The sequence below is a fragment of the Manis javanica genome, chromosome 11 (assembly GCF_040802235.1).
Source record: "Manis javanica isolate MJ-LG chromosome 11, MJ_LKY, whole genome shotgun sequence".
Taxonomy (NCBI): Eukaryota; Metazoa; Chordata; class Mammalia; order Pholidota; family Manidae; genus Manis; species Manis javanica.
Genome location: NC_133166.1, coordinates 102,252,157 through 102,321,549, shown reverse-complemented (window position 1 = coordinate 102,321,549; position 69,393 = coordinate 102,252,157). Strand labels below are relative to the sequence as shown.

The 69,393-nt window shown below is 53.6% G+C and overlaps 1 protein-coding gene and 3 long non-coding RNA genes across 11 annotated transcripts; 1 reads left to right on the top strand and 3 right to left on the bottom strand.

Moving 5' to 3' along the window:
• Positions 1–22,384: 22,384 nt before the first annotated feature.
• Positions 22,385–46,676, top strand: CDK18 (cyclin dependent kinase 18). 5 transcript variants are annotated; one of them, XM_037015324.2, is made up of 16 exons: positions 22,386–22,576; positions 37,763–37,904; positions 38,058–38,197; positions 38,794–38,919; positions 39,728–39,784; positions 40,564–40,678; positions 40,858–40,952; positions 41,206–41,268; positions 41,896–42,019; positions 42,115–42,235; positions 43,026–43,123; positions 43,331–43,436; positions 43,568–43,610; positions 44,161–44,251; positions 44,437–44,514; positions 45,148–46,676. In XM_037015324.2, exons 2-16 carry the CDS (start codon positions 37,781–37,783, stop codon positions 45,180–45,182), a joined length of 1,416 nt encoding a protein of 471 aa, XP_036871219.2. In that variant the 5' UTR covers positions 22,386–22,576; positions 37,763–37,780; the 3' UTR covers positions 45,183–46,676. The 5 variants fall into 5 exon arrangements, with proteins under 5 accessions (XP_036871221.2, XP_036871219.2, XP_036871220.2 ...); XM_037015325.2 differs by having other exon boundaries at positions 22,386–22,687; XM_017676776.3 differs by lacking the exon at positions 22,386–22,576 and adding an exon at positions 35,684–35,801.
• Positions 24,186–37,862, bottom strand: LOC108407425 (uncharacterized). Of its 4 annotated transcripts, XR_012122923.1 has the most exons (5): positions 37,740–37,862; positions 36,493–36,549; positions 35,691–35,795; positions 33,225–34,447; positions 24,186–32,940 (listed from the first exon to the last, which is right to left on the bottom strand). It is a non-coding gene; the product is annotated as an uncharacterized lncRNA (long non-coding RNA). The 4 variants fall into 4 exon arrangements; XR_005060545.2 differs by lacking the exon at positions 33,225–34,447; XR_012122921.1 differs by lacking the exon at positions 24,186–32,940 and having other exon boundaries at positions 33,136–34,447.
• Positions 38,089–44,241, bottom strand: LOC140844498 (uncharacterized). Its single transcript, XR_012122925.1, has 3 exons — positions 44,148–44,241; positions 43,714–43,766; positions 38,089–38,218 (listed from the first exon to the last, which is right to left on the bottom strand). It is a non-coding gene; the product is annotated as an uncharacterized lncRNA (long non-coding RNA).
• Positions 46,677–50,123: 3,447 nt separating the features above from the next.
• On the bottom strand, positions 50,124–59,834 carry LOC118971824 (uncharacterized). The gene is made up of 3 exons (XR_005060505.2): positions 53,673–59,834; positions 52,872–53,203; positions 50,124–51,923 (listed from the first exon to the last, which is right to left on the bottom strand). It is a non-coding gene; the product is annotated as an uncharacterized lncRNA (long non-coding RNA).
• Between the last annotated feature and the right edge of the window lie 9,559 nt (positions 59,835–69,393).

Genomic DNA, 69,393 nt, shown 5'->3' with positions numbered 1-69,393 from the left:
AAAAAAAAAGTATGCTCTTTGATTTTTGTTGCCTTTGTGGTATTAAGATTTGTTTTCTTGTGATTTAATTTTAATTTTAATATCTAAGTTTGAGTTGTTTTTCTTCAGGAGAGCGCCCCCAGGGGTTTCAGGTCCAGTTTTCGCAGAACCTGGATCAGCCCCTGGTACAGCAATTATATCCTCAGAGACTGATTGGACTGGGGCCCCAGGAACATGCCCCAGGCCCTCTGCCCGGATGCTGGATGACCTTTGGCCTGAGACGGTGGAACAGAGCACCCACCAGAGGGGCGTGTTTGGGTGGCTAAGTGCTGCTCAGCTGCTGCCGAGGTGTCCGTGGTATATTCCAGAAGAGAGGCCCGGGAGAGAGGTCGGGGTGGAGAGAGACTAAATGGAAAGGCCCAGAAGGAGCACAACAGGGCCGAGGATGGTGGGTGGAGCTCAGGACAGCAGCAGCGAGGAGGCAGGTGGAGCTGCAGAGACGGAGACAGAGGGACAGACGGAGGGACTGTACAGGGAGGATGCACCAGTCACTAAATGTCCCAGCCTGTATTCCAGAACCTTCTAGACAGTCACTCCCCAGCATCCCACGCGAGTACCTTCTTTTGTTTCTCTATCTCCCTTTTTCCTCCTCTTTTCTCCTTTGGCCTTTTTCTTCTTTATTACAAGTAACAGAGAACTCCAGAATATTTGGGCTTAAGTAAGATACATATTTTCCATGTTAACATGGTTTGAGGGGGTGTGAGAGTGGGTGATATAGGTGAAGGGGTTAAAGGGTACAAACTTCAAATTAGAAAATAAGTTAGTCATGGGGACGGAAGTACAACATAGGGAACATAGCCAATAGTATTGTAATTTCTTTAGTAACAGATGATAACTACCCTTATAGTGGTGAGCATCCAGTAATGTATATAATTGTTGATCAAGATGTTGTACATCTGAAACAATATATCAACATATTTTAATAAAAAAAAGGAAAAAAGGTCTGAGAGGTAGAGAGTGTTGTGGCCGCTTCAGTGTGTCATCAGGGACCCAGACTTTCTTTCTTTTTCTTCTTACCCTTTAAGGGTCACTTCCTGTTCCAAGAGGGCTGCTGGAGTTCCACTCATCGGGTCATATTCCCGACCAACAGCAAGGAGAAAAGGGGAAGAAGAGGAAAAGGTGTCTGCCTCTCCCTTTTACACAGTGTTCCCAGAAGTCCCTTGGCTCCTCTAATTATGTTTTCTTGGCTACCATTTTATCATATGGTCGCATCTAAATGCAAGGAAGGCTGGGAGGTACAGCCTTTAGCTAGGAACATAGCTGAGGAAGGGGAGGACGGACACAGACACGCGGAGGGAAACAGCCAGGACAACAAGAGGCTGCAGAGGATCGGACTCCATGCCTACGAGACTCTAGAAGAGCCAAATCTAATTTATAATGACAGGAAACAATCACTGCCTGAGGGCCAGGAGTGAAGGGGGTGGGATACGGGAAGCTTGCTGGGATGATGACAATGATCTGTGATGTTATGTAGGTGTGCAGATTTGTCAAAATGCATCCAAATGTACACTTATAAGTTATATTGTACATAAATTATACTTCAATAAAGCTGATTTGCGGAACTATGGGGAATCCCAGCCCTGTAACAGAACTAAAGAACTTTTGTTCATTTCCCTCATCTTCTTCTATTTGCTTGTCTTCACGTGGTTGAAATCGGAACACACATGATAACTTTGAATCTTGCCTTTTTCACCCAACATTACATCACAAAATTTCCCATGTGGCTACATTAATCTTCATAATCACCCTTTTAAATGACTCTGTAATTCTTTGGAACTTGAAAAGGTAATATATATATATATTTATATGTATATACATACATATACAGAAAAATCTCAGAAAAACCAAATAGTGAACAGCAAAACCAAGTCTTTCCCCCAGCACCGACCTTCAAGGCCACTTACTTGGAAGCAGTGGGTGAACCAGGGTCTAGTATGTACGTCCAGAAATACTCTGTGCACAGAAACACATGCATGTGATCAGCTTTCCCTCTTCTTTTAGACACAGATAAGACAATGCTGACTACTGCCTTTTCTCTTAATACATCTTGGAAAGCATCTCATGTCCACACCTCGAGACAGACCTCATTCTGTTCAACTCTGCATCATATTTCACGGATGGATGTCCTATAACTTACTGAACCAATACCGATAAACGTTTAGTTTCCTAGTTTTTTCCCCTATTACACATACCACAAGGTGTAAAGCTGACGTTTTGGCCCCGCTACAGTAGAGATGTAGTGTCTACGTCTACACCTACATCCTACATTTCAAAGGAAGTGCTGGACTGTATGCAGCGTTTACCACAAAAGTGGCTTAAAGCTGGACATGTGACTATTGAAACTTGAGGATATAAAAGGCTGGAGAGGGAGGAGATGGTGAAGGCGCTTATGAGGGCTTCCTCCATCCCCTCAAGTCAAGAAAGAGAAATTCAGCAGGCCGCTCAGAAGGCTCAGTATATGCCCCTGCAGTCTGGGGGCCCTGGCAGCGGGCAGCTGCCTTCTGCTCGGGAAATGCTGAGGAGGAGAGAAATACTGGCGCATTGCCTGAGGGGAGTGAAGGGGCACTTAGCCCGTGGGCTCAGGGTTAATCCAGAGGAAATCCCACGTTTTCCTCTGGCAGCAGTTGGCATGGGTTGTCTTAAGGCAGTGCCCAATGCCCCCTCGTTCTCCTCCTGGTCTGTCAGTTGGCAGCTCAGATGCCCAGCTCTTTGACCATGGAACACGGCCTATTTCACTCATATTCTCGGCACAAGTCACGAGCAGACAGGTGGGAGCTCTGAACTGGTCCAGGGCTCAGCTCTCTGCATGACCCCTTGCCTCTGACCTCCCTCAGCCCTCAGCCCGCCCACCCCGTAGGCTGGGCTGAAACAGACACCTCCTGGATGACCTGTGCGGATTCTGAAGGGCGCTTCTCTGTTCCCGTCCTGCCACCTGCATCAGAGAGGTGCTTCCCCTCACAGGGTCTAGACCCTCACCCTCCTGCCCACCCGCTGACCCCTGGAAAGCCTGTTTCCAGACTTCTTCCTCATCGGTCCTTTCCGTTTAGAGGCCAGCTGCCAAGGTCATGGTGCATGCCCTGTTCTGTAACCTGTCCTTGGAGGCCTTGGGTTTTTCCCTCTTTGTTCCCCCCACTCTCAGAAAGACCCACGGTGGCTGCTGCCAGAACACAGTGTACGCTCAGAGAAGGCCAGCGCCTGCCAGCCTCACTGGGACAGAGCAAAACTCGGCAAGGAAAGCCACTGCCTATGAAGATAGCACCCAATACAGTCCTCCTCGAACTTTCATGTCTGTTGCAGAACCTGGGAATCTTGCTAAACCACAGATCCTGACCCAGGAGATCTGAGAGCTGAGCAAAGCGCACTCCTCGGTGTGCCCGCGCTGCTGGTCTGTGGACCACACTCAGAGCGGCAGGGACTTAATACATTCCCAAGCCAAAGTGTTCTTTAAAAAGGCGTTCTCTGGGGTCATCTCAGTAACTCGAATAACTGAGGTAGGAAGGGCAATCTGATTTCCTAAAAAGTAAATTATTCAAATATTGTAAAGTACAGGGCTTTGATTTCTTTCAAGGGTTGCATTATCACTGAACTGAGTGACAGAGGGTTAAGAGAGGATTCCATGAATCTGCTCCCAAGAAGAGGGAAGCATCGAGACTCAGAGGTCTGTTTTCCTGCTAAACTAGAGGCCCTTGAAGTAGCTTGAAAATGCCCAATTCTCTCTCATAGATTATTTTACCCACTTTTTTCTTGACAACAAGTGCCCTTTATAGGTTTATTTGTTTTAGCCTTCATTTAGTGCATTCTCAGATAGGCATTGAATAAATGAAGACGTAACTGAAATTAGTTTCTTCTTATTGTAGAAAAGTAAACTTTGGCCCCATCACTACATTGTCACAAGGTCTGTGTGCTGTCCAGATGAATGACACTTTCCCCAAAACCGAAGCCAGACCCAGCACCCACTTCCTGCTCAAGCCCCTGCATGCCCAGGGATTACTTGGGGTTGGGTGAGTGTGTTTTCCTGGTCAAGGCTGAGCAATCATTTTCTGCAGTGACAGTCGGTAACAGCCTGTTTATTATCCCTGCTCCCTGCCTGTGCCCAGTGGGGGTGGCAGGAAGATTGGCAGTGAAGCCAAGAAGCTGTTTTTAGAGGCTTCCAAGCAAATTACTGCGTGGTTTCTCCCTGAGTCATCAGGGCATGGATGAGAAACGAGGAGTGGGGTTTTCCTGGCAGTAGTTGGGTTCTCGCAGGTGTGAGAGCGCGGAGGTCAATGGCTCTGGCAGCCAGCTCACAGATGCTGCCTCATTTGCATGATTATTTACATAATCTGGCTCCACTTCGGGTCCCAGTCCTGGACGCGCAGTGTCTGGAGTGCATGGCCATCACTTCCTAGCCTTATTGTTCAGAGTTCTGTCTCTGCCCTGGCCTGTGGCCCGCTCCCCATGGGTGGAGGAGGGGGCCACAACACTGCTGAGCCCTGATGGAGGAAGTGAACTGGAGGAATTGGGGGCCCCCAATCTTGCAGGGCATTTAACGCCTAACAGGGCTGGTGGCAGGAGAGATACCCTCGACTGCCAGGAGCCAGGGCTCAAGTTTCTCTCCAAAAAGACCCTTCCTCAGAACGAGCATGACTGTGACCTTCTCCATGGCCCTGGAGGTGCTGGAAGCTGAGGGAAAGACGTGGTTCTGTTTGGCTCTTGCTGATGTTTTATAAGCAACAGCTGGATGCAGGGAGGATGGGCAGAGAAACACTTTTAGGGAATCTCATGAAATGATGAAATGGTGGCCTGTTCCAGAGTGTGGGGTGCAGTTAATCCTTTCTGGATTCCAGGAGCCGAACCCAAATCAATAAACAGGATTGTCTAGCTAATTTGCTGGACCCAGTGCAAAATGAAAAGCAGGGCCCTGTTCAACAAGTATTAAGAACTTCAAAAAGGCAATAATAAAGCATGAAACCAAGTGTGGGGCCTTCGGAGCGGAGCCCTGTGAGCATGGGGCCTAGGCAACTGCATTATCACATGCACATGCCCCCCGAAGCCAGTCCTGCCCAGAGCTATCATTTCCTAAGCACCTACTGTGTGCTGGACATAGTATGTGCATTATCTCATTTAATCCTCAAACAGCTCTATGAAGTAGGTATGATTAGGTTCTCTCTATGGATGAGAAAACTGAGACGTTGACTCTTGCCTAAAGAGTGTATGCTAGTGGGCAGCATCTGAATCCAGTTCTTCCGAGGCCAGAGACTGTGTTCTTCTCTTCAGTGGGGCTGCCATCAGAGCACGGGCACTCTGGGGCTGCAGCAGAGGCTCCCTCCCCCAGGGTGACCTGTCCTATGCAGGCTGCCAGGGCTGGAGGGGGCTGGAGCGGAGCGCCGAGGTATCACAGAAAGCACACAGGCTCTGGACTTGGACCTGGATATGAATTCAGCTCTGTCTCTCCCTAACTGACTAGCAAAGTCACTTAGCGCTTTTCAGCCTCGGTTTCCTCATCTGTGAAATGGAATAACACTACCTACTTAATGTTCTCATGGGGATTAACTATGATCCATGTAAAGTGCTTGACACATAATATGCACCCAGTAAAGTCAATTCTCTACAGGAAAACACATTGGCTGCCACACCTGCCCCCCGCCCCACCTATTCCCTCTCTTTGGCAAGCCCCCCACCCTTCTTTGAAGCAGACCAAATTCACTGTACCCTTAGAGCTTCTTCTCCCAGCTGGCGAGGGAGATGCCCTCAACTGCCTCCCCTTTAAATGACCTGGCAGGGACACTGGGTTTCCAGTTTTATTGCTCTCATGCCAGAGAGAAGTCAAATGCCAAAGGTAGGAAGTTACGGAGTTTCTGGATTCTTAGGGGGTTGCGGTGAGCCTGGCCCCTTTGGAGGCGGCAGCTGCTGACTGGTACTCACGCACAGCTTGCTTTCACTCCTCACTGGGGTCTCAGGGTCTCCATCCTTTCCTGTCCCCTTTCAGGGAAAAGCAGGCTGACTGCTTCCTGCAGGAAGGCCTCCTTCCCCTGGAAGCCTCCAACTGGGCACCTGGGCACCTGGGCAGGACCTGAGCACCTCTTTGCCCCAAGGGAGGGGCTGGGTTTTCTGACAACTCCTGGCTGAGGTCTCTCATCTGCTTGACTTTCACGTCTCAGGGACAGTTCCCTTGGGACAAAGTCCCCTTCCTGTCCCATACCAGGAAGAGGCGGCAGATGGGCTGTGTGTGTGTGGATACCTAAGATCTGAGAAACCCTCTGGTACCCGAGAAAAGAGCAAATTCTATCTGCCTCTCCCCTCCCCTCCCCCAGAAGCCAGCCGACTTGCAGCTCCAGGCTGCCTGGAATGGCACCTGCCCCTTGCCCTCTCCCCGGGAGTAAATACTGGATCCGGTTCAGCTGTTTAACTAAGAAGAAAGTTGTGGGTTCATAAATAGCTAGGATCCTGGGGAAGAAATGCTGAGAGGTGTTAATGCCCTGGAGGGACTGTGACAAGATCCCCCTGCAGACGGTAGGCTTGGGGGGTCCAGACTCTGTTCACAAATCCCTTCCTTCCCTTGGCATTGCCAGATAACAACCAGGGAGGCTGGGCTGTTGCCTGGACTAGCTGAGTGGGTCTTTCTTGCCAGGCCATTTGGCACTCTACTCTGATTGGAGGCTGCTGGCTAGTGCATTCAGGTAGTGCACCTGGCCACACTTGTTCACGTAGGTAAACTTCCTGTCTCGGCCTGGCCACTCGGGTGCATTCTCACCTGGGAGTATCTGACATATGCAGAAGTGCTTTGATCAGATATTTGGGTGACGGGTCCCTGGACCTAAATGATATTCAGTGTGTCCAAGCTGAGCAGGCCTGGTATTTGCTACATCACTCAGACAGTGAGCATTCCTGGGGAGCCCTGGAAATCCACACCATTCTGGGTAACCGGCTCACCCAGGAGAAAAAGAGGCTGTGAGCACAACCTCCCAACTTCTTCCTCATTCTTCCAGATGTGCCCCCACGCCTGGGCCTGTCTGGATGGTTTCTGGCCCTGACGCTTCCCACAGCTGGCCCCACTGCCATCCCTCAGGCCACACCTGGCTGCTCTGGGGCCCCAGTCTCTCCCAGTGCATGAAAAGGGGAAGCTGGTCTGGGAGGAGCCCCCAGGGGAATTAGCCGTGGCGCCAGGGGACGATGGCCCCAGGGCTGGGTTCACAGGTATGCTGGCAAGGGGCTCCCTGCCGGTCCCGATAGGCCCCAGGCTGGGCCAGGAAACTGGGACCCTCCTGGCTGAGGTGAGAGAGAGACGACTGCTTTCCCTCTGCCCTGGGCACAGGCCCCGGGTCTGGCCAAGAGCCGCCGAAGAGCTGAGGATCTGAGAGAGGGCCGGGCAGCACAGGCGTTTCTCCAGGCTGTGCTCACCCCAAAGGCCAGCACTGAGTCACCGCTGTCGGGCTGTCCCCGCCCCTCCCTGCCTTCTCAGGGAGGGGTGGCAGTGTTGGCCGGGAGCCATCCCACCGCGGGATGACCAGCCGAGGAGAGGGGCAAAGGCCGAGGGGTCTCTGCGCACCTCTCTGGCCCTGTCGGCACAGTACGTTCCCTGGAGCTCCGCACCGCCCATCAGACCAGCTGCTTGGTGGTAACAAAAAGTGCCTTTGCAAATGTCTGCCCAGCAGCGTATCCCTGACCACTTGCAGAGGCTCCGGCTGCTGAGTGTCCCTGTTTCTGCCCCCAGGGAACTCACCTTCTTGCTCGGCTGCTGGGTTGAGGCTCGGAGCTGCACACCTCATTCAGGTCAAAGACGCTCCAGCAGGGGGGCCTGGAGAACTCTGGAGGCAGGCGTGCGGGCCCTCCCCTCCCCACACCAGGCAGCTGCCTTCTCTCCAATCTCTCTTCTCCTCCTCCTGCCCCAGCCTCACCTGGGCCCTGGGCAGCAGCAGCTGGGCAGGACACAGAAGCCCTGGAGCATTGTCTCTCTCCTTCAGCGAGTGGTCCTGGTTGGTGGCAGATGTGCGGGCATCCGGGGCAGGCCAATCACTTGGCACATCTTCATCAGGATATCTTTCCAATATTTGTTCAAAGTACATTTAGAAGCAAGGCTAAGGGCATGGTGGGCGTGGGCAGAGGTGAACGTCTCCGGCCAGCCTCGGCCTCTCTCGTCTTCCGAATCAGTTCGTGTTCCCCACTTAATGAGAGCTCTGCTGTTTAGCCGGCTGCAGCAGAGCAGGCCTGACCACGAGGGGAACTCGCCTCTACCCCGAGAGGCTCATCAAATGATTTCCCCTACGTACACCTTGGTGCATCTCCAGGCCCATTCTATGCACCTGCCAGTGAGCCCATGCCTTACTCCGCTTCTGGCTACAAATGCCTCTGGCACCTGCCTTGTCCAGTCCCCTGCCTGCTCCCCCAGCAACTGTCCCTATCATCTCCCGTGTGTTTGCAAACCAGTGGAGTGTGTGTGTGGGTATGTGCTTAGATGTCTCAGACAAACCTGGAGCAGAGACTTCACGAAACTAAGAGCCCCTCTTTCTAGTACCTCACTTCCTGACATCCAAACCAGAATCTCCTGTAGAAGCCAGTTTGGCCCATTTGTTCTTGTCAGCCTAGGCATCCAGGTAGGGAGAAGGCGGGGTCCCCTCTCTCACCCCAGGCCCTTTCACTTCCTTTGCCCGGGGACTTCCCGAATCTCCTCCCAAGGCCATGGGAGGGCCCTGGACGCAGGAGTCACTAAGCACACACCTCTAGTTTCCCTTACCCTGAGCAGGGCCCAGAGCAAGTCCTCACCCTTGCCTGGCCCCACCGCTCTCCCCCATCCCTCCCAGGAGGGCCAGTGGGTACCTTGAAGAGAGGGGGATTTGGTGTGTAATTGTGGAGCAGACACTTGGCAATGAGGCGTCCCACAGGGCGTGCAGTGGTCAGCACCTTGGCTAATGAGGTAGTGGCGACCAGCCGACAGAGGCAGGCTCTGTAATTTACAGGGGCCTAGTTGCTGTGGACACGATTGCTTTTTAATGCGATCAAGAGCAAAGGCTCTCTTCTTCTTTTTTCTTTAATCTGTTCAACCAGGAGAAATGGAGCTCTTGTCTCTCCTAACATAGTGTTCCAACCTGGGCACGCTACTCAAGGGCACCGAGGGGAGTGGGGAGGTTCCATTCAAATGCCTTTCTTCCTGAGAGACTGTTCGGAGCAGGTCCTGAGCCACTTGGTGCTTGGGAGACGCAGAGAGAAGTCCAAGGTGACCCAGGTGTCCCTGAGACTAACTCCCCTTCAGCACCTGTCACAGCAGGCCACCGCGGTTGTTTAGGCCCATCACTCCCTGGACCACTGGCTCTGAGACGTTTCTGGATTATAGATTCCCTGGCAAGTCTCACAAAATTACTGTCTCTCAATAATAGCTAACTTTATGTTATGTTCCAAGCCCTGGGCTAAGTTATTTACACAGTATCCCGTTTACCCCTCACCAAGACCCTATGAGAAAGGTGCTGTGTTATCCCCATTGCACAGATAAGGAAATCAAGCCACAGAATGAGGACTGATTTGCCCGTAATACCCAGACAGGACTCGGATCCAGCAGACTGACTCCACTCAAACATGGTCATTTGTTCAGAAGCATGCAGTCTGTCTCTCTCTCAAACGCACACGTCCAATACAGGCATGTAACGTTACGGGTTTTCACAGACTCCCTGAAGCCCTGTGTGAACTCCCTCCTGCTGCCCAGGGGTATAACACTCCCCACATTTAGGAGGCCTGAACCCAGACTGTGAGGTACCTAAGGGCAAGAACTGCGCTGTCATCTTGGCCACTGGATAAACAGCACTTAATTAGTGTTTGCTGAAGGAAGGACAGAGGGACACGGGGTGGGCAGTGGGGAGCATGATCCCCACTTCCAAGTTCAGGATCTAGTTAGTTGGACAAGATACAAGAACTAAAATACAATTTATAAATAACAGCTCAAAAGAAGGGAAGACCCACTGCCAGTCCTCCCACGATCCGCCGTGCTCGCTGCCAAAGCGCCGCACAGACGGGACGGAGGGCCGTCTGTGCTCTGGCACCCGGGCGGCGGGAGGAACGGGGCGGCGGCCGAGGCGGTGGCCCGCAGTCGTTCAGGGAGAAGCTGTCAGGGTGTACACAGTGTTCCTGCCGCCGGCTTTGTTTGTTCTCTCTCCAGGGCAGGAGGCAGGGGGGTGGTCCAGGAGGCCCGCACAGCCTCATGGCTCTGCAGTCAGCCGGAGCCCCGGTCTCTCCCCAACTCCTGCTCCCCCCTCAGCCCACCCTGCTCAGGCTTCTGCCCCAACTCCCTTCCACACCTGCCCTTGCTAAGGTCAGACATCTCGGCTGACCAGCCACCTCCATTTACGCAGAACATTCACTTCTAGAACTGGCACTGTCCTGGGCAAACCGGGACAGTTGGTCACCCTGTCAATGGTTTCCTAGTTGCCAAATTCAAGGATGCCTTTCAGTCCTTAACCACCTAGACCCCAGGTTCCCCCTGATGCCTCTTTCCTCCTTGAAAGCCCCTCTTCCCCAGGCTCCTGTCCTCATTTCTGGCCTGCTCCTTCTCCTCCTCTGCTGGCTCCGTTTTCTTTGCCAATTCACTTCTGCCCGTTTGGTTTCCATCCCTATCATATGCTCGTCCTGGGGACAAAAAGACTAAAGATGGGTTCTCTGGCCTCAAGGAGCTCATCGCCCTGTAAAGTAGATGGTCATGGAACCCCCGTGTAAAGAGGTAAGCAGACAGAACACAAGTGCTTCAGACTACAGAGCCATCAAGCCTGTCTGGACAGCATCGAGGACCCGGGCAGGGAGCTGGTGACTCACGATCGGGGCTCTGAAGAATGAATACGAGTTTACTAGGTGAAAGGTGAAAGGAAGCCTCTCCAGTGGGTGGGAACATGTGCAAAGGCGTGAAGCAGTGAAGTTCAGTAGTAAGTGTAAGGATAAGTATACATGGTGTGATGTGGCCAAACATATGCCAGTGGTTGGGGTGCGGATCAAGATGAGCTGATGGGGGAGGCAGAAGTCAGGTCCTGAGGGGCCTCATGTGCCATGCCTCCACACGTAAGTCCATGAATGGGCCTAAAGAGGCCCACAGCTCCCCGGATGGATGGAAAATGCTAGGAAAGGAGTTCCTCAGCTTTCCTCTGAATCTGGAGGAGGGGACACAGAGGCCCCACTGCTGGGGAGCTGGCGGAAGCAGCCGGGCAGAGGAGCTGATGGTCAGATTTTTGTTTTTCACTAAGATCTCTCTGGTAGCCGACCGAAGGGAGGATGATGGCGTATGGAGGCTAGAAGCCGGTTTACCAGTGAGGCCCGCAGGGTCGGAGCTTCAGCCCTCTTCCCTGTCCCTGAGCAAAGTCTTCCTGAGGCAGTCTGCCCACCCTGTGTGCACCTGCGTCCAAGCCCAACCCACAGACCTCCTGGACATTTCCAGATGCTCCACCATGTTCTACAGGCCCCTCAAAGTCCACCTGCCACAGCAGGCATCAGCATCTGTGCTTGGCCCTTGGTAGACACCAGGTAAATATTTTTGAATTGTATTGAGGTTCAACTCCACAATGAACTCATGAGCTGGATTTAAGGGCTCCAGCTGAGGTCTTTCTGGGGACCAATCAGCTCTCTTCTACCCAGAAGGCTCAAAATTCTTAAGATTTTCTGAAAAGGAAATTTATAGTACCTCTCCTTATTTATTAGTTGAAAAGTAATTGCATACTCTGAGCATATAGGATAAAACAGGTAGGAGTTTTTGGCCCCATCTATAGGCGAGCAAACCGAGGCTCAGGGCTAAAAAAATGACGTAGAAAGCCCAGTGAACCACTCTCCCTTCTCCCAGACCCTGAACGGGGACCCTGTCAGTGACGGAGCCCCAGCCAGTGCTGCCTGCATCCTCACCCCAATGACTGGTCCAGTCTGGTTGCTAAGGGCCGCTTCCCATTTCCTCCCCTCCTCTGCGGCTCTGCCGTGGCAATGCAGCAACCTGCGGGTTGGGTTGTGCGTGTGCGTGTTTGGGAAGCACCTTGGGAGGCAGGGGCGTGGCTCTAATTGGTTTGATGGTTGCTAGGTCAACAGGGCTGTGATTGGCTGACTCTGTTGATGCGCCCACCCTGTCTTTAGAACCCTCTGGGGTTGCCGCTCTTGCCCCACCTGAAGTCTGGGATGTGTGTGTGTGTGTGTGTGTGTGTGTGTGTGTGTGTGTAGTACACATGTGCACAAATACATGCATGCCTGTACATTTGGCACAAACAGTGCAGAGAGGAAGTGGTGTTTGGTTCACTGATAAAGTGAAAGCTCCCAGGCTGTCTGCGGAATCTCCCGGGAACCAGGTAAATGACATCTGTCTCCTAATCATCTCCACTCTCCATGAATCACTGGAAAACAATGGCCTGGGTTTATTCAGAGGATGAGTAAGAACTGGCTGAGTCCAGCCAAGTCCTGCTGCTCCCACCAACTAGTCCCTCTCTGAGGAGTTGGCCATGTGGGTCAGGCCTTGGGTTCGGGTCTCCGCTGCCCTTCTCCTTGCCAAGGACATACATGCTCTTGGGGGGAGGTTCTCTCTCTTCTCACTTAATTTCCCACTTCCCAGGTATGTTTCCACTTGTCTCCTAGAACCCTTTGGCCAAATGCTAGTGATCTCATCCACATGCAGATTTGTTAACAGTTGACAAAGCTCTTTCACATTCACCCTCACATTCAATCCTTCGGAGAGGCAAGCAGCCACAAATTCCCCATTTTTGCAGAGGAGAACTGAGGCCCTGATGACCGAAATGACTTAGGGGCAGTCAGGTCTCTGGGCCTCCCTTGTCCAGCCATGTGTTTGGAGGCTGTGGTGCATGGGCATGGGAAGGGCCAGAGGGAGGGCAGCCAGCAGGCGCTGTGCAGAAGGGAGGTTCTCTGTCGGCTGAACTCCTCCTGGCTGCATGCTGTGCCTCCCCAGGGGAAAGTGGGGCAGGCTGGAACTTTGGTTTTTCAGAAGCTATTCAGATGAGCTGCCCACACAGTCTGTGAGGGAGAGCTGTTTCCAGCATCCCCACTCAGCCCTCAGGCGCCCAGGGACGCCTGTCCTATCTGCAGAGCAGTGGCATGTCACTGGCGGCGGGGAGGGAGAGGGGAGGGAGACAGGATCAGAGCGGCTAACAGGCCGGGCTGCTGCTGGGGGCGGGGCCGGCTTTGTCATGCTGCCAGCATCCCACTGCTAGGGTGACCAGGGCCACCCAGGGATGCCACAGACCCTGTAGACTAGCAAAGGGGAAGGCGGCTGCAGGGCCTGCAGGGGAGGGACCCCTGGGGCCCAGCTGCCAGGGGAAATCCCCCACTGAGAGTCCCTTGTCTGACCCTCTGCAAGGAGGCAGTTTGGGGCTGCAGAGAAGAGAAACAAGCGTTGATTGGGCGCCAAGTTTACAGCTCATCGAAACCCCATGAGAGAGGGACTATCGCCATCTCCATGTTACAGATAGTCCGAGGAGTGCGGGACTACCCAAGGCCACACTGTATACGTGGCCCCAAAGCCCATGGCCCCAAAGCCCAAGGTCTTGCTTGGTAGGGCGGCAGGTCGTGAGTCCCTCCTTAAAGGGCTTGTGGTGAGACATGTGGAAAGAAAATCGGAATGGGAGGAGGGCAGAGGACACCAAAGGATTTTGGAGGGAAATTTTAGAAGGGCACAGACAGGGAGCAGAAAAATTAGCATGGCCCAAAGGGCACACACATAGTCTCCCTATCCAGCTAGTAAGCTCCACCAATGCGCCCGTGGCCACTCTTACCTGGCTCCCCCCTTCTCCATGCCCATCTGCTCATGCCCTTCCTTGGGGCTGCCAAGGCTCCACCTGCCCTTCCCTGGGCTCCATACAGACACCCATCTGCATCCATCCCTTTCCCCCAACCCCAGGGAGGAAGACAATGCCTTCAAAACCAAAGATTTCAGAGATTCTGAAGTGCCATTCCATCTCAGGGGGTGCGGGGTAGTGCGACAGTCTCTAAGCAGGTGGCTGGCCCTCTGTTGTTTAAGCTGTCACCTCTTTGTAAAGTTGTCCCTAACTCTCAGGCACAGCTAAGGGATTCCTCCTCTGCTCCAGCCCACACTGCCCTGCTATGCAGCTGTTCCTTTACCCCTCTCTCTCCCACTGGAGGGTGAGCTACACTAGAATAGGGACTGAGACTTAATTCCCAGGATCCAGTGCAGTAGCTGGTGCTCAGTAAAATGTTTGTTGACTGGACAAGCAATGGTAAGTATATCTACTATTTATTGGATTCCTACTATGATTCAAGTCATATGCTTGGGCATACATTATCTTTAATATGCACAACAAACACACAAGATTGATTTTCATATCTTTGTTTTACAGATTGCAAAACTAGGCTCAGAAAGGTTAAGCCATGTGCCCAAGGTCCCACAGCCAATACAAGGAGGTTCTGGGAATCAAGACATCTCTAAGAAGCTTCCAGCACAGCCTATCACAACAGCAGCTCCAAGCTCGACACTCTTTGCTCCCCTATTTTCTAGACTCAAACAGGCACAGAGTTCCAAGGCCTTGTCTCCTAACCATCTCTCAAATATGTTCCCTCCTCCTCCCAGCTGCCATGGCCCCAGTCTAAGCCTGCATTATTTTTCATGAGGACCAGCCTCTGAATTGGGGTGCCCATCTCCAGATTTGTTCCACCATCAATCCTCCACTTGGCTACAGAGGGATGTCTTAAATCACAGCCCTGGTGATCTCTCTTTCCTCTGAAATGCTCCATGTTGTCCTGTATTTTCAGGATATGGTCCTGGGTCATTAGCCATGGTGGCATCCATAGAAGGGTCTGCAGAACTCAGCACCTGCCTCACTTCACAGCATCCCCTCCAGCCTTGAGGACTCTAAGCTCTGGCCTTAGCTTAGGCACAGCTAAGGGATAAGGGATTCCTCCCCTGCTCCAGCCCACACTGCCCTGCTATGCAGCTGTTCCTCTATCCCTCTCTCTCCCACTGGAGGGTGAGCTACGCTAGAATAGGGACTGAGACTTAATTCCCAGGATCCAGTATAGTCCCTGGCACGCAGCTGGTTCTCAGTAAAATGTTCGTCGACCGGACAAACAATGGTAAGTATATCTACTATTTATTGGACTCCTATTATGATTCAAGTCCTATGCTTGGGCATACATTATCTTTCATATGCACAACAAATGGTACTGGGGGTCTCTACTCTCGGCCCTGCACAGTGCACAGATTTTACCCATCCCGGAAAATGGGAAAGCCCTTCCTCGCCACCACCGTGACCCTCAGCTCAAGCAGCAGGCAGTGACAGCTCTAGCCAGGGTCTACCACCATCCAACATCCTGCTATTTAGTTACCTGTCCCATTAGACCAGGAGCTTCCTAAGGGTAGAGACTGTGCTTCATTCATCTTCTGTGTTCAGAGACCTGGCTATTATTTAGCAATAGGATGTGTTCAGAAACACTGAACAGTTTGTATTGAAAGCTCTTGACCTTGTTCATCTCCCCTGGTTCCTTGAAACTCTACTCTTTGGCCCCATTCTCTAGAATCCTCTAGTAAACATAGTTCCTTAGCCACAGCCCTCTCCCCTGCCCTCCCTGCCGCCTCCCTGCCTCTGCATGGCCTCCCTGCCCCCCACTCTTATCATCCACATGGGTTATGGAGCCAGGCAGTTGCTCTCCCAAAAGGCTGCAGGCTCCCAAACCACCCTTACCTTTGCACCTCTTCAACACTCTGCAGTTTCACCTTCACAACGTGTGTGTGCTCAGGAAATCTGCGTGCTCTGGGGTGGGGGTGGGGGTGAAAACAGAGGTACAGTTAGGGGGCCCCTGCTGTCCACTCGCACAAGTCATTACCTGGAGCAAGACCAGCATCTCCCTTCTTTCTGCCATCTCTAGCCCCGGCCCATCTGGAGAGATCTTCACCGCAGGCTGCACGCTGACGGGGGAGGGTAGAGGCTGGCCCCAGAGTGGGCCCGCAGGCCCATGTCTTCCCAAGAAAACTGTTGTAGTCTGAACACCTCCATTCTCCCCAGGGAAAGGCGCCAGGCTCAAAGCCTAGGAGCTAAGGGGTGGCAGGCACTTCACATCAATCTTCAGGAAGGGTTCACGCAGAAATGCATCTACACTGCGGTCCATCCTTCAACAGAACTCCTGCAAGGGCCTCCAGGCTGCAGAGGCCAAGTGCACAGGCGGGTCACAGGCCTCCTTGGTTTGGTGCCTCTGAGATCTGAGGCACCACCTCTCCTCACAGCCCTCAGGAGGGAGTAGGCTTGGCAGGGGCCCAGATGGGGTCACTGTGCCCTTCACCCCATCCCAGTTTCCTTTGATCCCTGAAATCAGATAGTATGGCCATTGGCCTGGGTCCTAATTGTGGCCTATCTTCAACTCCATGTGGGACTTTGGGTCAGTCCAGTCTCCTTTCTGGGCCTCAGTTTCTCCAGCAAAATGAAAGCTGGACTGACATTAGCTGTTCTACAAGGCTTCCTGGATAATCCTCAGTTGGCCTGCAGAGGTAATTCTAAAAGGGAAAGGGTATCTCGCCATGACCCTCCTTACCCAGAATGACTCAGGAGACACGGACCCACGCAAGAGACTTTATTATCTGAAGGAGAGAGTGGCTGCCCCAGACGGGGGTGGGGAGACAGAGAGACAGAGAGACAGAGAGAGAGAGAGAGAGAGAGAGAGAGAGAGCAGGGGGAGCAGGGGAGCAGAGAGACAGAGACAAATGAGAGAGAGAGGGCAGCAGAGAGATAGAGACAGAGAGAGAGAGCAGCAGAGTGAGAGAGACAGAGAGAGAGAGGGCAGCAGCGTGGTGCCTTTTACTGTGGCGGATCCGCACGGCCTGTTGCTTTGCGGGAGGGTCGGGATGTTTAGAGATAAGGCGGGGTCAGCCCAGCAAGCCCCAGGCCAGCCCTGGCATGATTCTCACCGGCTTCTGTGCTTGGGACCATGGGGCAAATGGAGGATAAATTACTATATTCTTACATTCCTCCCTTTTCTGTTTTATCAGTGGTAGAGGATTCGGGAAGGGGTGCAGGTCAGTCTCCAGTAACTGCTTCCTGCTGACTAGGGGCGATGAAGTTCATTTTTGTACTGATGGGGGGCGGTCTTCGGATGAGCCCTTGGTCTGCAGTGGCGATGGCGTGTTCTAGGTTTAATAAGGATCATCGTCTTTAGAGAAGGGTTGGTAATCCTGTAATATAAGCTGGTTAAAGGTTTGGTTAGAAATTTTTTGCATTTGGGCTGATTGCTATGTTTACATAGGGTGGCTGAATTACAGCATTGATGGGGACCTATGTGTAGGCAGCAAAGCAACCCGCAGGGAGAAGGGAATCCTTGATGGTGCAATCTTTTGGACAGTCTGAAAGAGAAGAAAGGGCTGGCGTTGGGAAGATAGGTCTGGTGAGAGAGTAAGTGTTGAGACCAGGGTTAGTAATCCTGAGGCATGACGCATGGCGGTTGTATGGGAGGTCTTAGGACTCCGTGCTGGCAGAAATTTCTTCAGTGGTGAGTGGAAGTGGAGATGAGCAGCGTGAAATGCAGAGAGTAAGAGGTCTCATCAGGGTAGAGTAGGAACCTGTGGGAGATTTGGTGGGAGGGGAATAAGGGGAGACAAACGAAAGGTGGGAGTTGTGTATCCAATGGGGAAGACCCTGGAGTTCAACTGCAGTTGGCGTGGGAAGGATTACTGTGTATGGTGTTTGCCATTTGGGAGTTAGGGATGGTGTTGCTTGGTGTTTGGAATGGGCATGGTTTGGAGAAGTTTTTTCCTGTCTATAGTAATGGCCTTGTAGCGTGGGGAGAGCTGAACTCCCAGGTCTGTGACCTGAGTGGCAGACCCCTGAACTTTGGAGGGTGAAACCCGATAGCCGCGTTCTGAGAGAAAGTGTAAAAGGAGAATAGTATCCTGTTGTGAGGTTTGTAGGGAGGGACTGCAGGGGAGGAGATTATCTACATACTGAAGGAGGGTGGAGCTCGAGAGAGTAAGGGATTTGGGGTCTTGTGCTAGAGTCTGTCCAAAAAGGTGGGGACTATCTCTAAAGCCTTGGGGAAGGACTTGTTAAGTGTTCTCTGAATATTAAAAATTAACTTAACATAAGGAATTTCCTGCCTTGATTTCTCTCTGGGATACCAGCATCTTGGTCTGGGAGCACATCAAAAGGCTGCCTGCCCAGCCCCCAAGGCGGGCTGAGATATTGTCTATTTGCTAAAGAATCCTGCCTTTCACTATGCCGTCTACAGCTGGGTCTGCAGCTAAGTTAGTTGATCTGTTTGCAAAATTACCTCCTCAGATCTGAAGGAGGAAAGACAGCACATAGGCCTGGGCCTTTAGCATGCTAAAGTGAATCTTATACACGATTCCAAATGGTTAGCATAATAAAACATGTGCTACTCTTCTTATCTGGGGAACATGAACTGACCTCACTGAAGAATGATTCTAGAGCTTAATGTTCAACACAGTTTTAGTAGGGGGGGTTTCCTAGCATGTAGTTACACTGCTCTGACTGCAAATATCCTGCCTTGCTTTCTCCAGAGGCTCTCACCTTATTCTAAAGCCTATGGTCCCTGTCTCATTCCCCCCTCTACAGATACAGACTCTAGCTGCTGCTAGAGAAAGGGGACAATGACCGCTCTGGCTGCTTCGTGCTGAGAGGGGGCGCAGTAAAGGGTGCAGCTAGGTCTCCATCACTGGTCAGTTAAGAGGGCCTTGGAAGGTTGGCACTTCTATTCCGGGTTTCATTTCTATTACTATTTGCAGTTTTGTGGCTTCTAGGCAAGATAGAACAAATTGTTATTAGGTTAAGTAGCAACATCTGGAGTTGGATTTTCCATTCTGGAAGGACAAACTTGACGAGATTAAGAATGCATGGCTGAATATGAGAACTAGAAATATGAAGAGTCTAATTGAGAATCATAGCCAGGTATCATGGGGAAACTAGAATTCTGGATCGAGTTTACATCTCAATGACTAGTATTAGGATTTAATATAGATAAGACTGCATTATTGAAACAATACTTATCTCTAAAATCACCCTTATTTTTATTAGAAGTAGCCAGGTTAAGAAAATAATTAACACTGGCTTGATTATTTGCATAAGTGCAGCAAGAAGAGCAATTGATTACATGGGCTCTTTTAAATATGCTTTGCTGGAACTTTTTGTAAGGAATTTCAGATTGAACTTTTAAAGGCTTCTCGAGACCGGACAGCTAAGCCAGACTTGCCATCAGGTTGTGCCTGCAGTACCTGTAGATTTGGGTGAATTCCTCTCTTCTTGAGGTTCCTGCACCTGCCAGGAAGTGACCTTCCTTACTCACCTGGTCAGGCTGCTGGGAACTCTGTAAGCAAGGTACCAGGCCAATTCTTCTAAGGGGCCTTGTTGGCTTTATAAAGTCAATCTTAGTTCCTTTAAACTGTCTGTTCATATCTGAGTTTACACACGTGTCTCTCAGGTATGACGTTCCAGTCAAAGCCTTGGTAATATAACCAGTGTTTTTAATTGGTCCTCTTACAAGGAAAGCAGATTCTTATTGAACTTGTGCAAATAAACATACTGCCATGAAATATAAAAATAGTCACTGAGAGTTTTTAAATTCTGGAGGGATCAGGTAGAGAGAAAGATAAAGTTTCAATTCTGCTTATAAAGGCAGTCATTTACTAAACTGTTGTCAGCTTAAGAGAAAAAGCTTAAAACACTTTATCAACAACATTTGAAACAAAAAGCCACAAAATCATCTTCCTTAGTTTACTTAATCCTATGTAACTAATACCTGTTCTGCTGAAATCTAGTTTTTTACTAGTTTAGGAGTAATAAAACAGTGACTATAGATGACAAAAGACTTAAAATGACAATGGTTGAAGATATGATGAGAGCTTACTGTAAGACAGTTGTCATAAGGAAATTTGGATATTTCTGTAACACAAAACATTCAGTAACAAAGTTTAACATCATTCTCTGTGATAGTGCCTTCCAGGTAATTAAACAGGTAACTGTATATTGGATAAATAAGCCAAATTAGCCAAATATTTTCTCCAATGAGAAAAAATTCCTCTGACATGTTCCAGGGGCCCTCTGGAAAATATCAAGAGTGAACTAGAGGTAAAAAGCACCTTTTTGAATTTGATTTTGGGAAGCTGTTAAAAGTTTTAAGGCACTTGCTTAAATAGTTACTCACATTAGACAAAGCTACACTTCACTTTAAGCATTTTTCTTTGAAAGATTTAGCAGATACCATCAACTTAAATGACTTTAGGTAAACTTAGGCAGCTGATAACCATAAGGACATGTCTATTCAATTCAACTTAAATTAGCATTAACGCTTAGTATCTTCTATTAGAATTTTCTGGAAATTTTAGAATGCCCAATTTTTACAAGCGCTTGTCTTTAAATCAATTTTTGTTAATACCATCCGGAGGTAGAAAAATATTTTTCATTTACACACTTAGACACAAACATACAGATTGAGACATAATGATACAGTGAGAGGACAGACAGAGCTCCTGGCGTGAGCCAGGAGGGGACAAGAGAGCCCATGGTGGTGCATTGTCTAGGGGTTTTATAGGCAGTTGAGGATATTTGGGAACGTGAAAAAAGCTTATGGGTGTGGACTTTAAGGCAAGTAGCAGGTGTTTAGGATTGCAGGGGAGAGAGAGAGAGAGCTTGGTTCGGAGGTAGGAGAAAGCCTGGATATATGGGATCCCTTTCCATTTGCCTGTCCGCTCACATAAGTTGTATAAGTCGCTGAGAATTTTAGGATCTAAAGAGCCATTGGGGGGCCATTTAGACTGATTGTGTAAGGGATATTGTGGCCAGATCTCATTACAGTAGCGAACAGGTTTGAGGTCTGGAGTGAGGTGGAGGGGCTTTAGATTATTGACTAAGCACCCTAGCAGTGAATCTGTGGGAACGGAGGGACCAGATCCCACGGTGAGAACGAGACCGTTCAGAAGTCACTGAGGCATCCCTGAGCGATTGAGAAGGTCGTGGAGAAGACCAGGAACAGTTAGGGGGTCGTCACCACCTCTAACTGTGGGGTCGGAGGCGAAAACGCTGGGGAGGCTCAGTACCTGATACCAGGAGTTTTCGAGTTGAGTAGAAACGTAGATAAAGGGAGACCGGGCCTCAGTGGATGAGGATTCTCACCATGGGGAGGCAGAGAAGGGTCGACTATGGGGATCAACCGTGACTCTGAAAGTCGTGGTTGGGGGTGCCTCTGTCCCAGAGGAGCCCTTGGGGGTGCCGGACACTCAATGGTCACTTCCCAGGTTCCAAAGGGACATTAAGACCATGAAGGGGAGACTCACCAAATCGAAGACCAGTGTTGGGCGAGAAGATGAGCGACTGGGGAAATGGACGGTGAGCCCGTGGAGGAGGATCGGGCAGTGAGGGTTCCCAGAGCAGCTCAGGTTCCCAGAGGAAGAGCAAAGTCAATGGGAGAGCCTCATCCGAGTCACGGCGCCAATGAGAGGGTATCTCGTCGCGACCCTCTGTACCCAGAACGACTCAGGAGACACGGGCCCACGCCAGAGACTTTATTATCTGAAGAAGAGAGTGGCTGCCCCAGACAGGGATGGGGAGACAGAGAGAGAGAGAGAGGGAGCAGCAGAGAGAGGAGCAGAGTGAGAGAGACAGAGAGAGAGAGGGCAGCAGCGTGGTGCCTTTTATTGTGGATCTGCTCGGCCTTCTTCTTTGAGGGAGGGTCGGGATGTTTAGAGATAAGGCGGGATAAGCCCAGCAAGCCCCAGGCCAGCCCAGGCATAATTCTCACTGGCTTCTGTGCTTGGGACCATGGGGCAAATGGAGGATAAATTATATATTCTTACAAAAAGGACAAACTGAGTTACTCTTCAGGGTATGAAGTGGGGGTGACGATTTCATAGGCAGGCTTCATTCAGGCCCTGGGGATGGGGCCAACCAGGTGGGAGCTTTGTCCTAAAGTAAGTGACAAGTCCCACCGAACAGGGCAGCAGGAGAGCCCCAGGGCTACTGTTGTCAAGAACTCCAAAGGTGAAAATGACCCACAGGAGCCACCTGTGCACATTAGCTCCTGGGCTGCCAGGGGTTGGGATCCAGAGTCCGACTCCAAAGGTGGGGGGTGGGGGCGCTGCATTCAGAGAGGGTACTGCCAGCCAATCGGCCCTGGTGCCCTGGCTCCAGTCCCGGGCGCTGGGCTCTAGAGGGTCTCGCCCCTTGGGCAAGGCTGTCAGGGCCACCTGGCGGGGCGGCGGAGGCCGGGCCGAGAACGAAACCGGAAGAGGCGCTTGGACCCTGGTTCCCAGAGTGGGAGAAAGGGGTGGACACCCAGGCAGAGGGAGCCCTGGTGATTGGCAGCGGCTGCGGGCACGGCGGGCCGGACGGAGGTGGAGTCAACTCGTACACGTGAGAAACCCCGGCTGGGGCCGGGCCTCCCCCTCCCTCCACACCCCTCCCCTCCCTCCTCCTCCTCTGGCTCAGGTTGCAGCTCCTCCGGGCAGCCGCTCACCTTTCCGGAGCAGGGCAAGCAGCCCCGAGGCGGGCAGGGACCCCAGCAGGGCGCAGGGCACGGCCCCCAGCCCCGCGGCAGCCCGGCCTTTGCGGGCGGGAGCCGGCGCGCCGTGGCCCCCAGGACGCGCGCAGTGAGTCCCGCAGGCGGCGCGTTGGGTCCGGCGGCCGGGCGGGCGGCGCGCCGGGGAGGAAGGAAGAGGTCGGAGGAGGGGGCTCCGCCGCGCCGGGTAAACCGAGCAAAGGTAAGCGGGGCGGCTCTTAAAGGCGCCGTTCCGCTTCCACCCTGCGGGGAGCGGTTGGAGGGAAATACCCGAGCGACGCGGGGAGACCGACGATCACGAGGCGTGTAGGCATGTGTGCCGGGGGGGTGGTACCCCGAGTTCTAGGTGTCAGGAGGGAGGGCTGTTTTGCCTTCTCAGACCCCACACCCCCAGGGAGTCTCCACCGGGATTCGCTGTGGCCCCGGGCTCCGGTCTGCTCCCCAGGAAGCAAAGTTTTCCACCCAGTCTCAAACCAGGCGCTTTCTGGTCGCCCTTCTTAATGGGAGGGCAAGGGTCAGGAGTCTCTGGTAATGACAGAACCCGCAAGTGTGGGGCCAGATCGCTGCCTTGAAGGGTTTTCTGGGCTCTGGTGAACTTTCCAGAGGGGCAGACGAGGCGGTGGAGCACAGAATCCCTGTAGGTTTCAGCGCTGCTCTTCGGAGGGTGGGAGGGGTGTTGATTGGTGCCTCTGAGGATTGCTGCTCTTGACTGCCCACCGGGGAGACCAGAAGGGCACTGTCCCCCAGCCCGCAGCAGGGGGCAAAGGGTTAATGCTGGGATGGGAAAGGCGGGTGGTCTGTTGGGCTCAGGACTCTGCTGTTTGTCCGGGAGAGGACCAGGAATCCGAAATCTGAAATCAGGTCTCTGGGCTGGAGGCCTCTGCTCTGTTGCGGGCTGAGATCTGGGGAGCTGTCTGCAGGTGGAGAGGGGTTCCGCCTGTTGATAAGGATTGATTTTCTGTGCTCGGGGTCAACATCCTCCTAGGCACCAGTGGCTTCTTTCTAGTTCTCCCAGAAGCCTTTCCTGGCAGCAGGGGCAGGAGGGCTGGTGCTGTGAGGAGTGGGGGGTCAGTCAGCTCCCCAGCACCTCGTCCCCACCCCCCAGCCCAGCCCTCAACAGTTCCCCAGCTGCTGGGTCCTGTGACTCACGCCAGCCTGCCCCTCCTGTGTCACCACCCTGGGAGGTTCAGCGCGTTTGCGCGATGTTTTCCGCTAGGCATGGGCACACAGCGCATTCCTGGACACCGGCCTGAGGAAGCAGAGTCCTCGAGGACGGCTGGCGGGAGGCATGTCCTCTGAGATCGTCTGCCTTTATTCCGGCCTTGGGAGGGAACTGGCCTTGGGAGGGAACCGGGACGATGTAGCTTAGGTGTGGGGGAAGGCAAGGATGCGCCCAGGTAACACCGGCTCCAGGATGTGGGTCTGCATCCGAAAGGCCTCCTGGAGAGAGGGTCACCTTGCCACAGCCGAGCTCCTATCTCGGGTCGCCCCAGCCACCTCTGTGCAGCTGCAGCCTGTGAGCTGCCCCTTCCTCCCCATAAGCTCACTGCCCATTAGGTTCCTGGGACTCTCCCTGCTGGCTGCCCACCCCAGACTCCCCCCCACCGTCTCCCCCCAACCAGCCCACCAGGAGAAAGGAGACTTCATTTAATTCTTCCCATACTTACTGGGGTTTCCAGAGCAGATGTCAGTAAGTGCCCCCTGATTACTGAACGCCTTGGTGGCTACTATTTATTGAATATGTACTGGGTGCCACGCAGCGTGTCACACGGCTTTATGAAGGGGGTATCATCCCCATTTTACAGGTGAGGACACAGAGGCTCTGAGGCGCCAACTTTGCCAAAGTCCCACCTAGGGGGATGCAGCCCACTTCCATCTGTGTCCAAACCCCTGCCCCACCCAGGGAGAGCCTAGCCCCCTCCGAGTTCTCTGGCTCTACATCGGTCCTCAGGAGACAGGAGGATGGGGCTGGTGCTCCAAGTACTGAGGCTCCCATCTGCCCTGCGCCAAGCAGAGCCAGGCTGCTCCGTGGGTCACAGGAAGAAGGCACCGGCTCTGAAGAACGAGTAGGTTCCTGGTCGGGTCCATCTGTCTTAAAGCTGCATTTGCTTTCTCCATAGATCCAGAGTCTGTCCTTTGCCAACTTGGGTCTTCCTGTGCCCAGGCAAGCAGGTCCCAGAGCCTATCCTGGCTCCCCCCAACTCTTACCCCAGCCAGCCCCTCCTTTCTGGGGTCCCCCTGTTTGGGACTTTTGCCCAGCATCTCCATCTACCCCTTCCTTACTCCTTTGCTTTCCTAACAGAGTGTGATACCCAAAGGGGAGGGCAAACCCAGGGGCCTGCTGGCACCCAGCTCCAGCACCCGCTGGCTGGGTAACTCCCTCTCCCCGGCAGACTCTGAGCGTCTCCCAGCCTGTTTCCTCATCTGTGAAATGGGAGTCATAATAGTGGGGATTGTCATGAGTTAAATACAATAGCGCATAGTGCCTGGCAGGTAGCAGACCGTGAATTACTTGTAGCTGTACTGCTGGCTATTCGGAAAGGAATTTCCTAGTCACTGCACCGTCCAGGGCTCTGGGGTAAGACGGGGAGGCAGGCTTTGCAGATCCGGTCAGTATCTCTCCTGGGGGGTGGAAGGCTCTGTGTAAGAGAGTGGGGCTGGGGTGCCGCTCAGGAGAGGACTGGGAGCCTATGCTGTGGGTGCTCCACCCTCTAGTTTCCAGGATGCATGTCGTAGGCACTAGGCACCAGAAAGCCAACAGCCTCCTGCTAGGAAGCCTCTGGCAAGACCTCTTTTTCCTGGGCTAAGAAGACCCTCCCCCAGGACTTAATGAACTGCTGTGCCTCTTCCTCTCTGTTGTGTAGACCATGAGGGAGTGACCGGCCTGGACCCAGACTCGCCTGAATAGCTTCATCCCTTTGGGAACAAGTCACATTTCCCTCCCTCGCCCTTTGTCCCACCTTGACCCCTGCTCCCTGTCCCCCCCCTCCGACCGTTTGCCCTCACCTTCCTGGCACTGGCTCTTGAGCAGGCACTTTCCCATCCCCGGGGGTTGGTCCTGTCTTGGCCCCACAGCTGTGCACACGCACACAGAGCAGCAGCCCAGGCAGAGGGTCTGGGTCCCAGGATCAGGGTGGAGGCGGTGGCCGGGCCTGGCCAGGGGCACAGCAGCAGATTCGGAAGAGGGAGAGCCGTGGGTGCCTCTCGGCCAGACCTCCTGTCTGAACGCAGCCCATCTGCTTGAGATCTCCACGGTTCCGCCTGCTGAGGAAGAGGGACAAGGAGGCAAATGCGAGGTTTGGCTTTGAACCGAAAGGGCCTTGAAGCTCCCTGAGAGCATGAGTGACCCCGGTGAGTCAGGACACCCTGATCACAGAGATTGTTTGAAGGACAGTTGTGAGGCCATCTTCCTGGGAACTCTGGCTAACGCTCAGTGCTCCCCAATCCCCACCCCACCCCACTGATGTGAAAGTCTTCCAGGGAAACAGAGGGGTGGGAATAGACCAGATGCCTCTGCAATGGCTGCCTGCTGCATTCATTCTGTGTATGTCAAGCGTGCGTCTCTGTCCACCGTGGGTGAAGGCAGTTTACAGACTTTGGGGTCAGTCGATTCTACCTGTCCTTTAGTAAGTGGTTAGGAGAAAGAACTTGCTCACCCAAGTTTCTGTTTCCTCATTTGAAAAACAGAGAAAGTAAAAATATTACTTCCTGTGGTTGTGAGGACTCCAATGAGATCATGTCCACGTCCTTCCCAGCTTTTTGCCTTACGTGGCGTCACCAGTGGGAGGTGGTGGCAGATGGAGTTGGTGGGCCTCACTGGGCAGCGCTCGGTACCCTGGCCTCTTCTGCGTCCCTGCGGGATCCCTGAAGGGCTCAGCTCCCAAACTGGGAAGGAAAACTGTTTCAGAACGGCTGTGCCCTCCTTCACTCCGAGCGCCCTCTGCGTTCTGCCGTCTTGGGAAGTCCTGGCAGTGCTCTGGGATGATCTCTGTCCTCACACCGGGTGTACCTCTTTCCTGCCGTTGGGGTTCCCCTCAGAACCAGGGCTGCTTCTCTTGTCTGGCCCCAGGTACCCAGCCAAAGAGATCCTTGCTGGGTGGCCAGGTGCAGGGAGGGCTGTGGCCGTCCTTCCCCATGTCCTGTCAGTACCCAGTGCCCAGAAGCAGCAGGTGAAGGTCCCAGGCTGGAGGGCTTCGCTCACGATGGCCATGCTGGGCCTCCAGACCACCTCTGCCATCACCGCCTGGGATGAGACCAGGAGAGGGGTCCCAGAGCCCTCCCTGTTCCTGGCATGGAGCCCAACTGTCAGCACCCCCCTACCGCTCCACCATAGCTGGGCTGGGTGCCACATTCCGGGCTGATGCCAGGCCTGACGGTTTCTTCCCTGTGCAAGGCGGCCCTTGACTGGGCTGCTGATTGCCAGGGTAGTGTTGCCCTGTGGAGGGAATGCCATTTCTGGGCACATCCTTGCAGTCCCTTGCCAGGGGAGCAGAAAGGCCACTGAACTCAAAGTCAGCAAGCCCTCAGGTGTAGTCTCAGCTCTGCCCCACCAACCTTACCGGCCGTCGGTGGTCATTCCCTGTCTGCATGTCTTACCCTGAAAAATGAGAAACGGACCAAGAGTTCTCTAAAGCCCTGTCCAAGTCTGCTGGTTTGTGGTTCCAGCTTCTGTCAGTCCTGCTGACGCTGTGAGCTGTGCTCTGAGACCCCAGGAGGGACTCACCTTTTCCTCCAAACTCTGGAGCACAGCTTCTCCCAGTTAGCCTGGCCCTGCCATGGCTCAGAGGGACAAGCAAACCCTGGAGGGCTTCCCCCATCAGGCAGGAGGAGAAAAAGCACCTCCCAGAGGAGCAGGTGCCAGATCCAAACACCATTCAAGCCCTGAATGGTGATGGATAAGGCTCTTGGCCAAATCCAGCCTGTCTTATGGCCTGTGAGCATCTACAGTTTTAAGTGGTTGGGAAAAATTCAAAAGGAGAAACTAACATTTTATGACCCTTGAAAATATAAAATTCAAATTTTAATGCCCATGAATAAAGGTTTAGTGGAACATGGCCACACTCATTTGTTTACATCTTATCTATGGGTACTTTGTACAAGGGTAGAATTGTCTGATTGCAACAGGCTGTGTGATCCGCGATGCCTAACATACTGGCTGGCTGGCCGTTTACAGAAACCATTTGCCGACCCCCGCTCAAGATAATTATAGTTCTTCCAAGGCTTGCACTAAACAGTTCTGGAATCTCAATCTAAAAATACTTTCTTTTCATGTAAAAAGAAGTGTTAACTTCTTTTAACATAAGCAGTGAATGTTTATTATAGAAATATTAGAAGAGGCAAATAAGAAAGAAGATATTAAGATCGCCCATAATTCTGCCACCTGAGATAACTACTGTTAGCATTTTAACTTAAATCTTTCTGGGTTATATACAGTGTTTGTATTTATACGTGTACATATGACATGTGTGTATGTATACCTAGCACACACACAGTTTTTACACATCTACGCTTTTCATTTAAAAACAAATCTCAACCTATTTGCTATCTCCAGGACTGTCCTAGGGCCGGTGGGGGTTATTCTGATATCTCTGCCCTCAGACCCTGGAAGGCATCCAGATAGAGGCGTCTGGCAGGCAGAGCCGTGGGCCTGGGAGCCGTCAGCACGTGGGTGGTGGTCTCCACCAGGGCAGAGCGTGCGGAGGGGAAGAGCAGAGGGCCAGAGGGGACTCTGGGAGTGCTGACGTTCAGGGACAGGTAGGGGAAGTGAGTCCCCCAGACTTGGAGGGAGAAAGAAGCAGGGAAAACTAGGAGGCCAAGGAGGAGGGTAAGATGAGGCTTGAACCCTAGGACAGTGCCCGGCACCGAGTAGGTACTTGTGAAATGAGTGAGTGACTGCAAGAAACCCAGTGCCGTCAAGGAGGCTCAGCTCTGGGGAGCAGGAGCCGCTGATGGGGGCGTTTACGCAACAGTTGAACCACTGCAAGACGTTCAGAGGTTCCCAGAAACAGGGAAGGCGGGGAGGTGGTGCAGGCCAAGGTGGCCTCCTGGGCCCAACCTGGGGCAGGGGAACCTGTGGAGTGTGACAAGGCCGCCTTCCCCTAAAGGTTGGAGAGTACTGACCAGAGGGTCCTGTTGGGATGTGGGCACGGAGTGGTTGGGTCAGGCTGGTGGGAGGGGGGTGCTGGGAGTGGATATAAATAGGAATATGGTCTAGAGATGCCGGGAAACTCTCCCTTCCGGCCCTCCCTGCTCATGAGACTGAGCGGTCCCCAGGGAAGCCAGCTTTGAAGGGCCTGCAGTCTGTTGCTAAAGTTGGGCATGGCAAGAAAACCAGAGAGGCGTGAACAAAGACCCCATGTCAGACCATCAAGAGGCTGGGCTTTTGACATCTGGACAAGGGAAAGCTAGAGGTGGATGACCCTGGTGCCCTTTATTTCTCCTCCTTTTTACTGTGGGGAAGACGGTGGGCATCAGCATCTATGTAAACAGATGGAGTGGAGACAGATGTGAGCTGCTTTGTTTGGATTTGAGGAAGACCAAGAAAGTACCCATACTTTGGAATTGGGAGAACACTGGGCAAGGTTGCCGAGGAACCTGCTTTGCGGGTCTTTAACAGGGGCTGCTAGAGGGAAAGGGAGAGTTTCCTCTGCCCGGGAGGGGAGGAGGCAGGCCTTGTCTGAAGCAGGACGAGGTCGGTGAGGTCTGGCCTGCACCCTTGCTGCAGCCTCCATCTGGGATGTTCTGCACGGCCAAGACCAGAGCTAAAGGAAAGACGCCTTGTCCCATCTTATTATTTGGAGATCCAGAGCCTCCCCGCAAAGACTGCAGGCCAAACTTAGCGGGTCTCCAAAAAAGGTCAAAAAGAAAATACCAGAAGATGCTATACGTGCCTCCATTCCTTGAGCCTTAGAAAGCCAAGGAGAGCAGTGGAGTATCAGCAGGGCTGACGCGGGGCCCCCACAGAGGGGCTGAAGTGGGGCATCGGGCTCAGCAGGGTCATCTGGAGGGGCTGAGGCCGAGGTGCCCATGACCTCTGAGGCTCCGGGAATCTGCCCCTGAGTGATGGGAGCCCGTGAGGAGGTACCCTGGTCCCCACCAACACCCCCTTCCCTCAAGCTCTGGAGTTCCCAACATGGGTGTTCGGTTGGAACCTCTCATTAGGATTTTAATCCCCATCCGCCCCTCACCTGCCAGTGCAGAGACCTCTGCAGACCTCAGAGGGCTGCCGCTGGGGAGGAGGCTGCCCCTCTGCCCCTCTGCCCCTCTGCCCCTGCCACTGCCTTTAGGGCCAAGCGCCGGCTGGAGAAGGAGGGTTAGCTTACAGCTGAGGCGTCAAGTCCGCTGGGCAACGGACAGTCTCCTGGCAGTCCTCCTGCCTCCAAACAGCTCCTGGAACTAGGAATTGAGAGCTTTTCTATAGTCGCTTGCTGATCATTGTTGGTTCGCTCCATGCCAGGCCCCGTGTCAGGCATCGGGGGTGTAATGATGAGTCAGACCTCGTCACTAATAAGCTCACAGGCAAAGTAGGGAAATAGGTGAAGTTACTCTGCAGGGAGCCAAGCACCCTACCTGGGGGTGTCTAGAATGCTGTGCGAACACAGAGGAGGGGCCCCCACCTGATGGGGGCCAGAGGGGTGTCAGGCTGGGTGGGACATCATGGAAGGTGTCTAGGAAAGAGGTTGAGCCTGGCTTGAGCCCCGAAAATGTGAGCGCTTCACTGGCACAGAGCCCCTGGCCCACTCACTGAGGGCCAGGAGGACCAAGGGGGACCGCTGTCTGGGGAGGCTAGGGCTGGCTGGCTGGCCCCCTGCGGCTGGCTCTCGTATGCCCAGAGAGAGGGCAGGGCCAGGCCCACCCCGGTTGTGCTCAAGGCCCACCAGGGGTGGAGCTGGCCTGATAGTAGAAGATGGAGTTGAAACAAGTCCCTGGCCCAGCCAAAAGCAGAAGGAAGGCAAGCAACCCTGACTGCCTGCAGAGATCTTGAGATGCAAGGTGAACAAAGGTCTTTGTCCTCAGTGAGCCTAGTGTTCATACACCTGTAGAGGAAAGAGGCTTACACAAGTCATCGTGATAAGGCGGCTCGATGATCTCACTCAGCCATTTGCTTATTCATTCCACAAATGCCGAGCACCTGGGCGCTTTCCTACACTCTGTAAGGTCCTGGAAACCAGAGCTGAGTGAGACCCCGCTCTTGTCCTGAAGGACGTCACAACCTAGTTAATAATGGACACAGGCTGGTCTGGAAGCGACGAGGAGGAAGCATCTCAGTTTACCTAAAGGAAGGAGGTGGTCATGTGTGGTTTCCTGGGGGAAGGGACACGAGTTGGGAGGTGGTTTTTCCAAGGGAAAAATGAGGAAGGGCATGCCAGGCCAGATGAACGGCGTGTGCAAGGCTGGGGCCCTGAGTGTGCTTAAGTCCAGGAGTGCCAAGTATGTTCCCTTCAAGTGGACCCTGCAGGCCGGGGAAAGCTGAGACGCAGGAAGGACACGGGGACCCAGACACATGTGGTCCAGTTTGCCGGGCTTTTACCTAAGGACAATGTGATACGGAAGGGGTTTAAACAGGGAATGACATCACCAGAAGATGAGTGGGAAAGTTAAGTCTCCAGGCCTGGTGACAACTGGATAGAGGTTAGTCATTATCCCATTTGGCAGACAAGAAAACGGGTGCGGGTTGTCTTCCCGGAGCAGGAGTGAGCAGGAGAGCTGGGATTTCTCCCATGACTCCAAATTGCCGAGAGTTTGGAAAGAAGGCCTGGACAGCATGTGACCTTCACTGTGGGGCACTTGTGTCAGGAAGGACACTTTCTGTCCAGAGCAGAGGTGATCGATCCCAAGCCCCAGATGCTTTGCCTCCCGACTGGGCTTCCGTAGGTTAGGCCCACTCGCTCCCAGAAGGCCTTCCCGTCCAAACAGAGGCTGCGGGAAGCCTCTGTCCCTTGGCAGGGCGACTGCGGCCTATCAGTCCTGCTGGCTTCTGACCACCCAGAAGGCCCCAGGCTCAGAGCCTCTCTCATCCAGGCTGCAGCAAGGCCAGAGTGGGGACTCCAGGCAGCCACGGGGTTCCTCAGGCTTCCCGTGAGGTTTGTCCAAGCTAGGGAAACGGAAGCCTGGAACTGTGCAGGGCAGAGTCTCTGAGAGGGTGAAGGAAGAGATGGTATCTGCAGACTCCCTGCAGGCAGGGTCCGCGCCGGGAGGAGGAAGTGCCCCTGAAGCCTCAGCCCATGACGTCCACAGAGTCAGTCGGCTGTGGCCTGTGGTTCTTTTGAAACCCACCCAAAGGCTCAAAGTGGCTAAGTGACCAAGGTGGGGACAGGGAGTGGATAGCAGAGGGCATTATAAGGCTCCTGGCTGGTCAGCCGTTGAGACTGAGGGTCACACTCTCCGGGCTTCAGAAAGGGGGCAGTTGGATGTTCTGTCCTTCAGCTCCTGCCCTGGGTCCATGGAGACTGAGATCATAAAACAACCCAAAAAGAGGGCTTTGGAGAAGCATCTGACATGTGCCTGGCACACAGTAGGTGCCCACCATGTCCTTGTGAAACAGCCAGATCTACTGCATGTCACCAGCCCTGGGCACAGGCCCAAAGTGCCCCTAGTGAGGGAGGCACCTGAGAAGTCCTCGCTGTGGTCCTGGGAGACCACCCTGTGCATGGAGTGTGCCCATCAGAGGGGCCCCAGAGGCCCTGCAGGGTCAGGGAAACCGCAGAAGACTCGAGACCTGACTGCAAGCAGGGGTGTGGCTGGAGCAGAGCTGGACTTGGGGAAAGTGGGGAGAGAAAGCCAGGGAGAAAGGGCAGCCGGATCTTGAGGGGTCTTGGGTGCAGGCTACTTTATTCAGAAAGTGGGCAGAGGGCTTCTTTCTCACTCAGGGCTTTTATTACACTACCTGGTAGGTGTAGTGGGCAGCCAGTGCCCCAAGGAGCATAAGGGTTTGCTGAGAGGGATGTCCAAGCCTTGCTCCCTGAAGCTAAGGAGTGAGGCCGACCTGCCCTCCGCACCATGTGCAGCCCGGCTTCTGAGATGTGGAGCCTCCCTGCTGCTCTTCCGTGGATGCTCAGCCAGCCTCTCTCTGTGCTCCATGTTCTCCCAGGCGGGGCCTCCCTGACGTCCCAGCCCCAGGGCAGGTGTCAGGTCCGAGGCCTGGCAGAAGTTGTCCAGCGGTGGGGGGCAGCAGGCCATGTGTGCACTGCCTGGACACCCAGGGATGAGAACCATCTGCCAGAAGGCCAGGGTCTGGCGAGTTGCGTCAGCCTAAGTGGGGGCCCCAGCCTGCCTGGCCTGTCCCTCTTGGTCCAGTGGTCAGGCCTGCTGATAGGGGACCATGCTCCCTGCTTCGTGCGCCCTCTGTCCCAGGGTCTCAGAGCATTTCACAGGCTGCAGGGAAGTCTGTGAGGGATGTCTGGGGAGCCTTATACGGGGCCTCTTTTCTGGCACGTCATTACCTTTGAGCAGAAGCTTGAGGAAAGAAAAGAAGAAGAGCGTTAAAACTGACAGGGCGTCTTCCTCGTGCTAGCAGCGTGCCGGCTCGTTCAGCCCCTCCGCTCAGACGTCACCCAACATCACACACCCATCCAAACCCAGTCCCTGGTCCTCCACCCACACCTCCGCTCCCAGCATTCCTCATCTCCATGAATTCCCCATCCCTGCAGCTGCTGAGGCCAAAACCCTTCAGAACTGTGCTCGACTCCCTCTCCTCCTCATACGCATATGAGGACTGTTTGCAAATCCTTGGGCTCCACCTGCAAAATAGATGAGAAGCCATCCACTTCTCTCCACCTGCACTGCTCCCACGCTGGTCTTGGCCACCACCATCTCTCACCTGGATCTCTGCGTAGCCTCGTGATTGGGCTCCTGCTTCCGTCCTTGCAGTCTGCTCTCTACACAGCAGCCAGAGGGAGCCTATTAAAATCTAACTGGGATCGCGTCACTCATCTGCCCAAAACCTCCTGTTCCCCAGGAGGCTGACATGGTCCGCTCTGTGTTCCCCTAGGGCCTCCTCTCTAGCCACTCTCCTGTTCCTAGAGCACACCAAACTCCCTTCTGCCTCAGGACCTTTGCACCTGCTGTTCTGTGCTGACCTGCTTCCCCCAGACGCCACACAACTAGGTCCCTAGCCCACACCTGCTTGGAAATTTTCCTGAGATGTTACCTTTTCAGGGAGACCCTCCTGGCCAATCTATTTTAAATCACAACACCTCCCTCATACCTCGTCCTTCTTTTCCTGCCTTAGTTTCCTCCACAGCACTTGTCACCATCTAACGTACTGCGTATTTTTAAATTTATTTTATTGTCTGTGCTGTCCCCCACCATTAAAATGTAAGTTACCCTCAGGGCAGGAATCAGTGTCTGTTTCTTTCATAAGTGGATTCTCAGGGTCTGTAACAGTGCCTGGCACATAGTGGCCGTTCCATAAATAATAGTCAAGTGTATGGTCAGAGCCAAAGTGAAGGGAGATTACGTAGCTTCGTCACCATCATACAGCCTGCTGGTGGCGGCACCAGAATTAGAGGCTGGGCTTGTATGGCTTTGAATTCAGGGTGGGGGTAGAAAAGACCAGGAGGGGAGACGAGCACCTACAGCCTCGGCCACAGTGGGGGCGCAGGCTGGGGAGAGTTCACACGGGAGAAGAAAGCCCTGTGGTCGTGGAGTTTGTGTGCTTGGCAACAGCCAGGAGATTGCTGCATGAATCTGAGCAAGTCGGCTTCCCTCGGAGTCCGAGGGTTCATGGCTGCCCGAGGGATTGGGACAGGGATCCAGAAGTTCCTTGTCCTGCTCACATTCCAGGAGTGCGGGCCTTTCTCACAGGAGCACAGTGGCCTGTGGGCAGGCTGACTCCCTCCCGGCCTGGCTCCTTCATCCCGTGCCACCCGCTTCTCTGGCACCAGCAGGCAGTTCAGGCCGACCAGTGTGTACCAGGAAGAAGTGACAGGCGTTAGGCTGAGAGCTTTACAGCTTACCTGGGCTGGGGGGCAGGAGGGCAGGCCTGGTTCAGGGAGTGCCTGCCCACGCCCCAGCTTGCGAGGGGTCTCTGCTTTTTCACCACCCACCAGCCTGCCCCGGCCAGGCCAGCATCCCTGGACACCCATCAATTCCTTCCCCTGGCACCAGTTGCACGGGGACAGCCCCAGATAGCTCCCTGGTCCAGGGACAAAGACCACACTGTGCCCGGCAACCGGCTGGCCTCAGGCTGGGTCACACTGAACCCTTCTGTCCCCAGATGGGGGGAGGACCAGAAGACACCAAGGTGACAGGCCTTTTTCCTATCTCCCTTCCCCCATAACCCCTAAATATGAGGAGCTGACTCCCAAGGGAAAAGTGACAGAGGCATCTTGTATCTTGAGCCAGGGAACAACAGACCATTCACTGCCCGGTCTACCCTGTCACACCCAAGACCCTGTTGGGTTCAATGCCCTGATTGTCCCCAGTAGAGACACACACTCTACTGTGGTCACCACCCCTGCTGCCTGCTCCTCTGTCACCACCAGGAAGTCCACCTTACATCTGACCCCCATCCCTCCTGCTCCAGTGACAGCCACTTCCTCTGGGTCTCTTCTCAGGCTTGTTGCCGAACAGCCAGTCCCCATCTCCCTGCATCACTTGGCCCCGCATCCCTTCTCATGTCAGCTGTTCCCAGTCTCACTGTCCATCTGGCTCCCCGTCCCCACCCCCCACCCCGTCTAGGCCCAAGCTGGCAGCGCCTTGCTCCTGACCCAGCCACCGGGAAAGCAGGTGCAGGTACTACACAGAACCGGTTCTCCTCTGTCCTGCAGAAACTGGGGGCCTCCCTCCCAGAAGGCTTTAATGGGCCCCCTCCCCTTCTCCCACATGCAGGAGCAAGGATGTGAGGTTTATGGCTGCTACTGGTGGACTCCTGAGCCACACACACAACACAGCATCCCATACATTCTGGACTGTAGGACAGCTTTAAGGGGGAGCCCTGTTTTTAGGAAGGGGAGTGACCAGCCCCTCTTGGCAGAGCTCAGGCCTTGGGGCCAAGTGTCTGGCTCCCCCTACCTCCCAGGTTAACCACGACCCAGCCTGGGGTGGCAGTTTGTACAGGGCAGACATTTCCACCCTTCATGCGTAGGGTGGGGTCTCCTGCTCTCCTCAGCGTGCCCTCCACCCTCCCGCACCCTCCCCGGCTCTGAGGATTCCCCATCTCAGCAGAGAAAAGCAACCTGGAAACTTGCAGATCACCATCTTACCTGAGCCTCAGATGACTCCCAACGACGGTTCCATTTCCAGATCACTGGGGGTACTTTACGAAAAAATGCACATTCCTCGGCACTGCCCTCCATCCGTTCCAGACTCTGAGGGTGAGACCCAGTAATGTGAAGGTTTTCACAGCCCTCCCTGGTGGCGCCGGTGCTCAGCCAGCTTTGTAAACAATTGCTCTGTATGGGGGCAACATCTCCGTTCTCCCATCTCACTGAGAGATGTGAATCAACAGGTGGGGCACGTCTAGGCCGCCCGTCACAGGAACCCATGTGCTGCTGTCATGAAGCCTCCATGATGGACACTCCACTCTGGGCTGGCTGCGCACTAGTGTGAGCAGGACGCCTGCCCTCTGGGAGCTTCTGCACGTGAGAGGCCTACAGAAGGCGGGCCCAAGGTTTCACAGAGGCACAGAGGAGCATGAGGTCAGCTGGCAGGAATGAGCGTAGAGATGGAGAATTGGGGACACGTGAGGCTGGTGGCCTCTGCCAGGAGCCTGGAGGAAGGGCTCTCTGACACCTCATCACAGGAAGCATCACCAGCTCCCGAGTTCCGTCAGGATGGGGGCCACACATTACCACCATGACCCCAGGGCCTAGCACAATGCCTGTCAGGTAGCAGGTGCATGATCCTCATGTGTTGAGCTGAACTGAGTTAGACCTCAGGGCCACCTGACAGAGGTGAGCGTGGCTGGCTGTGCAGACCCAAGGCCTCCACTCAGAGGCGCCAGCCTGAGGAAGGAGGACCCGGCCATACCCAGCCCCTGGGCCCAGGGCAGGTGGAGGGCCATACCTTAGCTGCATTGGGGAGCAGCCTGCAGGACCAGGGGAAGGACCCCTTCCAGGCTGGCTGAGGATAGAAGGATGTGATCATTAAGCAAAGCAAACATGATCCTGACCCATAATCTCTTAAACCGTGAGGACATGAGGATTCAGGAGGGGTCTGGTTGCCTTGGCAACTGGGTACTGGCCATTGACAGGGCTGAGAGCATCCCCCGGGAATGGGCTGTGCCTGGTGCGTGGGCAGAAGCTGGGAGAGGGTGCAGGCTGGCCCCTCCCATCACAGGGCTGGCACTGACTCCTCTGTGGCAGGTGTGGGGGGGAGCCCTTGTCCCTTGGTCCTGGCCCCGCTGTAGCTTGGGGAGATGTGGGCAGAGCAGGACGAGGGGCTGCTGCGCTGGGAGCTTATGAAATCATTAAGGGGGGTGCAGGGAAGAGGCAGTTGCACAAGTCTCACTGGGAGGCCAGCGGGCAGGCGGGGAGCCCCTCTGGCTGAGGAAGGAGCCCTAGCGGGGCTCTCTGCATCGGGCACGGCTGCCTGACTGGGGCTCAGGCACGGGAGGGGCCAGCAGGGTGCAGCCTCCCCTCCCTGGGGACCCTCTCTTTCCAGCGAACTTCTGTGTTTCCCCTGAGACTTTCCGCTGCTCCTGACCTCCCACATTTCAGCAGGAGAGATGGGGCTGGGCCAGCTCACATGCACACATCCCCTCCCATGTCCCTTCCTCTCCCTGTCTGCTGGGGACCCAGAACAAGCCAGAGAGGGGCCTCCAAGTGTCAGTATCAGGATGAAATGGGTTTGGGCATGACTGTGTCACAAGGGTGTGGGGCAGCGCTGATCTACAGCTTAGGGGCGTCATTCAGGAACACTCACTGGCTGTTGATGGATTCAAGCTCTTACACACAAGCTGGGAGAGCTGCTGGCCCGGGGGCCACCCAGTGCTGGTGCCCTCCCTGCCACCCCAGCCCAGTTCCCAGAACTCTCTAGACTTCTGGCAGCTGGAGGGCTACTGTGTGGCCCTGGGGAAGCCTCCAGGGTCCTACTGGCACATCCTCCCGCTATTGTGAGCCCTACTCGCTGCTCTGACTGATGCCCAGCGGCGGGGGATCTGGGAAGTGAGAGTCACGGGAGGAGGAGGGTTAGGACCTCCTCTCCAGGAGCTCAGGTTCTGGGGGACAGGGCGCCAGCGTGGCTCACGAGGGCAGGGCCGCAGGGCTCGATGGGGAGACGGAGATGAACATGGCGCATTTTCTTGTCCTCACCTGCTCTCCTCACTCTGACTCAGCACCTGGTCCCGCCAACGATGAACAAGATGAAGAACTTCAAGCGCCGCTTTTCCCTGTCGGTGCCGCGGACCGAGACCATCGAGGAGTCCCTGGCCGAGTTCACCGAGCAGTTCAACCAGCTCCACAACCGGCGCAATGAGGGTGAGCGGCGGGGCCTCCGCCAGCCCCTCCCTGTCCACACCTCCCCTGCCGGCCTTGGCGGGGCAGCAGGGGGGAGGTACACCCTCCTCCCCTCCCCTGGCTGGGGCGCAGGGGCAGAGGGGCAGGGAGGGAGTTGATGCCTCTCCTTCTCAGACCTGCAGCTCCGTCCTCTTGGCAGAGACCCCCAGCCAGAGTCCAGCACCTTCTCCCCCACAGACAGTGGGGAGGACCCTGGGCAGGCGTCCCCTGGCATGCAGTACCGGCGGCAAAACCAGCGCCTCTTCTCCATGGAGGTGAGGGGCTCCGGGCTCTACCTGTGGGCATCCAGGATTCACCCACAGATGTGTGTCCAGGAAGGTGATGCCCTGGAGCCAGACTTCATGGGCTCAAAATCCCAGCTTTGCACTGAGTGGCCATGTGACCTTCAGCAAGTTACTCAACTTCTGTGTACCAAGTCAGTCTCCTTGTGTTAAAATGGTCATCGTAAAGATGAAATGAGTTAATATATGCCATGGGCTTAGAACATTCCTGCAACTTAGCAAGGGCTGGACAATTTGACTATTGTTCTTATGACCCATATATGTGTGCCCAGGTATATGAAAAATATGCTTACTGAATTCCAGGGTCTGCAGGAATCTCATTCTACACGTGGTGATGCTGTGGCCTAGAGAGGGGAAGGATCTCCCAAGGTCACACAGCAACCCCTGCGTGTTGGTGTGTCTCTGAGCACATCATTGAAATAGCTGGGAGCCTGGGCTCACAGCCTGTGTCTGGTCCCTGCTGGGGCTGCTCTGCAGGGAAAGCCAGGCTCCGACTGAGAGACAAAGGTCCCACAGTGCCAGTTACTCGGGCAAACCCTGGGGTCCCCATCTCATCCTGGCCCCTGCAGGACATCAGTAAGAGGCTTTCTCTGCCCTTGGACATCCGCTTGCCCCAGGAATTCCTGCAGAAGCTACAGCTGGAGAGCCCAGACCTGCCCAGACCTCTCAGCCGCATGTCCCGCCGAGCTTCCCTGGTGAGTCCCAAGAGGGTCAGAGGTCACGAGAGTGGAACACCCTGTCCCCAGCATGGCTACACCCGTCCTGGTTTTGCAGTCGCCCCCCAAGCCTGCAGCAGTTTCTGGGCCTCTGGTGCCACCTGCTGGCCACAGCAGACTCCTACAGCTCATCCCCCCTTGGTCAATATCCATTCCATCAACAAGTCCCAGCAGGGCTGAACCCCAAGCCCCGTCTGGGCCGCAGGGTCTCCACTGGGGTAAGATCATTCGCCCAAATGACGTACTTCCTAGTCATGGCTGCTTATCAGATCTCCCTGGGAGCTTCTTACAAAACATGGACTGTGCTCCCCATTCTAGACACCTACAGAATCAGGCTCTAGGTGGGGCCCAGGAATCTGTTGGTTAGGCTGGGTACCCCTGAGCTGCAGGAAGTGTGCTGATGAGACTGGCTACTGGGCAGGTGGGCTCTGAACTGGACATTCCAGGTGCAGCGGAGAAAAACTTCCTGCTCTCAGGAGGCTAAAGTCTGAACAACACAGAGACAGACAGGTGATGAAGGTGGCCAACAGTCCCAGGAGTGACAGCCCTGGGCTCCGTACCGCAGGGACAGGGACAGAGGAAACTCACACATCCAAAGGCTACTTCCTTTATCATGGCGACAGAGGGAAGAGGTGAAGAGGACGCTGTGTGGCTGTCTACCCTGCTGGCCTCCCAATGGGGGTCTCGTTCTCTCCCCTCCCGGAGGCTGGGTAGGGGAGGTGTACTGTATGTATGTGCGGTTGCGGGGGCCTTTGAGCTCACAGGACCGTATGTTTCTCCCTCTCAGTCAGATATCGGCTTTGGGAAACTGGAAACCTATGTGAAACTGGACAAACTGGGAGAGGTAAGGGGCTGGGCTCGGTTCTCTGCACAGCCAGGCAGGATGGTTAGGAGGGACAGGGTCCCTCCCTGACCTGCCCTCCCACTGCCCTGCCCCCAGAGGTGCATGCGCTCCAGCCTGCAGCCTGACCCAGCCTGGGGCAGGTGTGGAAGTGCAAAGAGGTCTTGGAGGAGGGCATGAGGATGGAGTGGACCATGGGCTCTGGGCAGCAGCCAGCCTAATATTTTTTCCCTGCAAGTATTTCTTGTCTGGGTTCAAATTCCCAACTCTTCCATTTAGTAGCCCTGTGGCCTTGGCTGAGCGATATGACCTCTGTCTGCTAGCTCCTTCCTTTGTCAGAGGAGGTTGTAATTGTTCTGCCTCGTGGGGCTGTTGTTAGGATTGACTAGGTTACCATAATGAGCTTGGGCAAAGTCTGGCACAGAATAGGTGCTGTGTAACTGTCAGTTGTTTCTGTTAACACGGTGCCAGGCTTTGTGTTGGAGGCTGGGGTGGGCGGAGGCTGACAGAGAGGAGGAAGGCACAGCCCTTCCCGGCAGGAACCCAAGGAGGAGACCTACCTGTACACTTCACCATAAGGAGGGAGAAACCTGGGGTTACCCTAGAGGGACGCCTGGCCTGTGGGGGATGGGCTTTTGGGGGAAACAGAATTCAGTGAAGGGAGAGGAGGGGGGAAGGGTGCTCTGGCCCAAGGGCAGCCTTAGCAGAGAGGAGGTCACAGGGCAGAGGGGGGTACAGGACAGGGGTCCTGAGCATGGCTGCCTCGCCGGCGTTCTTCCCAGGGCACCTACGCAACGGTCTTCAAAGGGCGCAGCAAACTGACGGAAAACCTGGTGGCCCTGAAGGAGATCCGACTGGAGCACGAGGAGGGGGCGCCCTGTACTGCCATCCGGGAGGGTACGGCATCCTGGGGGCCTGCTCTCCTGGGGGCCCCTGGGAGGAGGGGCTTGTGGCCTGAGCCCCAGCTGGAGCCTGGGGTTGAAGGGACATTGCTGAAGGGGGTGCTCCTGGGGTTGGCCCCAGGAAGAGAGTACGCGTGTGGCCCCAGGGACCCCGGTGGGTCTGTCCCCCCACAGTGTCTCTACTGAAGAACCTGAAGCACGCCAACATTGTGACCCTGCATGACCTCATCCACACTGAACGGTCCCTCACCTTGGTGTTCGAGTACCTGGTGAGTTGGGCTGGGGCTGGCGGCTCCTCCCCGTGTGGGGGTGGGGACAAAGGGTTAGGGAGACCAGGTGGGGGTGGCCCAGGCCTTGTTCTAGAATCAGGTTCTCAGATGCCTCCATGCAGGAGTGGGCCAAGGGCTCAGTCTTAGGGGCCGCTGGGAGCCCCACTTCTGACCTTGGGCCCTGCCCAGGGAGGGGTTTCCAGCCAGAGGTCAGTCAGGACAGGGCAGGGCTGAGCCAGGCTCTGTGTTTCAGGACAGTGACCTGAAGCAGTATCTGGACCACTGTGGAAACCTCATGAGCATGCACAATGTCAAGGTGAAGGCCTCCACAGCAGGGACCCCACCCTCAGGCCCCCCACCCCCGGGTATGCCCCTGCTCTCAAGCCCAGCATGGGAACCTACTCCCACCGCCAGGCTCCTGACTGATTGTTTAGACCTTCCAGTGTAGAAGGGAGGCAAGGGGCTGTTCAGGGTGTCTGGGACTGCGCCGGGGCCTCACCTCCCAGTGCGCACACACTCTGCCAGCGTCCAGCAGTGATAGAAAACCCCTTGCTGAGTCTGAGCACCAGTTTTCCTGTCTGTCAAATCAGAGCATGAGTTACCTGCCAGTATGAAGGGAGGCTTCTGGGGAAGCTTGGATGAATTACCCCTTCTGGTACTTAATAAAGAATCCTGTGCATATAGCCCCACACAGGTGGGCTGCCTGACCCTTCCTGGTCCCTCCCAGCTCTCAGAATCCTCTGGCCTCCCACTCACTGCTGCTCGTGCACACACCTGGTGCCCTCCCTGGTGGACGGCATCCCAGCGGCGGACAGGGTCCAGGGGCCTTGCCCCACCCAGCCCCTGCCCCTGTCCCTGTCCTGGCTGTGGAGCAGAGGCGCAGGGCCTCCCAGATGGGGTGCACTCCCACTTCCCATTGCTTATCGTTCCCTCCCTTCCCCAGATATTCATGTTCCAGCTGCTCCGGGGCCTTGCCTACTGCCACCACCGCAAGATCCTGCACCGGGACCTGAAACCCCAGAACCTGCTCATCAGCGACAGAGGGGAGCTGAAGCTGGCTGACTTCGGTGAGGGCCTGTTAGGGTGAGGTGGGGATCTGACATGGCCCCTTCAGGAGGTTGGTGCCTTGGGGAAGGGGGTGCAGTGACGTGTCTGTCCCTAGGACTAGCCCGGGCCAAGTCCGTGCCCACGAAGACCTACTCCAATGAGGTTGTGACCCTGTGGTACAGGCCGCCCGATGTGCTGCTGGGGTCCACAGAGTACTCCACCCCCATTGACATGTGGTGAGTGAGCGCCATGGAATTGAGGGGAAGCAGGGCTTCCCCACCTCCAGGCTCCCTTTGCTGGCCCAGGGGCTTCTGTGAAATCTGCCTGACCTTTGACTGGAAACCAGGTAGTGTCCTGCAGGTCTGGATGCGGAAGAATTAAATTCGAACTACACTGGGTTTCCCTGGCTCTTAATAGGCTCCCCAAGGCTTCTGAAATATTCCCCCAGGGATGTGCAGGGGGCTACTGGAGGCTACAGGGGGGCCCCGCAGTAATTAAGTTCTTCTCCAAGCATCAGTTCTCCTGAAAATTTTAGAAGCAAATACTATATTATTTTTATGTCAAAACGATATTATATTATTATATTATATTGACCCATTATTTATATTCAAGTTAACATGCATATGATTTGGTGTAGAATGAAAAATAATTTTTTAAAAATTTAAGGCTGAAGCACAGGTTTCCAGTGACTGGCCACTGAGCCCTGTGGTCCCTAGGAGAATGGATTCATGGACTTCTCTTCCAGTGGGGGTTCACATGGAAAAAGTGTGAAACTGCTTACAGAGCAGCCAGGCGGTGCTGGCTAGGCCAGCCCGAACCCCACAGAGTGGTCAGACCATCCTACAGCGCAGAGAAGTCCCCAGAAAAAGGCTGTGGGGAGGGGGCTGGGCTGTTAGGAGCCTCCACTGCCCGGCTTCGCCCACCCCAGATCCACCACCCGTCAGTGGTACCCTGGCGGGGCAGCCTTAGGAAGGGCGGATGCGAGCAGGCCCAACCTGACGCTGCCCTGCCCTTTGCCCGCCGCAGGGGCGTGGGCTGCATCCACTATGAAATGGCCACCGGGAGGCCCCTGTTCCCGGGCTCCACAGTCAAGGAGGAACTGCACCTCATCTTTCGACTCCTCGGTCAGTCCCCCGACGCTCCGTCCTCACCACCAGGGGGAGCGGGCACTCTGCCCAGCCTGGGCGCGGAAAGGGGCTCCCGCCGCCTCTCAACAGCGCGGGGACCCGTGGTCCGCGCCAGTCTCTGCCCCCACCTCCTACGTGCGCCTTCAAGTCGCCCTTGGCCCCGGCCCCTCACCATGTCCCCCCCACCTCCTCCTCTCTCCCCAGGGACTCCTACTGAAGAGACGTGGCCGGGCGTGACGGCCCTGTCCGAGTTCCGAGCCTACAACTTCCCCCGGTACCTTCCCCAGCCGCTCCTCAGCCACGCTCCCAGGTAGGCCTGCCTCCGCTCCCTTCTCCTCCTGCTTGCGGTCCTGCCTGACCCTCTGGAGGTGGCCGCACACCCGACTCTCCCCGCCGCCGACCTGCCCAGGCCAGGCCTATGCCAGCTCCTTCCTCCTGCAGGTTGGACACTGATGGCATCAGTCTCCTGTCCGGCCTCCTCCTGGTGAGTGTGCTCCCGGCTGTGCCCAGGGGCAGGCAGCCAAAGAGTGAAGCCCCAAGATGCCACCCTGCGTGCCAAGCTCAAACCCCGGGTCAAACCTACTTACCAGCTATATAGCCTCGGGAAAGTTGGAGAAATCTTCTCTGCCTGTTTCCTCAACTGCAAAATGGATGAATGAATAGTCATGAGGATAAGTTGAAAATGCAGAACACAGTATAGAGTCTGTCTCCAAGGGAGCTCACAGCGAAGGGCAGTATTTGGTACTGCATATTAATATTACTCTTATTAATGCTGTGATGATGGTTGCTTTAGCATCTGTATTTCCATCCCAAGAGGAGCTCACTCTCAGGAAGTCCCATTTCTGGCTTTCTAGCGACTAGAGACGTGGGAGCCTGAGCGCCGAGACTGCCTTGGGTGGCAGCTGGCCAGGGACTCTGAGGTTAGACGCAGGCCTCTCCCACCTCGGCCATCTAACTTAGCACAGGAGGAGCGCTGCCCAGAGGGGTCCCCGCGGCCCCCCGCCAGAGCCCAGTAGCCCACCTTTGCCTTTCAGTATGAATCCAAGAGGCGAATGTCAGCAGAGGCGGCCCTGAGCCACCCCTACTTCCGGTGTCTAGGAGAGCGCGTGCACCAGCTGGAAGATAGTAAGTGTCTGGGGGAGGCTGTGGATCTGAGACGCTGCCTGAAAGGCCCGGGGAGGGGCTCCCAGGCCAGTCCTAACTGAAGGGGCTGTCCCGCTGGGGGTGCCCCCTGCTCTGTGCGCAGCTCCGGGGTATGGGGGCCGCCGGCTCCCCCCAGCTCTCCCTGCCTTCCTCCCCTCTCCCCCCAGCTGCCTCCGTCTTCTCCCTGAAGGAGATCCAGCTACAGAGGGACCCAGGCTACCGGGGGCTGGCCTTTCAGCAGCCAGGTAGGGGCTTGGGTCTCCCCCCCCACCCCTTGTTAGAAGAGACCAGAGCAGGCTCCTCCTCAAGAACGGGGACGGGCCCCGCCCCACTCCTGCAGTTGGGAATCAGCCGGCCTCCCTTCCGGGAGGTCCTGGGGAGCAGAGGAGGGACTGGTCTCCCTATTTGCTGCCCAAGCGTCCTCCTTCCTCCTCAGCCCCCACCCCCGACAGAACACTGCACCTGGCAGCCCCAAGGAAGACTCATGCGCTCTGTCTGGTGCGCCCTCTGCTCTGAGCTCTCCAGCCCCCGTGCCAGGGGAACGGGACTTTGTGTCTAGAACAGCTGATGGCCTTGGATGTGACAAACATTTTCCTTGTGTTACTCATTTACTCCTAAAGCACCCCTTAGTGTTGGCACTATGATAATGCTCCCCATTCCTCACTCAGTGAGACTGAGGCTCTGGCAGGTTAAGTCACAGTTTCATGCAGTGAGTCACAGAGCACATCTGGGTCCAGGGCTGACCAGCCCCTGAGGGCCTGGCCTTGTTGTCTCTGTCAGGGCTGCAGAGCAGGACACCCTTCTCAGGTGTCCCTTCTTGGGCACCTTTTGGCCCTGCCTCTGCCCTGCAGTGCCCCCTTTTCCTCTCCATTCCCCAGGACGAGGGAAGAGCCGGCGGCAGAGCATCTTCTGAGCCCAAGGGACAGGAGGTCACACTGAGCCCAATCGTGGGCAGGATGAGGCCCGTGTGGCACTTGGAGGACTGAGGAATGAGGGCTGATGCCCAGCCCAGAAGACCTCCCAGCAGCCCTGCTGGCCCCAGCTCCTCCCTGTCCCTGCTTCCTACCTGCCCCCCCAGTGGCCTTCACCTGGACACCAGCCCCTCCAGCACCCGTCTGGGGACTGGGCATGGGCTGCTCCCCTGGGAGGAGGTGAGGGGGCTGAGAGGGACTTGCTCTCCCGGCCTCAGGTGCTTGGGCACCAGTGAGGACAGGAGAGTCCAGGTGCCAGGCTGGGCACTGTGCCCTGGACACACGCACCACTATGCCTCCCCTGGGGGGCTGGCCTGCCTCACCAGGTGGGTAGAGCTTCTTATGGGCCCTTGGAGCCCACACACCATTCACTTTCTTCCCCTCTGGGAGCAGGAAGCAACATGGCACCTTGGGTGGGACCCCGGAATCCGGGTGCTGGCATGTATGCCAGAGCCCACCCCCTACATGTGGGGAGGGTGTCCCTGGGGCAGCAGTGAGAGTAGCAGCCCACCCTCTCTCAACATCCCACCCTCCATCCTCGCTGCCCGCCACCTCTGCTGCCGGGTGCCTGGCTGGGTCCACAATAGCCTGGTCAGCTGGCCCCTGCCCACCTCCCCAGCCTGCATGGGGCTGCCTTATGTTGGCAGGTGGTAGAGCAGTCACTGCCCTTGGGGCTCTGACCCACGCGCCTACCTGTCCCCCCTTTCCTGAGAGTGGCTCCCGCATGTCACGCCTGAGTACTGATAAGCCAGCCCTGGGCCAGGGTGCTGGGGACAGCACCCAGATATGCAGGGTCACCCTGACACTGGTGCCTGGCTGGCCTTGGCTCCTTGGGGCTGGCACAGCTTTCCCCATCCTCTCCTTCTTGCCTCTGTGGGCCTGTCCTTGCTGCTCCAGACCCTGGCGCCAGCCTCCCCAGAGGGTGGTCGTGAGACGGAGTGTTTAAATGCCACAGTCCGGGGTAGAGGCAGGTGGGCTGGGCTGGGACGGGCTTTGATCCCGGGGCTGGGAGTATGAGGGGTGCGGCCCCTGGAGAAGGCAGCCCTCACCGGCCTACAGAGCCCGCCTGTCGGATTCCCAAGGACACCTCACCCTTTGGCTGAATCTTGAATGGCCCGGCGGAGGGGAGGCCCGGCCTGGCCTTTCAACAGAAGCCCCCTGCCCACCGCAAACCCCTCAGCCCGAGGAGCAGCCCTGGGGGTTCTTGGCCTTCGTACAGGCCCCTCCACGCCCCCCCAACTGTACTGTGAATGTCCTGTGACTCAGCACAAAGACAGATAATATATTTAATTCATGCTGTACGGAAAGGAGCGAGCAGTCTACAAAAAGCTGATTTTGACAGATTGATGCCAAAGAAGAGAAGAAAGGCCTTTCCCCTAGCCTCGAAAGCACAGCTGGGGCTCGTTTATATATATATAAAGTGGAGAGAGAGTTTGGTTTGTTGTATCCCTGGACCTGCCCTGGGCCCTGGGATGGGTGCCCTGGGCCCTCCCTGCTGTACTGTGGAGCACGCTGCAGACAGGGCTGGGTGTCAGCTCTGGGTGTTGCGGGGTGGATCAGAGGAGGCCCGAGCCTCAACTTCTGCATCCTGGCCGTGGCCCACGTTGGGGCCTGAAGGGTGGGGCCAGGCAGCAGAGGGGAGAGAGAGGCCCAGCGAAGAGTTGGGGGTTCTGGCTGCTGCAGGTGACTCTTGTGTCCCCCTCAAGCAAATGGTTGCCTGGCTTCTTAGAAGGGAGGGAGGTTCAAGAGAGGGTTGACGCGGGGGATGGCCAAGGCCAGGGCAGCAGAATGAGGGTCGGAACCTGCTATGATTTTGACCACACAGTAATTGCTGTGAACCTTGAATCCGCCTCCCACTGCCCAGATCACCACGGGTCCATACAAACTCTTTTCACACACATTCAAAGTTCTCGGCATCATGCCCTGTTTTCCAATTAAGTGTCCAGGTTTGTTCTCCTAGGACCACCCGGGGATGCCAGGCCCCAAACCACACCAATCTCACCTGTACAGGGGCCTTACATCAGACATAAGAACTTCCCAATTTGCTGGCATTCTTGAGGGAGTAGCTGATTTCCTGAGGAGGAAGCTAATGTCGAGAGGTTAAGTGGGTCTCCCGAGGTGATGGAGGTGAGGGGTGAGCCGGGGCTTTGTACGCAGCCCAATACCAGCCCTGCCAGCCTGGACTTCTGCCTTGCTTGTGAGGTCCCCCAGCTGTAGAACAGTTAGTGCTTGATGGGAGGGTGGGGGCTGGAAACCCATTAGTGGGAATTGGAGTCAGGCCTTTTAACCTGAGTTTGGAAGGAGGCCTAATGTTTATTAAGCCCCCTGCTATAGGCGGGGCCCTACCAGGGAAGTGCGTTTAATCCTTGCAGCAGCCCATTTCTGCTGTGTTGCTGGTGAGGATAGTGAGAGTTTCCCAGGGCTTAAATAACTTGCCCAGGGTCACATGGCAAATTAGAATCCCAGGTCTGTCTGTCTCCCCAGCCCTTAGTCTTTAAGGAGGGGCAGGAGAAGAGGGGAGGTGTGGACAGCGTGGAGCCCCAGGAGCCAGGGAGACCAACATGGGGAATGACCCGAGGGGGACGCTGCTTGCAGGGGCACCTTGCGAGGCTGCTGTGTCCCAGCCCTGGTGACCCTGCAGCTCACGGGGTCTCCTGCCCCTTTGAGAGCCTTCCCGGGACAGCCGCTCTTCCTGCCCTGTTGTGGGGGCTCACATGGGAGGTGGGACCTGGGAGGTCTATTTGGCAGCATCACAGTACCTGGAGCTTCTGCCCTAGAAAGCTCGGGGTGCTTAGCCAGACACACCGCGTAGGTCATTAGTGCTCAAGGGCCTTCAATGGAGAAAGGGCGCTGGAGGGGCAAGTGACTGGGTATGAGCTGTGAGGGCAGGGGGGCTTCGAGGATTGCCACCACAGGGCCCGGGCCTGGAGCCCTCTGTTATCCAGGCACCCCCACCATTCCCTTCTGCTCTATGACTCTCACAGACAGGAACCTGCCGCATTCCACTGGCGTCCCTGGGCAAAAGCATCCTTTAGCGAGTCATCTCCCCCTCTGGCCTCACTTATGCCAGCTGCTCCTGGGAAGGGTGAGGACTGCCTGGAGTCCCCGCTGGCCTTCCCCGGCACCATGCCCACTTGCAGGGGGTATTTGTAGTCTGCAGCAGCTGCCTGACAAATGGTTCTATTTGATGGCAGCTGTAGGGGTTGGGGGAGACATCAGCTCCCATGGCCAGCCCTGCTCCCCATCACCCCCTACCCTGGTGGGGCCTGGGACTGGCCCTCCCCTACCCCACCCTTCCCTTTGCCCTGCTAGGCCAGCCAAGTGTGGGACCCTGTTTTCAGACCTGGTCTTTTCCTTCCTCTGGAGCAGCTCAGCCCCTTTCAGCCCATCTTCCCACCTCCATCTTTGCTTGGACCCCCGTGTCCAGTCTTGACACTCCGCAGCAACCCTGTGAGCCCCTCTGTCTGTGAATTGGTCACAGCCTGGTACCATGCTAGGTGTCAAGACACCAAGATGCATGACTTTCCACCCTCGCCTTCTAGGAGCTCAGACCTGCTGGCAGAGGTGGCCCTTCAACAGATTTTTGCCAAGCACCCACTGTGTGCCAGGCATGTGCGGGGCACTGAGGCTGGGGCAGCAAACAGAACTGCCACATCCTGGCTGTCACAGAGCTTAGGATACAACCTAGATAGACACACAGCACGTCAAGGGGTCAGAAATGTAATGAAGCAAAATCAAGCAGAATCAGGGGAGATGTGATGGCTCGGGGTGGGGAGCTCACATACAGCATGGTGCCTGCCTCTCTGATAAGATCGGGGATCCATGTGGGTCCCCCCAAGACAGGGCATTCTAGCAAAGGCCTTGAGGACTAACATGGAGGCAGCCAGGCTGGATCAGGGTGGCTGCCCGCCTGGTTAGGTCCCCTGGGGAGCATTTAGGAAGCGCTGATGCCCGGGTCCAGCTCAGATCAATTCACTGGATTTTCTGGCAGTGGAAGTAGGCATCAGTAGTTTTTTCAAAGCTCCCCAGATGACCCTAATGTGCAGCCAGAGTTGAAAACCACTCATGTAGGACCTAGAGGGCACGGGGGGAGGGTTCTGGATTTCATTCAGAGGTGAGAAGTCACTGCCCTCTATTTTAAAGGTTCAGAGAGGCCAACAGATGTCAGCCCCCATGACAAGGGGGCTGTGAGAGGAGGAGAGGGATCCCCCGCCCTTACTGCCACTAGGAGGAGGCTTTGGGGGGCTCTCACCCCATCTCCTGGAGAGAGGGCTGAAGCCCCGGGGGTGAGGGAACTTGCCTGGCCACACACAGAATAAGGGGACTTATCAGAATTTGAAGCCAGGTCTGCCCACCTGAGCAGGGCAGCGGGCACAGGATGAGTCTCCCCACTTGTCTGCATGGAGGACATGCATCTGGGCTCCCAGGGCCTGGGAGCAGCACCCTCACCTTCTGGTCACCTACAAGCATGGCTGACAGGCAGCCAGCAGGCAGCAGAGTATTGGCCAAAAGTCACTGTCACCACCACGTGTCCCTCACCAGCACCCAGCCCCCCTCTGGACCCTCTGCACCTCCCACCATCCACCAACTCCAAGGGCAGCATTGGGCACTGGGGCCCCGCTTCCTGCCCCGGCGCTGCGGCTGGCTGGCATTCATCCTGGCGGTCAGCGTCCGGCCTCTGCCGAGTGCACCAACTCTGCAGGATGCAGGGCACAGGGCAGCTCTGCCTTCTAGGTGCATCAGCCTTTCCTCCTCTCCTTTCCTCTGCCCTCTTCTTCTACCCCTCTCTCTCCCTCCCCCCTCTCCTACTCCCCCTTTCTGCCCCTCACCTCCTCCTTCTTCCTGGGGTGACTCTGAGGAACACTTACCCCAGAGCAGTCATTCACCTGGCCTCTTCCCTAAGGAAGGAGGTTTTGCAGCCTCTCCTCCCCAAGTCTCAAATCCCGACAAGTTCTCCTGATGCCAGGTGCCCCTTTCCTCTGCACCGCCCCCCCCCCAATTTCCTAGCAGCCGTGGCCGCACAGGCGGGGCACTGCGGCAGCTGTTGCATGGGCGGGGGATTCAGCCAGAACCTGTGGGTATGTGGCTCTGCCCCCCTGAATGCAGCCAGCACTTCTCTCTGGTGGAATCTTCTAGCCCAGTTTCTCATCTTCCTGCCTCCTCCTTCCCTCACTTATTCATTATTCATATGCCAGTTCCTGACTATGAGCCAGGCTCTTTCCAGTACCCGAGATGCACACTTGACCCTGGCTCTGGCTCAGACCCTACTTGCAGAAGCTCAGAGTCTCAGATCACTTAGGATGTGGTCTTTGCTTCCTCTCATGAGCTCTCAGTTCCTTGGGGGAAGGGGAGTTGACCATTAGTTATTCTTTCTAAATTCATCAAGTTTCTATATTTCAGACACAACAAAAACTTTTAATGCTTTCCACGTTTTCCCTGGAGGAGGGATCAGCTGGGTCCTGGGTTCCCTGCACATCCAGAGCTCCAAGATACACAGACCTGGATTCAAGTCCCAGTTCTGCTGCTTGCAAGCTGTGTCATCTAGAGCATGTTACTTAACCTCTCTGGGCCTCCATTTCCTTCTCTGTGAAGTGAAAATGGTGACAACATCTCTTTCACGGAGCTGTGAGGGCTCCTGAGAGAATGCCCGTAAGGGGCCTGACACAGAGTGCCCAGTAAGCGGGGGCATTAACATCCCTCGGCACAGGCCCACCCCCTTCTCTCACTGCAGGAATCCCAGTTCCCTTTCTCCCCCAGGGATCCCAGTCCTGGCATTAAAATCGGACCATACATTTTCTTTTCTTGCATTCTTCAGATTGTTAAGATCTCAATCAGCAAGAATGTATCAAGCACATTTTACCTAAAAGATTTTGCAAGACTTTAAGATGACCTCAGCCCAGAGTTCTGTCTCCACAGAACTTTAAACCTAACTGGGGAAGTAAACATGGAAAGAGAGTTGCTGATAAAAAGCACTGGGTCACAGGCGTTACTCGCGAGGGTCGGCGGCCTTCTGAGGCACTGAGCACTCCAAGCCGGGCCGGGAGAGCGCTTGGGAACTCCAGGGCCCTCGCTGCCACTGGTAAGTCTTAGGAGATCATGGAGGAAGGGGCCACTGGGATCTGCCAGGTCTGCACCTCATCTGACCATGACCTTGGGTCTCTTCTCTGCCAAGCAGGGCGGCGATGTATGGCCCACAGGGGAGAAGCGCTCCTCCGAGAAGCGGAGAAGAATGTGGCGAGCCGTGGTTCCGGGGTTGCAAATGCCCTTCTCCTGGATTCCAGTACGCTCGGGGCAGTCTCCCAGTCAGGCCTCTGGCTTCGAGGCTAGGCTACCTTGACATTTCCAGACGTGGGACTGACTCTGGGGAGTGGGATCCGTCCTGGGATTCCCAAGGCTGGAGCTGATAAGTGGGAATGGGCCCCAGGGTTTGGGCCCAGACCTGTTTCCTGCCTTGGGCAGATGGCTTGGCAAGTTCCCCTCAAGCCCCTGCGATTCTACACCTCCAGCCAAGTGTCCCACTTGGTAACGGACAGTACAGAGAAGGTATAGGGGATTCAATAAGCAGTAGAGGCAGTGCAGGGTGAAGGTCAAGGGCACATCTCAGCCTCGGAGTGAATCCTGGCTTCACCACTTCCTAGTGGTTGGGACCATATAACAGGAACTCTGTGCCTCAGTTTCTCCATCTGTAAAATAGGGTGATCTTAGGATTAATGTGGACATTAAATGAGTTAATGCATGGAAAGCACTCAGAATTTAGTGGCCACATAGAAAGAGCCACATGGGTTATCTCTGACATCATCTGCCCCCAGGGCAGAAGAAGGCACCTCTCACCCCTGTTTTCATAGTGTTATGACCAGAGAGAAGGTTTCTCACTGGAGGGAGGAAGGGTTGTATGGGGCACAGGAATGAAAACCAGCCCTTCTGTCCGTGGAGAGTCACCCATCTTCCCAGTCGGCCACTAGAGTTTGAGAATTCTGATGTCCCTTATCCTAACAGGTAGATGTGTTAAGCAAACTGCTGTGAACTTAACATCTAAATTAAGTTTTTTTTTTAGTTTAACAGACGTATTAGAAATTTCCTCAGCCCTAACCACTCTGTGGAACACTAAAGATTCAGAAAGAAGTAAACAGTGCTCCTGCCTCAAGGAACTCACAGTCTGTTCAGGGAGAGATAAGCTGATGGCAGAAATAACAATAGTAGCTTCCAAGTGGACGCTGTTATCTGCATCTCCCAGATGCAGTGGTGATAATCCCAGAGGGTGTGAGCCGCCTGCCCAGAGGACTTGCTCCTTTAAGCCTCCTGACCGCCCCCTTCCTCAGTCCCTGCAAACCTATCAATTTTACAAAAGCCTCAGAAAGGGAGTTGGCCCCCTGCCCTCTAGGCTCAGTCCATAGCTGTGAATGAAAGCGGACTGGCATAAAAATGAAACATCTGCTACATTAGGAACCTGCTGGAACCCACCCTTCCCCCATCCTCCCCTTCCTTTCCCGGTAGCAGTGAGCACCCCAGACCACCCCATGCCTTGAGCTCAGGCCCCTTTAGACAGGAGCACCCATTTATAGGCACGTGGTAAAGCTGTCTGTCGAGGTCCCTCGGCCTGGCCTTCCATTCCCTCCGCAGGTCAGACTCACCGCACCACAGGCAGGCGCCGCCCTTGCTGGAACTCCTGTCCTGGTTACGAAGGGGCACTCATGGTACCAAGGTGCCCTCCGAGTGTCCTCCCTGCCCCCAATTTTACATCAGCCTCTCCGGCTTGTACGAGCCATTCCTACTCTCCTCTTTCCAAGCATGCTTCGAACTCTTCTCCTCCAGGAGGCATTTCTTGGTCAACCCCATGTACACTCTTTATGTGCTCAGTTCTGTGGCACCAGGTAGGCCTACACCAGTGCGGATGCAAGGGGTTCAGGGGGCCTTAGCCCCTCATAAGCTCCATCACCCAAAAGGCTGCCCAAATATACACAACCTAAGTAAAAACGGAGAGCTTAGCATGGAAATGTGACTCCCAGGCAACATCCCCCACTCCAAACCAGTCCCACCCCAAAAGCCTGACTCTCTAGAAATTCTGACGGCCTGTCGTCTGCACTCAGATTTTTAGCATCTGTGAGGTCTCTTCCCTGGCTTGTAAACTCAGGTCTCTGCCTGGGTGAAGGGGGCCATGCCCTCTTGGGTGTGATACCCCCAGGCAGGCCACCCCACCCCCCAGTTGCTTGGTTAGGGTGTTGAAACCGGTTGGTGAGCAAGTGATTCCCTTATAATTATTGAGGCACTTTCATGCACACTAGCCCAGTTTGTGCTGAAACCATCCTGTGAGGTAGACAGGGCACGTGCGATTACCCCATTCCATGGATGTGGAAACTGAGGCCCTGGGAGGTTTAACCCCTTGGGTATGGTTAGTTAAGTGACAAAGCATGGCCTCCCCCAGGTACGCCTACCTGTCTCACTGCCCTCCGAACTGTTTTGTTTCCCAGGTTTTAAGCCCCAGTGTCCAGGCTATTAGGCAGTGGCCCTGGGGCTGGCGGGGGAGCCAGAATAAGCGGATTTGACTTCTAATCTGACTGGCCCAGCAGGTTCAGAATGCGGCCGCCTTCCCCTCCTGCACAGCTGCTCCAGCATTCGCTTGCCTCTCTCAGGACCCCCGGCTCTGGGAGCCTCGGGGCGGGGTCCCAGGAGGATGTGAGCCCGTGGACAGGCGGGATGTTTTTCCTACTCGACATTGTTCTGCCGGTGCCCATTGTGTGGGCCGAGAGCAGGACGTCACCAAGTCGCCTGGCAGGCTTTCAGCAGAGCTGGGGAACGTTTCCGGAGCGAGTTGACCTGTCATGAATGGCTGAAGCTTTTCAAAAGCTTTGGTGTTTCTTTGGATCCGCCAGACCAGGGGAGCCGAGGAAGGAAGGCCTTGGAGACGCCCCACTCCTGGCAGCCAGCTGCCAGGCTAAAGGGCCAGGGTCCCTGGCGCACCTGCGGTCGCCGAGAGGGCCTTGCCCCACAGCCTGAGGAGCAGGGCAGAGAAAATGGGGTGAGAAGGGGCTGGCGGACAGCGGGCTTGGCTAGGGGTTATGGCGCCAAAACGGAATGGTATTTTGTTTACGATGCTTCACTCCAACTTGGGATGGCTCCCACCGGAGGATGGGAACGGACCCGGGCCCCACGCGAAGCTTGATCTGAGCTCACCGCAGAGGAAATGAAAGGCCAGAATTGTTTTAAAGCAGCTTAGTATTGCCTTGTGGTGAGTTCCCAACGCAAAGCTCCCCCCTCTCAGGGATGCATTTGTCACGCAAACCTCTGTCTATCACTAGGCCGGGTGTCTCTGTAAAGTGTTTCCTAGGTGTCAAGCACTTTGCATCAGTTTTATCCTGGTTTGATTTAATACTCACAGCAAGAGCAAGAGGCAGGGGTAGGGCCCCGTTTCTCAAAGGTGGGGAAACTGCATCTCCGAGAGGTTTAGGAACTGCTTGCAGACCACACAGCTTCTGGGCGGAGCTGGGATTTGAACCCAGGTCTGTGACACTCCAAAGTTCATGTTCTACAGCAAGATTTCTCAAACGTTCACATGCACATGGACTGACCAGGCTGCTGGCTAAGGACGCAGAATTTGGGGCCCAGTCCTCTCTTGCCCCATTCTAATTCAGTAAGTCAGGGTTTGGGGGACAGAAATCTGCATTTTTGCCAATTTTTGCCGAATAACACAGGTGATTCTGAGGCAACTGGCCCAGAGGCTGAGAAACGCTTCAACCAAAAGAGCAGCAGCCTGCTCTGAAAACACGGGTGTGCCCCAGGCCCCTACCAAGACCCCGAGAAGCGGCCTCTGCCCTCGCCTACCTCTTGCGTGTGGAGTGAAATCGAGGAGAAGCAGCCCGGAGCCTCGGAAAACAAACAACAGATCTGTAGCCTGAGAAAGTCTGCCAGTTGCCCTTTAGAACATTTTAAACCCAAGAGAAGAACCTGAGAATCAATGATGAGGGACCCTCCCTCACCCCTCAGAGAGGGACCCCGCTGAGATCCTGAGCTGCGATGGAGCGGGGTTCTCGGAGCTGTGAGCATCAGGACCCACCTGCTTTGGAATTACATGGGGTTTGCTGAGGATGGTGAGTCCTGGGCCCCACCCCGGACCTCCAGCAGCCGAATCTCTGGGGTAAACTCTGGGAATCTGCATTTGAAATTCACTCAGAAGCAATTGTGAAGCAAACAAAGGCTTGAAAAGCAGTGCCCAGAGGGTCTGGAAGGACTCAAAGGAATGAATGCCTGAGGCTCCAGGTCGGGGGAGGCCCAAGGCTGCAGGCATCAGGAATCCCTGTGGCACAGCTAGTGCCAGCCCCGCTGAGCGCGGTCGGGAAGAGGAGGTGGCGGGGGTGCTGAGGCGCGGCAGGGGGATCTGGTCCACCCCTCTGCGGAGACCAACTGAGCAGGCAGCCGGTGCCTGTGGAAGAAGCCCGTTCTGTTTTTGGGCGATGCCAGCAAAGGGCTCCCAGCAGCATCCAGCCAGCACAGAACCCCTTCGCTCTGCGGGGAAGCCACGGGCTGGGCTGGGCATGGTGGGTTAGCATTCGGAATCGTGACCCTGCACTCGGATGGAGTGGCCTGGGACCCTCAGAGGGCCAGGGGTCAGGCTGTGGCCTGCAGAACCCTGAAGCCCAACCCTGAACCTGGAGGGCTGTTTCCGCCACTCCACAACCTGTTCGCTCCACTCGCAAGCCCCTTCCCCCACTCCAGAAGCACACACCTTACGCCCACCCAGACTGGGCCCTTCCTGCCCGCGCTGTGCCTGGGTCTTCTTTCCCTGGAATTGTCTCTGTGAGCTGGGGCTGCTCGCTGTTCTTCCTCACCACCCTCCAGCAGCAAAAAAGGCCCCTCTCCCCTCTCTCTTGGCCCTCATGCCCTCTTTAGAGGCTCCGTTTTGCTCCCCACCTCAACAAGCCCATGGCCAACTCCCTCGGGGGGAGGGTCTGATAAACCAGTTCATGCCCAGGAGGAGGACGAGGCACACCTGGGGCCCTGCACGGGAACAGGTGCGCTTCACTTCACAGGCTGCTGCAAGTAAGAGGTACTGTGAGATGGGGTGGAGGCCCCTCCTCTGGCAGGAGAGCCTCAGGGCTAGGAGCACAGACTGCGGAGCCAGTGGTTCAAATCCTGGGTAGACCCCTCATAGCTGAGCAACCTCTGGCCACCTGTTTCACCTCCCTGTGCCTCAGTTTCCTCATGTGTAAAACATATAATAAGTGTACCCATTTCCGGGCACAGAGAAAAACACTCAGAACATGTCTGACACATATTAAGTACTCAGTAAATATTAGCCATTAGTGCTCATTAAAGGAAGGCTTTTGAACCTGGGGAGACTTTTAAGTCTAGACTTCACAGGTAGCTGCCTGTGTCCATCCAGGGCTGTGTGCCCGCCCCATCCAGGCCTGCCTGGTGCTCTCATCTGGAGGTTCCATTGCCCATGGAACCACGTGTCCAAGCTCTCAAGCTGGGACTGTGCTCTGGGGAAATCTCCTTGGGAAAATGACAACATGAGAGCAGTAGCGGCCGGAGTAGGGGGCAGTCTCCATTGGTGCTTCTTAAGCCAGGGCACAAAAAGACAGGAGAGGCATTTGACATCTGCTCCTCTCTGCCATTGCCTTTAGTTCTGCTTCCATGTGAACAGGGGCAGGGCTTGGTGAGAAACGAGGGTGGGGGCAGGTCGTGAATCACTGGGTCTCCACCGTCTGAGAAATTGGGAAGGAGTGGGATTCTCTGGCACCTCTGTTCCTCTGCATGAATTAGACGACAAGGCAGGAAACAGTCTGGAGTCCTCCAGGCAAGGAGAGCGCTGGTGGGACCTTGCTCCAATCCCCTCCCCTCCTGGCCATTTGTCCCTGGAGAGGGACAGGAGGTCAGAACTAAAGGCTCCTGGGGGCGGGGAAGGGGTGTGTGGAAGTCTCTGGAGCAAATATCACCTGATCTCCCAGTCCCCCTTTCTCTTCTGAACGTGAGAAAGGACCTCTGCTTCCTCTCCTCGCCTGGGCAACCAGCCATCCTGGGAGAGCCCTTGCCCCTGGGGGTCAGTCCAGTACCCATCACCGGTTTGGCAGACGCAGCTCGCCTGAAGAATGCCACGAGGTAGAGGACCCTGCCAGGAGAGGGGTGAGGACCACAGCCAGGTCCAGCAAGCACCAAGAGCGCGCCCCAGAAACGCAAGCAGAAAACAGACACTGACGGGAAGTGAGAAGCGGGCAGTGACTCTCCTAGCACCTCCAGCTCGCACAGGGTGGAGGAAGCCACGGGGGACTTACTTCTGAGAGAGTCAGGGCCTGGCTGCACCTGGGAGCTCAGTGACGCCTGAGACAAGGGCCACGCACAGGAGGAATCCCATCCAGGCGGAGACAGTGGGCTCCCTGGGCACAGCAGAGGGTGCCACCTATTCTGTCTGGGACGGGGGACATTTGAGCTGGACTGTAAAGGCTGATTCACATTTCCGTAAGACAGGGGAGAACAGCCGAGAGGCCTTGTTCAATGTCCCGGGCGGGAAGGGGACGGCAATGCGGAAGAGGATGGAAACACAGAGGGGCCCTTGACAGGAGTCAGGAGGGACTGAGCTTACCCTCTGGGGGGTGGGCGGGGAGCATATGTGGTTTCGTCCTGATTATTAATAGCAATATACCTTTATCATAAAAAATTTGGGGGGAGAGCAGGGACAGAAGAAAAGCATAAAGAAGAAAATTAAAATCACTTATATGTCAACTACCCAGAAATAACTACTGTTAACATTTTGGTGTCTTCTTTTCAGATTCTTTTTTTACAAAGAGACATTTAAAAGGAGTATATGGGTGAGAAATACAATGTGTAATCTAGAGGCATATTAATGTAGCAAAATGCATGTTTCACATTAAAAGATTATATCAGAGCACAGTCTGAATTCAGAGGCTATGTAGATCAACATGCAAGTTATTATTATTTTATAATGACCTAGCAGGTGTACTTTAAAAAAAAAGTACATTGAGATGGTACAAAAGGGGAGTTTCAAATTTCATTTATTTTTAATAGATCACACATTCATGTGCTCCACAATTCAAAAGGTAAGAGTATATATAGTGAAATGTCCTTTCACCCCGTCTGCCACCATTAGTTCTCCTCCTTGGACTCAGTGAAGGTTGCTGTAACCTTTCAAGGATTTTATGCAGAGACAAGAAGTCAAACACGTGCTATTTTCTCCCCCTTCACACAAATGTTACATAAGTGTTAGCCACACATTCTGCATCCTCCAGTTTTCACTTATATACCTTTGATGCTATTTATTTTCAATATATAGTCTCCTCATTTTTTGTGGCTGTGATACCAGGGTTCTTGTTCACGGAACCAAAGAATGAACTTCGCAAACACTCAAGGTAGGAGAGCCAGGGAGAGGCTTTTACTTAGAGATCGAGTGAGAGGACAGAGCTCCTGGCTCACACCAGGAGGGGGCAAGAGGCGGCAGTTGTGCCGTTGTCTAGGGGCTTTATGCACAGTTGAAGATTTTCAGGAATGGGGGTAAAGGGCTAGGTGTGCACACTTGTTGAGTGGTCCCAGAATGCTCATTTTTGATGATTAACAGAAGAAACTTGCTGCTCTGGTTCTTTCTCAGGATAGCAGTTTCCATCCAGGAGCATGTCAGTTAAGATCACCTGCCTTGCCCCCAAGGTGGGCTGGGCTGTTGCCTGTTTGCCAAAATGTGTGTTAAGAATCTTACTTCTTAACTTTTTGGGCTGTTTATAGGTGGGCTTGCTTATGAAATTAATCTTTGGCCCAGGTTACAGATAACTTGATTAGGATTAGAGAAGGAAACACAGTATATAGGTACAATTAAAAATACCCTGGGCCTTTTAGCAGGCTAAGGTGAGTTTTACAGTGTCATGATCTAATTGGCACAATGAAGTCATGGGTTATGCTGAGATACTCTTCTTTGTCTGAGGAACACTCAAACATTCCAGGCTAAATTGCTCCTGGCCTTTTGAGCTGTAACTGATTTCACTGAAGAATGCCTATATTCCTAGTCTGGTATCTTTACCCTAGAGAATTAGTGTGACTGACTTTGCGTAATGCTTAACATGGAGTTTGGATAGGGACTTCTTTGTACATTGTTACATTGTTCTGTCTGTAATTATCTTGTGTTGCCTTTTTTTCCAGAGGCCCTCACCCTACTCCACTGAGGCCCACCGTCCCTGTCTCAGCTGTATCATATTCCATTATATAGACATATTCCAATGTATTTAGCAAGTCTCTTCTCATAGCCATTTGGGTTGTCTACATCTTTTGCTTTTATAAACAGTGCTGCAATACAGAATTTTGTACCTATTGTCACTTTATACAAGTACAGCTCTAGACTGAGGATAACTTCCTAGACGTGCAATTGCAGGTCAGAGGCAGGTGCCAGAATAATTCTGATGGCTGTTTCCAAACAGCCCTCTGTGGAGGTGATACAAACTGCTTTTAGATGTCCTTCTTTTGATGTCAATTAGGGATGAAATCAGGTCTGAACTTAGAGTGTAGGAGGCTGGATCAGAGCGGGGCAAGCAGAGCCCAGTGAGGAGGCTATGGCAATATGCAGGGGAAACCACCTGGAGCTAAACTGTGAGTCAGAACCACTGGACAACGACAGTAGATGGACCTGGACATGGAACAGTGAGGCTGTGCTGGTCAGTGGGCAGATTTCATTTCATTCGGGTGGGGAGTCTAGGTCACAAAGGGGACTCCAAATAATAGAGGTGGGAGCCCCTTCTTTGGGGTCATTGAGCCCTCTGATGGGGGGGGGTGGACCCCTGGCTGCCCTACCTGTTGCTTGGGAATTGACTGTTCCCACGTACTGTTGGCCAGCCCCTCTGTTCCCAGCCGTGGCTGTGCTTCCTGCCTCCTCTGGGCTGGCCCTAGCATTGACAGGGCAGACGTGGACTGGCGCTTGGAGGCCGGAGTGCCAAGGTCTCTGACGGGGGGACCAGGTGGGTGAGGAAGCTGCATCTGGAGTGAAGAGACAGGTGAGAAAAGCCACCAAAGATGGAGGAGCCCCGGGCTTTCAGGAGCCTCTGTTTCCCCAAGTGCGGAGATCTGTGTTGTGATGATGGAACTTGCAGATTCACTCATTCTTCTGTGTTAAGAAGAATGACTTTCACTGCGAACAGGGTAGAACAGACACACGAAGAGGGACTTGACGGCTTGCCTTTAAAGGTATCTCATGGGCCACACATGTTTGCTATTTCTCCTTCTGTGACCCCACTAAAACGATAATAAAGCAATGAAGAAAAGTGTATTCTCCCAGTGGTGAGAACAGGAGGGGGGCCGCCGCTGACAAACATGGTTGGCAACGACACAGGAGCTGGGAAATGGAGAAGAGGAGCTGCCGATGTAGGAGGCGGAGGACAGGGAACCCAGAAGGAGAGGCAGCTGAGCTGTACACTGTGCCGCAGAGCCCCAGGGGCCAGGCGCAGAGCGGCCCCAGGGCGAGACAGTGCAGAGGGGGCAGGAGACCCAGCCACGGCTGGGAGCAGACGGGCTGCGGACTGGCCAATAGCGCGCGGAACAGTCAATTCCCAAGCAACAGGTAGGGCAGCCAGGGGTCCACCCCCGACAATCAGAGGGCTCAATGACCCCAAGAAGGGGCTTCCTCCTCTGTTACCTGAGTCCCCTTTGTCACCTAGGCTCCCCACCCAAAGGAAATGAAATCTGCCCACTGACCAGCCAGCCTCACTCTTAAATATGAAAAGACAGACCAGATATCTGAAAACAGCTCCTAGCATGAAAAAGAGTTGAAGATCAACAAACGGGGGGAGGTCCGGGAGGATGCTCCATAAGAAAGAGAAGTGTTTAGGAAACATAAGAGACAAAAAGAAACCTTTCAATAACCCATAGGTGTCCTCAGGGAGATGTGAGGAGGCAGGACATCCCTAAACAAGGACAGGATGCTACGTAAAGAGCAACTAGAAAATGCAAGTGTGAGGGGAGGGCCTGGAAATTAAAGAGAGAGGATTATGGAAAAAATGTCAGTAAAGGTGTTGGAAGGTAAGAGAATTAGTCTGACCTCTGGATAAAAAAATATCTGAAAAAGAAGTGCAGAGAAAATGGAAGGGAAGAAATTCTCAAATGAGAAAATAAAATTCCCCAAAGCTAAAGGACAGAATTTTCCAACGTTGAGGGAACACCAGGAACTCTGTGCATAAGCACCATCATGGTGAAATTTTAGAACAGCAATGATAGAGGCAATATTCTAAAAGGTCCCCTTGGAAAAAAAAAGTTTACCTCTAGAAACATAAGAATTAGCCTGGCCTTGGGATTCTCATTAGCAGAGACTAAGAACAAGGCCTTCCACATTCTGTGAGAAAAGCGATTGTAGCGAAGAAGTCACTGAATTACCAAATTACCGTTCAAGTGTGAGGGTGGTACTATGACACTTCCAGGAACAAGGGACTCAAATCCATACACCACCCACTCCTGCTGAAGAAATTACTTGAAGATGCAGCGCAGCAAAGTGATAGCATAAATAAAGAAGAAGAGAGGGAGGGAGGTGGGGAGGGAGGAAGGAAAAAGCAGTGGGACCAGCCCAGGGCATCAGAGAAGTCCCAGGCAGACAGCTCTGTGACAGAAAAGCAACATGCCCGAAAGATGCCGCAGGAAGAGGGCCTTGTCTGTATGAAAGGACCCTGGGGAAAAGGGGGACCTCATAAATACAATCATCGATAGGCCAAAAAGTCAGAAACAAACTTGAAGAAATGACAATGGTGAGTGAAGAGGAGTGGAAAGAGGAGAAGAAAGACAATCTGAAACTCTATGAAAAACAACAAATCAAAGAAAGGAAATGTAATCATGGGATATTTCCGGCTCTCCTACAAACAGTATTTACATGGTCACAAATGCAAACTCTATTTATGGGATTTAAGCTTCTAGAACTAATGTACAGGCAAAGCATGAAGGCCTAATGGTTAGGAAATTGGATAAAGTTGTTATCAACATGGAGCATGGAAAGTAAATGTTCAGAAGACAGAAGCGGGGAAAGGTGCCAAAAGGGACAGTAGGAGTGATGACAGCCTCGCCCTGCAACATGGTGAGTCACAACTATCAAAAGCTGAGGGGATGAGAAATACAGATATAAAAATGTTATGTAAAGCAACAAAGAAATCAACTGATTTATTTTTATTTTATTTAGAGGCGCTACATAAAAACAGCCATATAACCATGTTGGGAGTAGGGCTGGGGGAGGGTTTTTTGGATGATATCTGTGAGCTAAATCTGTATCTTTCATGGTTATAAATCAATAGAGGATGTTTAAAATTGAGAGATTCAGAAACAGCAGCATATGAGTATGATTTAGAGATGCAGAAGTCACTCCCCAAAGGAAACTAGACGAGAAGCAGGTGCCTCTGGCGAGCAGGACTGGGGAGGAGGCATGAGGTGAGACTCTTCACTGGTTTTATTCTGAACCATGTGCATGAATTACTGGGGTAGAGAGATTTAAGTGCATTACCAAATACATGAGAGCTTACGTAGCTGCAGGTGAGTTCTGGGGGCCAGATACAGATGAGTTAGACGCCCAAGTCATGAAAAAGCACCCAAAATAATGATGAGGACATTGGAGATGAGAAAATGTTCTGATTTTCACAGAGACAGAAGGTATTTCTGGAAACTACAGACCAAACGGCTCAATATAGAATCCTGGCAAAATTCTAGAACAGATTATTAAACAGATGGCTTGGGAGTGCTTTGTGATTTATTTATTTATTTATACTCTACCTTGTTCCAAAAAGAAGGATTTGCAGCAGCTTACAGAGATACATGCAATATAAGATCAAAAAAAAAAAATTAAGTAAGAAAAAAATTCTCAAAAAGTTAAACACAGAGTTACTCCATGACCTGGCAATCCACTTGTAGGCATAGACCCAAGAGAACTGATGCTTGATCATATAAAAACTTGCACATGAATGTTCATAGTAGCATTAGTCATGATAGCTGAAAAGTGGAAACCGAAATGACCATCCACTGATGAATGGAAACCCAACAGCGGTACATCCATACAGTGGAGTATTATCCTGCCATAAAAAGGAACAAAGTATTGCTAAATGCTACAACATGGATGAACCCTGAAAACATTATGCTAAATGAAGCCAGACATAAAAGGCCACATGTTGATTCCATTTACATGAATTGCCCAGAATAGGCAAATCCACAGAGGCAGTGGCTGCCAACGGTGGGGCAAAGGGTAATGGGCAAGACTGCTAGGAGGTGTGGGGTTTCTTTTTGGGGTGATGAAAATGATCTGGAATTAGCTATTGGTGATGATCACCCAACCTTGTGAAGAAACTAAAACCACTGAATTACACACTTCTAAAAAGAATGAATTTAATGGTATGTGAGTTATATCTCCATTTAAAAAAAACATTATTATGGGGGAAAAATGTGGAAAGGAGGAGAAGAGAAAAGGACAGATAATAAAGAGGAACCACATCAGTACATAACCCATATACCATGAAATTCTGTAAGTGATAAAGGTGTTCCATGACTTTGGCTAGGAACTTTCCAGCAGGTACTACAAAGCTTGGAAAATAGGGTTAACTGGTTGTTTAGGAGCATCACAGCTTTTCCCGGCACTGCTGCCTGATAGAAATCTCTCCTGTGCATCTTCGTATAGCGGTCCATTGGCAGCAACATCCCCACCATAACTCCAGCGCATATCCTAGGGTCACTCAAGCCAGGCATAGAGCCCACGTATAATTCAATACGGGCACTTTAATGAGGGGCCCAAATGGTGTAGGATATGCAAGCAGTTCTCTGGCAGTGAAATGTAGATGCTCTGGAGCAGTGACTCCAACCTGGGCTGCACATTAGAAAGCCCTGGGGACCTTTTGCAAAATCCCAACACAAGACTATCAACCAGAGAGTCTGACGTTTTGGTACTTTCAGGTGATTCTAATATAGAGCCAAGTCTGAGAATTACCGATTAAATAGATGAATCGTACATCCTCATGAAATCCTCTATGAACATTATTTCTTGCCTCAGAGTTTTCCTAAGTTCAAGGTTACAGTAATGAAACACACATTGGTGTAGCTGGTATTTTCTGAATGTCAGCTATGTGCCATGCCTCTGAGATATAAGGATTAATGTGTGACCCAACCCCCAACCCCAGGTGGCTGACAGATGATTCACATTACGGACACCCCAACTGGTGACTGTAAGTGTGGTGAGGAGACGCGGGGAACACAAAGCAGGGACCTGGGGCAGCCCTGGGTGGGTGGGCAGCTCCCAGCAGAATCCGTAACTCCTCTGAGCCCTGAAGGAAAGGTTAACTAGGAAAGAGGCAGGTGGAGAACAGTGCACCGTGTTCAGCATCTTTCTCAAAGATTTGGACGACTATTAGCAACCATATATTTTAAATGTGAGGTGGCACCCTTACTGCAGCTCGGCTGGCGGAAAACCCTCCTGCTGCGTGGCGGAAGTAAGATCCAAAGCGGGCTGGCAGAGAAGACGAGTCCAGACCAAAATCAAATGAGACGGGAGAGCAGAGGAAGGTGCTCAGAAGTGTGAGCAGCACCACACTCAGCACTCCCCTGAGGCTTTGCACGTGTTCTCACTGCATCCCACCACCGCCCTGTAAGAGGCAGACATTTTACGGTTGAAGAAACTGAAGCTTATCATGTCCAAGCCCTGAGTTGACACAGCCATGCATGGGGCCAGAACCTAGCCCAGTTCGGTCTGGCTCCCAGGTCCAGACTTTTTCTATCATTGCACATATACCAAGTCCTATACTTGGCTTCAATAAATCAACTGCACATAGGAAGACTTTGTTCAATTGAGGTTCCTGAGCGGGGGGAGTGTTAACAGGCATATGCTCATGTACAAGTGTTAGGTGTGTTAAGAGAAGTTGAATGTGAGAGGCAGACGATGTCATGGGAAGGATCTGGGCTTTGGAGTCGTGAGACCTGGGCTCAAAATTCAGCTTTGATACTTACTAGCTGTGCGACTTTGAGCCAGCTACATTGCCTTCCGAAGCCTCAGTTTTCTTATCCATAAAATAGTGATAACAGTGCCAACCTCACTGGATCATTGTGAAGGTTAGAGCTAATGTGGGGACAGACAAGGAGAAGATTTTACAACACATATAACTGAGAAAGGACCCATGTATCAAGAACTCCTATATAAATTTTTGAAAGACAGACAATACAATTTCAAAAGTAGGCAGAAGGCTTGAAGGAGCATTTCACCAAAGAGCACATGCAAATTAAAACCATGGAGATACTAGTGTAGCTCCAACACAATTAAAATTAACATGATTGACAATGCCAAGTGTTGACAAGGATGTGGAGCAACTGGAACTCTAGCAGAAGACTACACTGGACAATCTTTGGACAGGTGTTCAGCAGCATCTACTAAAGCGAAACTAATCCTGTGACCTAGCAATTTCACTTCTGAGTGTATACTCAATAGAATGAGAGCTTATGTCCACCAAAAGGCAGGTACATGAACATTGACAGCAGCTTTATTTACAATAGCTTCAAACTGGTGATAACCTGAATGTCTATCAATAGAAGATGGGATAGATTGTGTTGCATGAAGATGGTAGAATATTACATAGCAATGAAGGATAATGAGCGAGTGCTCTCACAGACAGTAATGAGCAAGCATACTACTATTTCTGGGGTGGGTGCTGGAAATGTTCTGTATTTTGATCTGGGTGATGATCACCTGGGTATGTACACAAATAAAAATTTAATTTGTTTACTTAAGACTTGTGCACTTTTGTGTATGTAAATTTAACCTCAGTTTAAAAAAAGTTATTCTATGTCATGTGCATGGCACAGAATGGGAATTCAACAGATAGCTGTCAAAATTACTAGGGAGGAGGAGGCAGCAAAACCATTGCCCTGTGTGTAACTTAGACCACTGAGGAGCCCTGGGTGTAGGTCTGGGAGCCTCCCTTTTTAAGTGGGTCACTGACAAGCAGGACATAACATGATGGGGAGATAAGGACGCAAGGGGTCTGGAATACATGGCAAAAGAGAAAGGGCTGCAGGAAATGGAGAGGACGTTTTTAGGAATGATAAATCTTAGGAAGGACATTCTTCAATAGAGAATGGCTTTCTGCAGAATGGGAATGGACTTTTCCTTTGTGGCTCTAGAGCAGTGATTCTAAACCTGTAGCTGATCTGAATGTCTTGGAGGGCTTATTAGAACAAATAACTGAGCCATACCCATAAGAGTTTCTGATTCAGCAGGTCAAGGGCAAGACCAAGAATCTGTATTTCTAACAAGTTTCCAGAACATGCTGATGCCGCTGATCCAGGGACACGCTTTGCTGCCACGTTTCTAGTGTACAAAACTAGGAGAGCCGTTAGTGTGGTTATCGTTAATAATAATAATGATGATAATGATAACATTATTTATTGAGAACCTGGTGTGCCAGCTCCTGTGTTGCACACGCTGTCTACATTTTCTTACAGTTAGGGAGGTATTATTCTCCCCATTTTAAGGAGAAGGGAAGTCTCACAGCCTAGACTACATCTCTCTGACTCCAGGCCTGGGCACGCTGGACCCGAGGCTGAGGAGCTACCTGCCGGAATCTAATTGTAAAAGTAATTCCACTTCTGACTGGGAGGTTGCACTAGAAAATTTCAGAGTCCTCCCAACTCTCAAAGTTAGACTAGCTTCAACTAGCGCTTTTACGCACTAACCATATTTAGCACCAACTAAATGCCAGGCGCCATTCAACATTCTCTCCAGGATGTGTGTGGCTACTAGTCTAACTCTTAAGATGCTCCTGGGCCATCTCACCTGCTCTCGTCCCTCCCATTTCACATCTGCAGTGAACATCCCCCTCATCTGCCAATCAGGCTGAGAACTCAGTTCATCCGGATATTTGGCGAAGGAGGCTTTTTGTACACACACCCATAACTGCTGTTTGCATTCCCGTGGGGTAGGGTGGCTGGGTCATGCGGATGCAGTCGTTGGCACCAAGCTGTCTGCCACCCGCCCCATGCCAACCCCAGGCAGAGCCTGCTAATCCATTCTCAACACTCCCGCCAGCGAGGCAATGATGTGGGGGCTGAGAAGACAAAATCCGGAGGTGGGGGAGGGGTGGCCTCATGCCCCAGAACGGCCACAGGAACTGCAGGATGTGCTTAATGACCTTGAACTAGAGACTTCACTCGACTGCTCAGGCCTGGCCTCCTGAGAGTCTGGGAAGCAGAGAGCAAAGGTCTCCGGGGACTGCGGGGCAGGCCCATCGTCACTTAGAGGATCCTGCCAAACATGAAATCAGCCCCAAATCCTAGGGACTCCCTTCTAGGCTGCGACACCAGGCCTCTTCTTTTTGGGCATTTTTCAATATTTAATATTTTCCATTCTAACAGAAACAGTAACAAAAACAAAATGTGCATCATGGCTTACATACTAAGGAATGTGGGCAACTGTGGTGCACATACAGGATCATGGTGATGGTAATTAGCGCTTATTTCACTCTGCGGGGTCTTATCTTGTTTGCTTTCTCCTTGAGTATTTTCAGGATGCAGATCATGGTCCCAAATGTGCAGTTGACTTACTGCTTATCAGCTTCCAGGTGGAGGCGGGGAGCCAGTCTACGGCAAACACCTCTCACCAAGGAGTCAATCACAGCACGCAGCAGAGAACAAACCCGTGGCTCTTGCCCTGGAAGAGCAGCTGTAAATGGATCATTAGCAATGGCTTCATTTGGGAGCCCCCCGAAGGGACCCTAGGATAGTCAGAGAAAGCTTCCTGGAGGAGGTGACCCTTGAAGCAAATGAATAGAATTCTGTCAGAAACAGCTTGAGAGCCCTTCATTTCTACAGACCCTTTTTCCCAACCTATTCAGTCTTTCTATGCTTCGGGGTCTCAAACTGCTTTTCAGAGCTAATGAGGGACAGGGATAATTCCCTTCCAGTTTATGAGGAAGGAAATCAGAGCATGGCTAAGAGACCATCTAAGGTTATCTTTCAAATTTAAGCATGACTACAGGGTGTCCGGTCAGGGCTGGACATTCTGAATACACCACACAAAGGAAATAAGGACAGCCTCTGTCCTTGGAGAATTTGTTAGCATTGGAAGATAAGCTTTATAAAGGAAAACTCCAAAACAATTATCAAGGTGTTGTGCAAATAATTCAGTTCCCCAGCTATTTATCCAGGACCTGCTGTCTGCAAGGCATTCTGTGAGGCATCTGGGTAGGGTGAGGGCTGGGAATACAGGTAATAGCTGACACTGTGAACACAGCTGGAGGCAAGGATGAGGCACTTGCTGGAATTGGGGGGTTGGATAGAATTTCTCAGAGCACCCCACTGCAGATTATATCTCATTGCTCTACGTGTTTCCTTGCCTGCTTGTCTCCACTCAGGGGCCCTTCCTCCAAGAAAGAAAGAGGGAAGGAAAGGAAGAAAGGAAAGAAGAAAGAAAGGCCCTTGACTATAAGGGTGTCTCCCTTTGTTTTATTTATTTTTACTCTTTACTATTTTATTCAAGCATAAGGTACATAAATAAAAGACACAGATCACAAGTGTACAGCCCAGTGAATATTTTCATATGTTTATATCTGTGTAACCACCACCCAGTACAAGCTATAGAATACTTCTAGCACCCCAGACACGGGAGGCTGCCTCATGGTACCAGGGTTACTGCCACTGTAGCCCGAGGCGCTGAACTGGTGGGCGATGTAGCTGGGGAGGGACCATCAGAGGGGATTCTGAAAGAATTTCAGGTGTTTGGGCTGGACAAGTGAAGGGTTGGGGTGAGGTCATTATGTGCTTAAAGGACTAACATAGACAGGGCCATCAGACATGTCCTGTGGATGACATTGGGGAGCTACAGGAAGGCGCATTTCAGTTCAGCAAAATCCCTCCCTACAACCACAGCTGACACACATTGGAAGTGGACCCCAGGAAAGATCAGCAATGTCTCCATCAGTAAGAGATACCACTCGAGAACAAGACTGACAGGGATTTATCAGCAGTGATGGAGAGGGGCAGGGGACTCAACTGGAGACTGGGCCTTCCAGCTCTGAGCTCCTGGGGTCCTGGAATTCTATACGGAGGGCAGAGAGAACCCAATCAAATGTTCGTGGGTGGCACAGTCCGTGTCAGTGGGAGGCTCCCAGGAGGGCTCCCAGTCTGGACGCTGACATCCACCCACTCAATGCCCCCATCTGGCTTTTT

Coding starts and splice junctions, on each gene's coding strand:
- CDK18 (XM_037015324.2), top strand. CDS start 37,781: ATGAACAAGATGAAGAACTTCAAGCGCCGCTTTTCCCTGTCGGTGCCG. Junction 40,953..41,205: donor CCTTGGTGTTCGAGTACCTG/GTGAGTTGGGCT, acceptor TCTGTGTTTCAG/GACAGTGACCTGAAGCAGTA. Junction 42,020..42,114: donor GCTGAAGCTGGCTGACTTCG/GTGAGGGCCTGT, acceptor GTCTGTCCCTAG/GACTAGCCCGGGCCAAGTCC.